A 72,089-nucleotide genomic window follows, 5' to 3' on the forward strand; every position below is an offset into this window, starting at 1 on the left:
TCCGTATATATAGGGGGGAAGAGGGGAAGCCTTGCCTTGTGGTCCAAGGAACCCTAAGGACTTCGGCCGAGCCAAGGGGGGGGGGGAGTTCTCCCCTTCCAAACCGAGTCCAACTAGGTTTGGAAGGAGGAGTCCTTCCCCCTTTTCCCACCTCCTCCCTTTTTTTTCTTTTCTCTTTGATTTTTCTTCCTATGATGCATAGGGCTCTTTTGGGCTGTCCCACCAGCCCACTAAGGGCTGGTGCGCCACCCCCAATGCCTATGGGCTTCCCCGGGGTGGGTTGCCCCCCCGGTGAACTCCCGGAACCGATTCGTCATTCCCGGTACATTCCCGGTAACTCCGAAAACCTTCCGGTAATCAAATGAGGTCATCCTATATATCAATCTTCGTTTCTGGACCATTCCGGAAACCCTCGTGACGTCCGTGATCTCATCCGGGACTCCGAACAACATTTGGTAACCAACCATATAACTCAAATACGCATAAAACAACGTCGAACCTTAAGTGTGCACACCCTGCGGGTTCGAGAACTATGTAGACATGACCCGAGAGACTCCTCGGTCAATATCCAATAGCGGGACCTGGATGCCCATATTGGATCCTACATATTCTACGAAGATCTTATCGTTTGAACCTCAGTGCCAAGGATTCATATAATCCCGTATGTCATTCCCTTTGTCCTTCGGTATGTTACTTGCCCGAGATTCGATCGTCAGTATCCGCATACCTATTTCAATCTCGTTTACCGGCAAGTCTCTTTACTCGTTCCGTAATAAAAGATCCCGCAACCTACACTAAGTCACATTGCTTGCAAGGCTTGTGTGTGATGTTGTATTACCAAGTGGGTCCCGAGATACCTCTCGGTCACACGGAGTGACAAATCCCAGTCTCGATCCATACTAACTCAACGAACACCTTCGGAGATACCTGTAGAGCATCTTTATAGTCACCCAGTTACGTTGCGACGTTTGATACACACAAAGCATTCCTCCGGTGTCCGTGAGTTATATGATCTCATGGTCATAGGAACAAATACTTGACACGCAGAAAACAATAGCAACAAAATGACACGATCAACATGCTACGTCTATTAGTTTGGGTCTAGTCCATCACATGATTCTCCTAATGATGTGATCCCGTTATCAAGTGACAACACTTGCCTATGGCCAGGAAACCTTGACCATCTTTGATCAACGAGCTAGTCAACTAGAGGCTTACTAGGGACAGTGTTTTGTCTATGTATCCACACAAGTATTGTGTTTCCAATCAATACAATTATAACATGGATAATAAACGATTATCATGAACTAAGAAATATAATAATAATTAATTTATTATTGCCTCTAGGGCATATTTCCAACAGTCTCCCACTTGCACTAGAGTCAATAATCTAGTTCACATCACCATGTGATTCCAACGAATCCAACACCCATATAGTTATGGGGTCTGATCACGTCTTGCTCGTGAGAGAGGTTTTAGTCAACGGTTCTGAAACTTTCAGATCCGTGCGTTCTTTACAAATCTTTATGTCATCTTATAGATGCTGCTACTACGTGCTATTCGGAAATGCTCCAAATATCTACTCTACTATACGAATCCGTTTCACTACTCATAGTTATTCGGATTAGTGTCAAAGCTTGCATCGACGTAACCCTTTACGACAAACTCTTTAACCACCTCCATAATCGAGAAAAATTCCTTAGTCCATTAGTTACTAAGGATAAATTTTGACCGCTGCTAGTGATTCAATCATGGATCACTCTCTGTACCTCTCAACAGACTTTGAGTCAAGGCACACATCAGGTGCGGTACATAGCATGGCATACTTTAGATTCTACGGACAAGGCATAGAAGACGACCTTCGTCTATTCTCTTTATTCTGCTGTGGTCGGGTTTTGAGTCTTACTCAAATTTACACCTTACAACGCAACCAAGAACTCCTTCTTTGCTGATCTATTTTGAACTCCTTCAAAAACTTGTCAAGGCATGCATCTTATTGAAACTTTCATTAAGCGCTTTTGATCTATCTCCATAGATCTTTGATGCTCAACGTTCAAGTAGCGCAATCCAGGTATTCCTTTGAAAACTCCTTTCAAACAACCTTATATGCTTTACAGAAATTCTACAATACTTCTGATCAACAATATGTCTATCACATACACTTATCAGAAATTCTATAGTGCTCCCACTCACTTCTTTGGAAATACAAGTTTCTCATAAACCTTGTACAAACCCAAAATCTTTGATCACCTCATCAAATTGTATATTCCAACTCCGAGATGCTTGCGCCAGTCCATTGAAGGATCACTGGAGCTTGCATACTTGCTAGTATCTTTAGGATCGACAAAACCTCCTGGTTGTATCACATACAATGTTTGCTCAAGGAAACCGTCGAGGAAAGAATGTTTTGACATCCTACGTGCAATATTTAATAAATAATGCAGCAACTACTAACATAATTCTAACAGACTTTTAGCATCGCTACGAGTGAGAAAGTCTCATCATAGTCAACTGTTTGATCTTGTCGGAAACATCTTTGCGACAAGTCGAGCTTTTTCTTAATAGCGACTTATCACCATCATCGTCTGTCTTCCTTTCAAAGATCCATCTTTACTCAATAGTCCTATGACCATCAAGTAATTCTTCCAAAGTCTACACTTTGTTTTCTTACATGGATCCTCTCTCGGATTTCATGGCTTCCAGCCATTTGTCGGAATCTGGGCCCACCATTGCTTTCTCCATAACTCGTAGGTTCAGTGTTGCTCAACAACATGACATCCAAGACAGGGTTACCGTACCACTCTGTAGTAGTACGCGACCTTGTCAACTTACGAGGTTTGTAGTAACTTGATCCGATGCTCGACGATCACCATCATCAGCTTTCACTTCAATTGGTGTAGGCGCCACAGGAACAACTTCCTGCGCCCTGCTACACACTGGTTGAAGTGATGGTTCAATAACCTCATCAAGTTCTACCACCCTCCCACTCAATTCTTTCGAGAGAAACCTTTCCTCGAGAAAGGATCCGTTTCTAGAAACAAACACTTTGCTTTCGGATCTGAGATAGGAGATGTACCAAACTGTTTTGGATTTCCTATGAAGATGCATTTATCCGCTTTGGGTTCGAGCTTATCAAACTGAAACTTTTTCACATAAGTGTCGAAGCCCCAAAATTTCAAGAAACGACAGTTTAGATTTCTCTAAACCTCAGTCTATACTGTGTCATCTCAACGGAAATACGTGGTGCCCTATTTAAAGTGAATGCGGTTGTCTCTAATGCTTAACCCATAAACGATAGTGGTATTTCGATAAGAGACATCATAGCATGCACCATACCGAATAGTGTGTGGCTATGACGTTCAGACACATCATCACACTATGATGTTCCAGGTGGCATGAACTGCGAAACAATTTCCACATTGTGTTAACTGCGTACAAAAACTCGTAACTCAGATATTCATTTCTATGATCATATCGTAGACAGTTTATCCTATTGTTACGACGAACTTCACTCTGAAACGGAATTGAACTTTTCAATATTTCAGACTTGTGATTCATTAAGTAAATATTCCTGTATCTACTCAAATCGTCAGTGAAGTAAGAACATAATGATATCCACTGCGTGCCTCAGCACCCATTGGACTGCATACATCAAAATGTATCACTTCCAACAAGTTACTATCTTGTTTCATCTCAACAAGGCCTTGCTCATGTGGTATGATTTGCATTTCACTAGTGATTCAAAAACAAGTGACTATAAAGATCCATCAGCATGGAGCCTCTTCATGCAATTTATGCCAACATGACTCAAGCGGCAGTGCCACAAGTAAGTGGTACTATCATCATTACCTCGTGTCTTTTGGCACCAATATCATGAACATGTGTAACACTATGATCGAGATTCAATAAACCATTGAAGGTGATTATTCAAGAAAATAGAGTAACCATTATTCTCTTTAAATGAATAATCGTATTGCAACAAACACAATCCAATCATGTTCATGCTTAACGCAAGCACCAAATAACAATTATTTAGGTTTAACACCAATCCCGATGGTAAAGGGCGTGTGCGACGTTTGATCATATCAACCTTGGAAACACTTCCAACACGTATCGTTACCTCGCCTTTAGCTAGTCTCCATTTATGTCGTAGCTTTCATTTCGTGTTACGAATCACTTAGCAACCGAACCGGTATCCAATACCCTCATGCTACTAGGAGTACTAGTAAAGTACACATCAACATCATGTATATCAAATATGCTTCTTTCGACTTTTGCCAGCCTTCTTATCTACCAAGTATCTAGAGTTGCTCCGCCTCAGTGACTGTTCCCCTCATTACAGAAGCACTTGGTCTCGGGTTTGGGTTTAATCTTGGGTCTCTTCATTAGTGCAACAACTTTTTTGTCGTTTCACGAAGTATCCCTTCTAGCCCTTGCCTTTCTTGAAACTTAGTGGTTTTACAAACCATCAACTATTGATGCTCCTTCTTGATTTCTACTTTCGCAGTGTCAAACATCGCGAATCGCTCAAGGATCATTGTATCTATCCTTGATATGTTATAGTTCATCACGAAGCTCTCACAGCTTGGTGGCAGTGACTTTGGAGAACCATCACTATCTCATATGGAAGATTAACTCCCACTTGATTCAAGTGATTGTCGTACTCAGACAATCTGAGCACACGCTCAACGATTGAGCTTTTCTCCTTTACTTTGTGGACAAAGAATCTTGTTCGAGGTCTCGTACGTCTTAACAAGGGCACAAGCATGAAATCTCAATTTCATCTCTTTAGAACATCACTTATGTTCCGTGACGTTTTAAAACGTTTTCGGCGCCTTGCTTCTAAGCCATTAAGTATTTTGCACTGGACTATCGTGTAGTCATCAGAAACGTGTATGTCGGATGTTCACAACATCCACAGACGACGCTCGAGGTGCAGCACACTGAGTGGTGCATTAAGGACATAAGCCTTCTGCGTAGCAACGAGGACAATCCTCGGTTGTACATACTTAGTCTGCAAAATTTACTACTATCAACTTTCAACTAAATTTTCTCTAGGAACATATAAAAAACAGTAGAGCTATAGCGCAAGCTACATCGTAATTCGCAAAGACCATTAGACTATGTTCATGACAATTAGTTCAATTAATCATATTACTTAAGAACTCCCACTCAAAAAGTACATCTCTCTAGTCATTTGAGTGGTACATGATCCAAATCCACTATCTCAAGTCCGATCATCACGTGAGTCGAGAATAGTTTCAGTGGTAAGCATCTCTATGCTAATCATATCAACTATACGATTCATGCTCGATCTTTCGGTCTCATGTGTTCCGAGGCCATGTCTGCACATGCTAGGCTCGTCAAGCTTAACCCGAGTGTTCCGCTTGCGCAACTATTTTGCACCCGTTGTACGTGAACGTTGAGTCTATCACACCCGATCATCACGTGGTGTCTCGACACGACGAACTGTACGGTGCACAGTCGGGGAGAACACAATTTCGTCTTGAAATTTTAGTGAGAGATCACCTCATAATGCTACCGTCGTTCTAAGCAAAATAAGGTGTATAAAAGGATTAACATCACATGCAATTCATAAGTGACATGATATGGCCATCATCATGTGCTCCTTGATCTCCATCACCAAAGCACCGACACGATCTTCTTGTCACCGGCGCCACACCATGATCTCCATCAACGTGTCGCCATCGGGGTTGTTGTGCTACTCATGCTATTACTACTAAAGCTACATCCTAGCAAAATAGTAAACGCATCTGCAAGCACAAACGTTAGTTATAAAGACAACCCTATGGCTCCTGCCAGTTGCCGTACCATCGACGTGCAAGTCGATATTATCTATTACAACATGATCATCTCATACATCCAATATATCACATCACATCGTTGGCCATATCACATCACAAGCATACCCTGCAAAAACAAGTTAGACGTCCTCTAATTTTGTTGTTGCATGTTTTACGTGGTGACCATGGGTATCTAGTAGGATCGCATCTTACTTACGCAAACACCACAATGGAGATATATGAGTTTCTATTTAACCTCATCCAAGGACCTCCTCGGTCAAATCCGATTCAACTAAAGTTGGAGAAACTGACACCCGCTAGTCATCTTTGAGCAACGGAGTTACTCGTAGCGACGAAACCAGTCTCTCGTAAGCGTACGAGTAATGTCGGTCTGAGCCGCTTCGATCCAACAATACCGCGGAATCAAGAAAAGACTAAGGAGGGCAGCAAAACGCACATCACCGCCCACAAAAGCTTTTGTGTTCTACTCGAGAATACATCTACGCATGAACCTAGCTCATGATGCCACTGTTGGGGAACGTCGCATGGGAAACAAAAAATTTCCTACGCGCACGAAGACCTATCATGGTGATGTCCATCTACGAGAGGGGATGTGTGATCTACATACCCTTGTAGACCATACAGCAGAAGCGTTAGTGAATGCGGTTGATGTAGTGGAACGTCCTCACGTCTGTCGATCCGCCCTGCGAACCGTCCCGCGATCAGTCCCACGATCTAGTGTCGAACGGACGGCACCTCCGCGTTCATCACACGTACAGCTCGACGATGATCTCGGCCTTCTCGATCCAGCAAGAGAGACGGAGAGGTAGAAGAGTTCTCCGGCAGCGTGACGGTGCTCCGGAGGTTGGTGATTATCTTGTCTCGGCGGGGCTCCGCCCGAGCTCCGCAGAAACGCGATCTAGAGGTAAAACCGTGGAGATATGTGGTCGGGCTGCCGTGGCAAAGTTGTGTCAAATCAGCCCTAAAACCTCCGTATATATAGGGGGAAGAGGGGAAGCCTTGCCTTGGGGTCCAAGGACCCCTAAGGACTTCGGCCGAGCCAAGGGGGGGAGTTCTCCCCTTCCAAACCGAGTCCAAATAGGTTTGGAAGGAGGAGTCCTTCCCCCTTTTCCCACCTCCTCCTTTTTTTTCTTTTCTCTTTGATTTTTTTTCCTATGGCGCATAGGGCTCTTTTGGGCTGTCCCACCAGCCCACTAAGGGCTGGTGCGCCACCCCCAATGCCTATGGGCTTCCCCGGGGTGGGTTGCCCCCGGTGAACTCCCGGAACCCATTCTTCATTCCCGGTAACTCTGAAAACCTTCCGGTAATCAAATGAGGTGATCCTATATATCAATCTTTGTTTCCGGACCATTCCGGAAACCCTCGTGACGTCCGTGATCTCATCCGGGACTCCGAACAACATTCGGTAACCAACCATATAACTCAAATACGCATAAAACAACGTCGAACCTTAAGTGTGTAGACCCTGCGGGTTCGAGAACTATGTAGACATGACCCGAGAGACTCCTCGGTCAATATCCAATAGCGGGACCTGGATGCCCATATTGGATCCTACATATTCTACGAAGATCTTATCGTTTGAACCTCAGTGCCAAGGATTCATATAATCCCGTATGTCATTCCCTTTGTCCTTCGGTATGTTACTTGCCTGAGATTCGATCATCAATATACGTACCTATTTCAATCTCGTTTACCGGCAAGTCTCTTTACTCGTTCCGTAATACAAGATCCCGGAACTTACACTAAGTCACATTGCTTGCCAGGCTTGTGTGTGATGTTGTATTACCGAGTGGGCCCCGAGATACCTCTCCGTCACACGGAGTGACAAATCCCAGTCTCGATCCATACTAACTCAACGAACACCTTCGGAGATACCTGTAGAGCATCTTATAGTCACCCAGTTACGTTGCGATGTTTGATACACACAAAGCATTCCTCCGGTGTCCGTGAGTTATATGATCTCATGGTCATAGGAACAAATACTTGACACGCAGAAAACAATAGCAACAAAATGACACGATCAACATGCTACCTCTATTAGTTTGGGTCTAGTCCATCACATGATTCTCCTAATGATGTGATCCCGTTATCAAGTGACAACACTTGCCTATGGCCAGGAAACCTTGACCATCTTTGATCAACGAGCTAGTCAACTAGAGGCTTACTAGGGACAGTGTTTTGTCTATGTATCCACACAAGTATTGTGTTTCCAATCAATACAATTATAGCATGGATAATAAACGATTATCATGAACTAAGAAATATAATAACAATTAATTTATTATTGCCTCTAGGGCATATTTCCAACAAAAGGCTCTAGAGTTATTTGCCATCAAAACAAATGTTCCTAACTTGTTGGATTTGAACCGGGTTGCCTCTCCGATTGTTGAAGCTATTCCTGCACCCATCAACGAAGAGGCCAACATTGAACCTCTTTCTTGTGTCGATGAGGCCAACAAAGAGGTCAACATTTAACATGAACCATTGCTAGAGGCTAATGATGAGCACGATGATGATGAGAATGATGGTAATGTTCTTCATGACAACAATCTTGGTGATTTGGACAAATATAATTTGCAAGAGACAATGGACCATTCTATTCCGTACTCACGTGGCTATGCATATGAGTCTGACGATGAGGGTCCCGATGAAGAAGTTAATGAGGAAGGGTTCACAGCAAACGAGGCTGATGCTTTCAGGAATGTATTAAAGCGTGATCACCGGACAACATTGTTCGAGGATCTTAGCCTTGCGGATGAAGTTGTGGTTGACGGAGGCGAAGGCATATTGTTTGGAGTTAGGCCACCTTCTCATCGGGATAGACATGGGAAGAATATTATTTTGCCGGGGTCAAAGTTCGAAACATTCTTTGAACTGAAGATGTGGTTGGATGAATATTCTGTTACGCATTATAGGCCACACAGAGTTGTTCATTCAAATATGAATCTGCGTTACACGGTTGCATGTGAGGATAGAGGGTGTCCTTGGATTGTCCGTGCAAGACCATGGAAAGGAGGGCCAGGATGGAACATTGTGAGTTGTATGCCTCACATGTGTCGAGGCAAGAGGGTTGATGGTGCCCTTTCGTCGCAAAGCCATAGACAACTCACCTCCGAGTTCATCGCTTATAGGCTTTCGAACTCCATCTCCTCTCTTCCTACAATGAGCATAAAAAGCGTACAAGACCTTGTGAAAGCCCTCTTTCACTACGAGGTGAAATATGGTAAGGCATGGAAAGCAAAGCAAGCCGCATTCAAGATGTTGTATGGTGATTGGGAGCAAGCATACAACCGCATACCTAGGTTGTTGGGAGCTATTGCCCACACTAACCCAGGCATGGTTCATGTGGTCGAGCCGTATGGGGAGAAAACAAGGATTCTCAATGGAAATAGGGTCCGCGTATTTGGCCGTGCATTTTGGGCATTTGAGCAATGTGTGAGGGCTTTTCAGCACTGTCGTCCTATCATCTCCATCGATGGCACGTTTTTGACCGGACAATTCAAGGGCACTTTGTTGGATGCAATAGCAAGTGATGCCAATAACCAGTTAATGCCTTTGGCTTTTGCTTTGGTTGAGGCAGAGAACAATGTTAACTGGGAATGGTTCTTGCATATTTCGAGAACCAAAGTATTACCGTTTGAGAGGGAAATATGTGTCATATCGGATCGCCATCAAGGCATACTTAACGCGTTTGACATTGTCATTCCCGGCCATGCTCCTTTGCATCATCGATGGTGCATGAGGGAGTCGATGATGGTGGGCAGGCTGGAGTATTCGGAGGATGACACGGCCAGCGGCTTCCCGGCGACGGTCATCCCGGAGAGCTTGATGAAGTAGAGAGAGTCGCCGAGCGTGCTGAACACCATGGGCGTGTAGGAGTACTGGCCCGGGTTGTAGGAGCCGATGGAGAGGTAGCCGGAGGAGGAGGAGGAGGGGAGGCAGTAGGAGAAGGAGTAGCCGAGGGTGGGCGCGAGCTGGTAGAGCAGCGAGAGCTTGTTGCGTGCCAGGCCCATGAGGCCGGCGGAGCGGCCGAAGAGGCCCTCGTTGTCCTGCCCGCACCCGTAGTAGAAGTTGGGCACGCTGTTGGAGCCGAAGGAGACGGTGTCCTTGCTGAGGTAGCCGACGGAGAAGGAGCTGTCGCCGTAGCTGGCCTGGTAGATGCAGACGTCGGAGGAGAAGCAGGCGGCCGGGTTGAGCGTGGCGGTGGAGAGGTCGTTGCACTGCGGCGTGGAGCAGGAGACGACGGCGTAGGAGCTTGACGTCTTGGGGTCGAACACCGGGCCGGACTGCTGGTGGCACGACACCCGGCAGGGGGAGCACTGGAGCCAGGTGAGGGAGGAGCCCGTGTCCACCACCATGATGTAGGGCTTGGCCGGGGTGCCGAGGCCCATGCGGGTCACGTAGTTGTCCACGCCGTACGACGTGCCCGGCGTCAGCGGCACCGACGCGAGGGAGCCGTCGACGGCGGTGTCGTCGTTCGCCTGGTAGAGCGAGGCCACCATCACCGTGGCGCGCGCCGAGGACGACGCCGGCGCCGCCTTGGCGAGGCGCGTGGCCAGGAACGCGATGCGGGCGTCGTCGTGGGTGAGCACCGCCGAGAAGGGGAGGTCCGACGGGACTGACACCGACGAGCAGGGGCCCCGCGAGTGGTGCAGCGGGAGGTGCATGGCGGTGCTGTTCAGGTGCTCGAAATCTTCAGCTGTCGAGACGACAGCAACACAGTCAATACACCTCAAAGAAGTTACGACAACTTATTAACCCTGACAGAATTCATTCACTGTTGGTACAGTACGTAGGAATTAAGTTTGCTGCTAGCAAGCAAAAGCATCGGGCAGCTCGACATGGCCCATGATCATGCGTGATCTGAGGGTGATCGATGTACGATGATGCATCACCCGACATGGCAGCCATGTAGTGCCACGTACTACCGGCAAAATTGACAAAAATGATCCTGGGAAAGAACTCACAGAGTGATCCCTCGGAGAAAATATTTCACCCGATTGACCTTTTTGTGTGGCGCCCGACACCTAGGCGCCACACTACACCGTGTGACGCCTAGCCGTTCAACGCCACACCCCCGACCACCTGGCAGAGAGGGCCCACCCCCAGGCCGTGTGACGCCTAAGCCTGAGGCGTCACACATTGTAATATGTGGCGCCCAACGCTTAGGCGCCACACATTGACTTAACAGGCACGGGCCAGCCCCCTCCCCACCCCCTCCCCATTCCCCTCCCCATTCCCCTCCCCCAGCCCCCTCTCCCAGCCACGGGCCCCTCTTCAAATCCTTCTCCAAATCACCAAATCTGAAGGTTTGGACCGGGCATTTGGTGTCCAATCACTCCCTAAGGTAATCCCCACCTCTCCCCTCATTCTCATCCAAATAAAAATCTCTCGTGGTCTTTTTTTGCAAATTTGAGGAAACCCTACTTTTTCATGAAATGTGGGATGTATATGATATTGTTGTATTTGTTTGTATGTTAGGATAAGGGGTATGATGGGGTTAGGATTAGGATTGTTTGGATGTTTGCATTATGGTTGTATTAGGGTTAGGCTATGGTTAGGCTAGGGTTAGGGATGTTTGGTTGTGTTAGGGTTATGATGGGGTTAGGGTTATGGATGTTTGGAAGTTAGTAAGTACATATTGTAGTTGTATGATTGCTTATAAAAATTTATATGTTTTGTTGTTTAGGGATGGGAAGAACATGTGTTTATGTTCATCACGTGGACAAGGATGCCTTTTTAAAAGGCAATATTGATCCGGACCCGGATGAGCTTGACATGGTGTTCGATTTGTGTCCTAGCTATGGTGAATTGTTGGAACAAGTCCGAAAGGATTTGAATTGGATGGACCCTAGTGATGTAGTTGAGTTTGATGGTAGGCATAATGTGGGATTCGGAATGCACATTCATTGGAAGACCATGCGTGTCAACTCCCAGCTACGTTGGCTTGCATACAAGGATACGGTGGCCGAATCACTAGACAAGGCTCTAGAGTTATTTGCCATCAAAACAAATGTTCCTAACTTGTTGGATTTGAACCGGGTTGCCTTTCCGATTGTTGAAGCTATTCCTGCACCCATCAACGAAGAGGCCAACATTGAACCTCTTTCTTGTGTCGATGAGGCCAACGAAGGGGTCAACATTGAACATGAACCATTGCTAGAGGCTAATGATGAGCACGATGATGATGAGAATGATGGTAATGTTCTTCATGACAACAATCTTGGTGATTTGGAAAAATATAATTTGCAAGAGACAATGGACCATTCTATTCCATACTCACGTGGCTATGCATCTGAGTCTGACGATGAGGGTCCCGATGAAGAAGTTGATGAGGAAGGGTTCACGGCAAAGGAGGCTGAAGCTTTCAAGAATGTATTAAAGTGTGATCACCGGACAACATTGTTCGAGGATCTTAGCCTTGCGGATGAAGCCGTGGTTGACGGAGGCGAAGGCATATTGTTTGGAGTTAGGCCACCTTCTCATCGGGATAGACATGGGAAGAATATTATTTTGCCGGGGTCAAAGTTCGAAACATTCTTTGAACTGAAGATGTGGTTGGATGAATATTCTGTGACGCATTATAGGCCACACAGAGTTGTTCATTCAAACATGAATCTGCGTTACACGGTTGCATGTGAGGATAGAGGGTGTCCTTGGATTGTCCGTGCAAGACCATGGAAAGGAGGGCCAGGATGGAACATTGTGAGTTGTATGCCTCACATGTGTCGAGGCAAGAGGGTTGATGGTGCCCTTTCATCGCAAAGCCATAGACAACTCACCTCCGAGTTCATCGCTTATAGGCTTTCGAACTCCATCTCCTCTCTTCCTACAATGAGCATAAAAAGCGTACAAGACCTTGTGAAAGCCCTCTTTCACTACGAGGTGAAATATGGTAAGGCATGGAAAGCAAAGCAAGCCGCATTCAAGATGTTGTATGGTGATTGGGAGCAAGCATACAACCGCATACCTAGGTTGTTGGGAGCTATTGCCCACACTAACCCAGGCATGGTTCATGTGGTCGAGCCGTATGGGGAGAAAACAAGGATTCTCAATGGAAATAGGGTCCGCGTATTTGGCCGTGCATTTTGGGCATTTGAGCAATGTGTGAGGGCTTTTCAGCACTGTCGTCCTGTCATCTCCATCGATGGCACGTTTTTGACCGGACAATTCAAGGGCACTTTGTTGGTTGCAATAGCAAGTGATGCCAATAACCAGTTAATGCCTTTGGCTTTTGCTTTGGTTGAGGCAGACAACAATGTTAACCGGGAATGGTTGAGGCAGATTGTTGTCAAGTGCTTATTAAATACATGATTTTTTATCATGTGATCTACTTACCATTTTCTTCTCCGACATGAAATAGGCCCGGTGTTCAACGTCATAAACATCATTCAGAAGCCACACCATCCTACAAATCACAAAAAAAATACTCATATTCAAAAAATTACTCATCTACTAATCCACTCATCTACATATTATTCAAATCCTAAGAACTCATATGAATCTACTAATATCCTAACTACTCATATAAATCTACTCATATCCTAACTACTCAAATCCTAAGAACTCATATCCTAACTACTCATATGAATCTACTCATATAGGGTGTGTTTGGTTGCTGTCATCGGCTGGAATGTCACGGGTCGGACCCGTTCCTAGTCCTCGTTCCTGCGTTTGGTTTACCAACTAGAAGAGAACCCACTCATTCCACTTTAGGAAATATTCCACTCAGATCCGGAACGTGCTAGTACCACGAAATTGATGGAATCACACGGAACGGCTCGTCTGCTCGCGCTGCTCGTCGCCGCTCGTCCGCGCTGCGCGTGCCGGGGCCGCCGCGCACCCGCGCCCTCGCCGGGGCCGCCGCGCACCCGCGCCATCGCCGGGGCCGCCACGCCCTCGGCCCCCGTGGCGCTCGGCCCCCTCCCTCCCTCTCTCCTGCCGCGCCGCGCCGTCGGCCCCCTCCCTCTCTGCTGCCGCGCCCTGCCGCCGGCCCTCTCCCTTCCTCTCTGCTGCGTCGCCGCCAGCCCTCTCCCTTCCATTTTTCATTCCATGCCTCCCAACCAAACACTCGAACGGAACCATCCCGTTCCACTTTTTTGCTCGAACCAAACACAGGAACGGAACCGACCCGTTCCTCTGGAATGGAACCATTCCATTCCATGACAGTTGGTTCTCCAACCAAACACACCCATACTAACTACTAATACTAACTACTCATATGAATCTACTCATATCCTAACTACTCAAATCCTAAGAACTCATATCCTAACTACTCATATCAATCTAGTCATATCAATCTACTCATATCAATCTACTCAACAAAAACCTATTCCACTTGGATAGAAGGATGGGAAACGGAAGAGATTACCTAGTAGCCAACCATTGGGCGATCAATCCAAGGAAGAAATCACCAGATTTGAAGGAGATGAGGGAGGGGATTAGGGATTGGATGAGAGCCAGCTGCCGCCGTGCCTGTTTCTGTTTGAATGAGGGAGGGGAATGGGGAGGGGTGGGGAGGGGGGCTGGCCCGCGCCTGTTAAGTCAATCTGTGGCGCCTAAGCGTTCCGCGCCACACATTACAATGTGTGATGCCTGAGGCTTAGGCGTCACACGACCTGGGGGGTGGGCCCTCTCTGCCATGTGGTCGGGGGTGTGGCGCCGAACGGCTAGGCGTCACACAGTGTAGTGTGGCGCCTAGGTGTCGGGCGCCACACAAAAGGGTCAGTCGGGTGAAATATTTTCCCCGAGGGGTCACTCTGTGAGTTCTTTCCCCTCAAGGGTCATTTTTGTCAATTTTGCCCGTACTACCACCAGGCTTAGGGTTTTTCATGGCGAGCGTGGAGCGCCAGGAATTTTTCTGGCATGGTACCCAAGAAGAATATACAGGCCCTGTTTGGATACTCTAACCCGGTTAAAGGTTAGGGTTAGATTCTAATCCTGAATTAATTTGGAGCTAATTCTAACTAAAAGGGTGTTTGAATGAGAGGGTTAGATTGACAATAAATGCTCTTTCTTAATCATTTGACTACTTGGGACCCTATTTCCTGTCGAATTTGGTGTGGCCGGTCCTTGTGTGGCCTCCTCCCGTTCACAATTGGCATAAACGAACATTGTTTACAAATCAAGCATACAAAACATGATAAAAATTAATTTATCCATACAAATGAGATGTCCCACTTAAACATACAAGTGAGGAGGTTGGTCGGGCGGCGGAGTACTCCGGGGAATGTGAGGCTGGCCGGGCGGATGGGGAGGCTGACCGGGCGGCGGAGGTGGCTGTGGCGGCGCGACGGTGGGGGATGGATGTGGCGATGGGAGCAGATAGTTGGGGAGCGACGTGAGCAGGATGGGTGTTGTGGCGAGGGGATCTGGTGCGGCTGGGGCTGTTTTCTTTTCTTTTCCTTGACTCCACCTAACTTTAACCCAAAAAAGCATCTCTTAAATGGGTTAGATGCATCTAACCAACTCTAACCCACCTGTTTGGATTTTTGAGGGTTATATGGGTTCAATCTAACCAACTCCAACTCTAACCCAAGGATCCAAATAAGTCCATAGTCGTGTCTCCGAAGTAACCACTCAGGAGGGAGGCTGCATCATTAGCCGTACCAGTATGAACGTCGTTGGCGGCTAGGGCTGTGCATGCGACCTGCACGATGCCAAGATGAGATAGAAAGAAGGAAGGTCTTGTGTGGATTGCTCCCTTTTCATGTGATGGACTCGGTCGAGGGTTGCTGCGTAGACCGTGATATAAACGAATTCAATCGCTGGGTGAGGGAAGGGGACTTCCTAATCGGCGCTGTAAGCGCCGGCTAACGATCCTGGCGCTCGCAGGCGGTGCATAGAGGACTGGCGCAATCGACTTGCGGGAAAAATCAAACGCGAAGTAAAAACTCTGGCGATGGGAGCAGATGGTTGGGGAGTGACGGGAGCAGGATGGGTGTGGTGGCGAGGGGATCTGGTGCGGCTGGGGCTGTTTTTTTTCTTTTCCTTGACTCCACCTAACTTTAACCCAAAAAAGCACCTCTTAAATGGGCTAGATGCATCTAACCAACTGTAACCCACCTGTTTGGATTTTTGAGGGTTATATGGGTTCAATCTAACCAACTCTAACTCAAGGATCCAAATAAGTCCATAGTCGTGTCTCCGAAGTAACCACTCGGGAGGGAGGCTGCGTCATTTGCCGTACCAGTACGAACGTCGTTGGCGTCTAGGGCTGTCCATGCGGCCTGCACGATGCCAAAATGAAATAGAAAGAAGGAAGGTCTTCTGTGGATTGCTCCCTTTTCACGTGATGGACTCAGTCGAGGGTTGCTGCGTAGATCGTGATATACACGAATTCAATCGCAGGGTGAGGGAAGGGGACTTCCTAATCGGCGCGGTAAGCGCCGGCTAACGATCCTGGCGCTCGCAGGCGGTGCATAGAGGACCAACGCAATCGACTTGCGGGAAAAATCAAACGCGAAGTAAAAACTCTTTGATAATTTGGGCAAAGTTGGAATCGATCTCTCCTCTCCTAAGTTGAATCCTTTCAGCTTTCCCACTAGACCAGGCTTAGTTTGTTGCCTACAATTAGAAAATAATACTATTTGATCCTTTTAGGACAGATGTAAAGATATAGTAATTTTTGTTCACGTTGATGAATATAAAATACGAATAAATCATGAAAATGAAAACATTTAAGAAGTCAAAAATGTTGAAGGATTTTGAACAGAACTTCACAAAGTTGTTACAAAAGTTTACCAAAGTTGAAAAAACACTAATCAAATTTGAAAAAAAGTTAACTAAATTTGAAAATTTAATCGAATCTGAAAAAAGTTCAACAAATTTAAAAAAATACATTGAATCTGAAAATAGTTCATTGAATTTGAATTTTTTTTCATCAAATTTAAATAAGTTCATCTAATCTAGAAAAAGTTCACCAAATTTGAAAAAGTTCATCGAATCTGGAAATAGACCATTTAATCTGAGAAAAAGTTGAGCAAATTTGAAAAATTTTAATCGAATATGAAAAAAGTTCATAAAATTTGAAAAAAGTTCATCTAATCTGAAAATAGTTCATTGAATCTGAAAAAAAGTTCATCAAATCTGGAAAAAGTTCACCAAATTTGAAAAAGTTCGTCGAATGTGGAAATAGTTCATTGGATCTGAAAAAAAGTTCATCAAATTTAAAAAAGAATCATCGAAACTGAAAAAAGTTCATCAAACCTGAAAATAGTTCATTGAATCTGAAAAAAGTTCATGAAATTTAAAAAAGATCATCGAATCTGAAAAAACCATCGATTTTGAGTAAAGTTCATCAGACTTGAAAAAAGTTCATCAAATTGGGAAAAAAATCAGAAGCTGAAAGAAATTTCATCGATTTGAAAAAGGAGTTCATCAATTTTGAAAAATGTAGTCATTTTTAACAAAAGTTCATGGAGTTTGAGAATAGTATATCGTTTTTCTAAAAAATCGAATTTGATTTCAAAAAAAGAAAACAGAAAGCTCGAATAAAACCGGCGCTGAAAATGACGGATGAATGAGTGAAAACTTGAATAAAAGCTGGTATGAAATATAAAAGGGAAAAACGCTAAGAGTTACCAAGTCATTCGTTGGCCTAGTGGCTACGCTTCTTTTGAGCTCTTCACGGGTTCGAAGTCCGACCGCGTCATCTTTTTTCAAACGTTTTGAACGAAAAAAAGAAGAAGAAAAACACAAATGGGCCGAGCCCAACGTATCTTAAAAGACTTATATTTAGGAACGGAGGGAGTAGGAGAAAGGCTAGTTTGGCATTGTGGTACCTTCTCATCATAAGGCCCTCTGCCTATGAAATGTGCGCTCAGTGGGTGTGGTACTCCTCCAAATCTAGCAATGTTCGGATCCAGAGGACTCCAGGACCAAGTCCTTGCATTGCAGTCATTGGGGTGAGGTCTTGGGATACTATTTAAAGGAATAATGCAGACATCATTCATTGCCTGTTGTATGTTTGTAATTGCCGGTATATTTGGCAGACTCAGTTTGATCAAGTCTCCTGGATATTTCATTTTCAATAGATTTAAGTGAACAGAAGATCTTCCCATGCTCATCCAGTTCTTAATTTGAGGTGACAATGTCGGGTTGTATGAGCTCATAGTCCTTGAAATGGGACTTACTATGGATTGCCCATTCGTTTCCAACGCATCATGAAGTTTAAGACCCTCACAAGTAAAATTTGTCATTATACCACACGATTGTGGTAATCTACTTTGCACAACATCATCCGTCAAATCCTTGTTACCTTCAGCAATATCCTGAATGGTACAGGATGACATGTCTATGCATGCTTCCTTGAGACGTGGTAACCAAAGTTCCATATTGCTATGAGCTTGAGCTCCAAGGCTACTATAGTCAGGCCCGAAACATAGCATTGCCCAATTAGGATGCTCTATATATCGACTCTCATTGTGCTTATACTCGAAGTGGCCATTCTTATTAAGAAACCCGTAACTCCAGCTTCTCTTCCATCAATGATACTTGTTACCCAACTGTTCCCAGTGATGACGTTGAAGTAGAAAGTACGAGTATATGCGGTAGTGTGTTGGTAAGTTCCAGGGCCCCAAAGTGTACTAGTGTCCAGACTCATTCCATTGAGGATGTTCCAGAGCCGGTAATGACCAATGCATGCTCTATAGCTATTTGACACCACCTCCGGAGGACCATCTAAAGACCAACTCACTGTATTCTGAACACATACAAAGTAAACGAAATTAGCTGAGAAGTTTCTTTTATGTATAGAATAACCAAAAAAGTCAATTACACAGAAAGCAGTATGATATTCTTACATGCACGGAGAGGTTTTTGGTTGAAATTGTTGAGTAAGGTAGCCTTGTATGAGCTTTGTTACTAAACAAATTATATGGGCTTTGAAGTCCTGATTTTCTAGAGAATTTTGCCTCTGGCAGGCAGAATGGCAGACAATTTGACCGTATGAAATTGGGAACTAGTCGATGCCCGGAACAATATAAAGTCCTCATCTTCCTGGCCTGATCGACATGCAAATAACAGTTAACGACAAAAAAAGGTACATGTTTGTGCGTAATCCATAACACCATAATGGCATAATCAATAATAACATATGAAAAGGAGTCAAGTAAAGTCAAGTTAGACTATTATAGGAAAAAGTTATACTGATATGAATTAACTAAGCGTACTAAATTCCATATATAACTAGTTTATGTTCAGAGACACATAAAATCTTAAAACAAAAGGTATAAGCAAAGAAACATGACAAGATTTATTATCATCAAGTTGGAGTAATTTTCTCTTGTTGTTTCATTCTGCACATGTAAAGCTTTGACTAGTAAATCTTAGTACAAGCTATACTACACTGAAATTAATTCTGTTTCGTTCCACAAACATAAGAACCTTGCTTCAGTCTTAGAACAATACCAACTTGGCCTCCAGCACCAGTCAAGGAACAGTAAATAATTAGCAACACACAAGGTCAAGAACATCAACCAATACCGAATAGCTCATTGCTCTTTTGCTCATTTCTGGATTACCTTAACATGAGAATTAAATGATAAAACTATTTATTCCGGTTGAGAGAACTACTGCATACAGCATACCTTTGCTGTTTGAGGTGAACCGGCATCAAGTTTATGGAAAAGTGTGGTATACAGGTATTCACCGGAAGACTTCCCACGCGTACAGCTGAGCTGAGCATCAAATTTGATCCCAAAAAGACAATGTGTTGGGCATATGCAATCTTCGCACGTGATTGGGTTCACTACATGTCTCTCGGTCTCCTTGTTTTCCCCAAAACGCGAACAAGTTTCTGATATATGCAATTCATTGAGAGTTGTGGCCAGAATCTCAGAAGCATAAGTTTTCCCAACCTGCAACTGGAATGGATTCACCAGGAATTCTGGATTACTGTTGTGAAGACACATAATTGCATGCAGAATCATATAGGACAGACGCAGAATGCAGTTGTTTTTCGGTCAATACTTTACACACAACATAAAAGAAACACAACAGTGATGCAAAACACAACGGAGCTTACAAAATAACATACCTAAATTCGCCCATTCTAGTGCATATACTTGGTATCAATATTCAGCATGCATAAATTATAAATAACAAGAATTTTTTTTCTGGAATGAACTAGGACTGTTTTCCTACGTGGAGTGTAAAATACCACATCTATGTTTTGTTCAAAACAGTTGCAGACCTCCAAAATGACCACAAAGTCAGAAATGAAGACATGCAAATAAAATAAACTGAAGGTAGCATCAGCATCGAACTGGATTACAAACTTCTTTCACGTGGTAATCTACCTTCAATTAATTTTTGTTTAAACGGTCTTGCAAATATATGCAATAGTGATTAAGGTCTAATTTTTTCATAAAAAGTTATGCAACCTACAACTCCGCAGAGAAGAGTCTTCATGTAAGTCAGTACAACATGGGTTAAGTGGTGGTCGTTTTTCTCCCAAGAGAATATATCATAAAATTGCTGAGCAATGTAGGGATTTTCAACTGACGGGATCCATACAAGTGGCTCCATCAGAAGTTTATCTCTGAAATACCTCAGATTGCACAATGACTGCACACATACAAAGGAAATTATAGGCTGGTTTTTCATATTGCACAAGGACGGAACACATACATAGGAAATTATAGGCTGGTTGTTGAAAGATCACATGACCAGATGGGTGTCTCTTACCTGTACGCTTACACTCAAGATAGATAATTCTTTATCAGCATTGTGCTTGTTGGAAACACTAGTAAAATATGCCCGTGCGTTGCACCGGAAGAAAAAACACGTCGGACCCACACATTTTGTATTTAAAAACTGCATGTTCGTGTTCAAGGCTCATCCAAATCGGCATCTTGTGATTCTGTCTAGTTCATCTAATAAACATATAACACTAATTTTATAGAGCCCAAGTGTTGCATAACCTCACAAAATACCATAAACCATCCAGAAGTCAGCTGGTCAAACATAACATGTGTGTGTAGCAAAGCAGCATATTCTTATTTTTACCATTAATTACCATCAATGAAAAGGAAATTATAATAGTCAAACAATGTCATAAGGTGGGTAAGAAATATGCAAGTATGGAAAGTGTTGGCAATTAAAATGGAAGTACACAAAAATTTGCTTGGCAACCAAAACTCAGGTTCTGCATATTACACGATTGTAGTAATGTAATGGGGATTATCAATCTTCTGAAATATAATAAGAAGGGCTAGCTTATAAACTATAAACATCGTTTTATAGCTAAATAAGTATTACTCCCTCCGTTCCTAAATATAAGACCTTCTAGAGATTACACTATGAATATGAACTAACAGATATAGCTTGAGGAAGTAGAGGGAGCCTTTTATTTCAAATTAATAATGTGTTTCCTCCCAACACTGCCATCTGGAATATGTACATGAAGGTATACTCGAATACATTGTCATGGTTTATAGTTATATAATTGTTTTTTCTCAGATGATTATCAAAGACTTACATGGCTCAAATAGAAATACATTTCACATTATGACATGCTTGCATCGATTAGAATATCAGGTCGGTTACAGTGGGCAAAGGGTTCGCAAATTTGTATGACCTGAGTTTCTTTCAAAGTGAATTTCTCCAACAGCGTCTTCTTCTGCTCCTTTGTGAGGAGCACGTGCTGAGGAACCAGATCGTGATTCTTAATGTTTATAAGAAGCTCCCCTTCCTGCAGGACAGGGCTACATTAAACATCAGACATGGCGAGAAGCACTGGATATTAGTCATACGAGCACGAGGCATGAATGTAGAGCTCGACCTGGAAGACCTCGAGCTGCAATTTCTCCTGCGATAACCCGAGCAGCAAGTTGCGGGAAAAGGCGGTCAGCGCCTGCTGCACAACGAGTACGCCATTGTACACGTTCTCCTGCTTCATCTTTTCGGTGTAGCTCTTGACCGTCTTCACGCCGGGCTTGGGCTCGTTCGGGAAGAAGATGTAGATCTGGAGGGGGCATTGCCAACACCGTCAATCAGTCGACGCCCTAGATATAAGTAGAAAATAACAAAGATACATAAGATATATAGCTTGAGAGGTTCTTTTGAGCATGCTAACCAGACCAAAATAGAAACCAACCCATAACATAGGTAAAACTTACTTGTAGCGATATGCAAGCTCTCTGAATAACTTGTGAACGACGTCATCACCCCGAACAAATGCCGAGGCACGTCTTGCTGCATCTAGTGTACCCTATAAAACAATAGAATGCCCATCAATATAGCAACAATTGCAGGAACGGAAGTTTCATGAGAAAGAGCTACAGAAATCATGCACTATAATACACTTAACGTAGGATTAGATGCGGGACGAAACCAAGAATATCACCGTGCTTTATTAGTATCCAAAATTCAGATTTTCAAGGGGGTGGGGGGGGACGCTCATACATGTTCATGAGATAATTCGTAAGTTATCTGCTAGCACCTAGGAAAGTGTGCAAGCCCATGCATACTATGTAAGAATCATATATATGGAGATTGGTGGAGCAAATTTACCTATAAAGTGTCACCTATGACTGTAGCAGATTTCTCACCTAAGCCAATGGCACCTAAAAGGGCCTGAAACCAGTTCAGGTGGCATTCCATTTAAACCGGGAAACGATGAGACATAAACACAAAGCAAAGATGAACAGACACGGCACTGCCAAGCTTACTTGAGTAGACAACATTGCACGGATGTATGTCGAGAGCCCCTATAACAAAGAGCCATGGATAAGGCATATAGAAGAACTGAAGACCAAGTAGTTTGGGGGGTCCAACAAGCTTGCAAACAGTTACTGTAGAAAAGTGATTTACCTGTAAGGTATCCCACATCTGGAATGGGACGTAAAGCTTACCTGTAAGACCTTCTAGTTCGAGCTTCTCTTCAAGAGATTTCATCATAGCATCTACGATTGCGCGGTAAAGGATTTTCTTTGGCTATAAGCATGTGGAGAGTTTGCAATGGATTGCATCAAAGAAATGCATTCAAACAAGGAGCAATTATCATAATTGAATTCCTTGAAATCCAAAGTGGGAGTTTCATTACTACCCAAAATTTTGACTTCTTCTACTCCACTCTCCACACCTTTATCATCAAGATAGGTGGACTCTGAATCATTGGGGCATTTTTCAACCAAAGTGGATTCATATCCAGCCCCTCCATAAGTAGGTTTGACACACGAAAACAAAGATTCAAGAGGAGACACACCAAGAACTTTCAGATCTTCGTGATTTGCATCACTAATTTCAGGTTTAGCTGCCATCTTATTGACTAAGGTAGCATGCTTGTCAGAAATTTGGCCCACCAATTTTTCGAGGTGAGCAAACTGAGAACTAAGTGCAAGGAAATCATTGGCCATATCATCAACCTCTTTATTCAAACAGAGCAACAAGGAATTTTCTCTTTTAATTCCCTACGGAAGTAACTATTTTAGTCAAACTGGGAAGACATGAAACTTTTGACATTAGTTTCAATCTCTTCCAATTTTCTGAAATAGTTTAGTTTGGCCATGGGGAAAGGTCTCTCACGAACAAACCTAAGAGCGGACGAGCAAAAGGGAACGACAAAGGCAAAAGAAAACGGCGAAAGGGAAAGGCGAATAAAAACGGCAAATGTGAAGTGGGGGAGAAGAAAACGAGAGGCATCTGGCAACAAAAGTAAATGCAAGAGAAGAGTTTGTGAGACCTACTTGGATAGATCTTGATTTCTCCTCCCCGGCAACGGCGCCAGAAATACTTCTGCTACCTCAAAAAGTCCCCGGCAACGGTGCCAGAAATACTTCTGATGTTTGCTATGTATCCCTTGCAACGGCGCGAGGAAATAGTTGTGTCGACGGCACCAGGAATCCTTCAGCTACGGCTATGCCTTAAGGGACTTCCTAGGCAAGTATGCAAAGGATTTCCCCCGTGGCCTTGGAGCCTTGCGTTGGTGTTCCCTCGAAGCGGAAAGGGTGATGTAGCACAACGACGGTAAGTATTTCCCTCATTTTGAGAACCAAGGTATCAATCCGGCGGAAGAGTATCTCAAGATCCTGCATAAACACAAAAGCTTGCACCCAACGCTATGAAGGGGTTGTCAATCCCTTATAGATTGTTTGCCAAGTGAGAACTGAAAGCAACAAAGTAACAAAGCAAAGTAAAAGCGGAGGTGTAAACGATGGATGTGAATAGACCCGGGGGCCGTAATGTTTACTAGTGGCTTCTCTCATGAAAGCAAGTAGACGGAGGGTGAACAAATTACTGTCGAGCAATTGATAGAACTGTGCAGAGTCGTGACGATATCTATGCAATGATTATTTCTATAGGCATCACGTCCGAAACAAGTAGACCGATACTTTCTGCATCTACTACTATTACTCCACACGTCGACCGCTATCTAGCATGCATCTAGTGTATTAAGTCCATAAGAACATAGTAACGCCTTAAGCAAGATGACATGATGTAGAGGGATAATCTCAAACCAATGATAAAAACACCATCTTCTTACCCTTGATGGCAACTGCTTGATGTGTGCCTTGTTGCCCCTACTGTCACTGGGAAAGGTCACCACATGGCAGAACCCAAAACCAAGCACTTCTCCCATTGCAAGAATCATAGATCTAGTTGGCCAAACAAAACCCAAGACTCGGAGAGACTTACAAGGATATCAAATCATGCATATAAGAAATCAGGAAACACTCAAATATATACCATAGATAATCTGATCACAAATTCACAATTCATCGGATCTCGACAAACACATCGCCAAAGAAGATTACATTGGATATATCTCCATGAAGATCATGGAGAATTTTGTATTGAAGATCCAAGAGAGAGAAGAAACCATCTAGCTACTAACTACGAACCCGTAGGTCTGAAGTGAACTACTCACGAGTCATTGGAAGGGCGATGATGATGATGAAGAAGCCCTCCAATTCCAAAGTCCCCTCTGGCAGGGCGCCGGGAAGGGTCTCCAGATGAGATCTTGCGGAAACGGATGCATGCGGCGGCGGAAGAGTATTTTCGAGGCTCCCCTGATTTTTTGCGGAATATTTGGGAATTTATATGCCAAAGACCTAGGTCAGGGGGCGGCCAGGGAGGCCACAAGCCTGCCCACCGCCGGCTCCCCCCTGGTGGCAGAGTGGGGGCCTGTGGGCTCCCTGGAGCCCACCTGGCTTGGTCCAAAAGCCCCCTCGTCTTCTCCCGTTCGGTAAAAAATAATTTTGGGGTTTTCTTCCGTTTGGACTCCGTTCCAAAATCAGATCTGAAAAGAGTCAAAAACACGGAAAAAACAGGAACTGGCACTTGGCACTGAATTAATAAGTTAGTCCCAAAAAAGATATAAAAGGTACATAAAACAACCAAAGAAGACAAGATAACAACGTGAACCCATCAAAAATTATAGATACGTTTGAGACGTATCAGCGTGTCAAGTATTTATTCCTATGACCATGAGATCATATAACTCACTGACATCGGAGGAATACTTTGCGTGTATCAAACGTCACAACGTAACTGAGTGGCTATAAAGATGCTCTACAGGTATCTCCGAAGGTGTCCGTTGAGTTAGTATGGATCAAGACTGGGATTTGTCACTCGTGTGACGGATAGGTATCTCGGGGCCCACTCGGTAATACAACATCACACACAAGCCTTGCAAGCAATGTGACTTAGTGTAAGTTGTGGGATCTTGTATTACGGAACGAGTAAAGAGACTTGCCGGTAAACAAGATTGAAATAGGTATGCGGATACTGACGATCAAATCTCGGGCAAGTAACATACCGAAGGACAAAGGGAATGACATACGGGATTATATGAATCCTTGGCACTGAGGTTCAAACGATAAGATCTTCGTAGAATATGTAGGATCTAATATGGGCATCCAGGTCCCGCTATTGGATATTGACCGAGGAGTCCCTCGGGTCATGTCTACATAGTTCTCGAACCCACAGGGTCTGCACACTTAAGGTTCGACGTTGTTTTATGCGTATTTGAGTTATATGGTTGGTTACCGAATGTTGTTCGGAGTCCCGGATGATATCACGGACGTCACGAGGGTTTCCGAAATGGTCCGGAGACGAAGATTGATATATAGGATGACCTCATTTGATTACCGTAAGGTTTTCGGAATTACCGGGAATGTACCGGGAATGACGAATGGGTTCCGGATGTTCACCGGGGGGGGGGGGGCAGCCCACCCCGGGGAAGCCCATAGGCCTTAGGGGTGCCGCACCAGCCCTTAATGGGCTGGTGGGCAAGCCCAAGAAGGCCCCTGTGCAAGGAGATAAGAAAATCAAATAGAAAAGAAAAAAAGGGAAAGTGGGAAGGAAGGGAAGGACTCCACCTTCCAATCCTAGTTGGACTAGGATTGGAGGAGGAATCCTCCTCCCCCCCTTCGGTCAACCCCCTTGGGGCTCCTTGAGCCTCAAGGCAAGCCACCTGCCCTCCCACCTACATATACGGAGGTTTTAGGGCTGATTTGAGACAACTTTTCCACGGCAACCCGACCACATACATCCACGGTTTTTCCTCTAGATCGCGTTTCTACGGAGCTCGGGCGGAGCCCTGCTGAGATTAGATCACCAGCAACCTTCGGAGCACCGTCACGCTTCCGGAGAACTCATCTACCTCTCCGTCTCTCTTGCTAGATCAAGAAGGCCGAGATCATCGTCGAGCTGTACGTGTGCTGAACGCGGAGGTGTCGTCCGTTCGGTGCTAGATCGGAGCGGATCGTGGGACGGTTCGTGGGACGGTTCACGGGGCGGATCGAGGGACGTGAGGACGTTCCACTACATCAACCGCGTTTATTAACGCTTCTGTTGTGCGATCTACAAGGGTACGTAGATCTGAAATCCCCCTCGTAGATGGACATCACCATGATAGGTCTTCGTGCGCGTAGGAAATTTTTTGTTTCCCATGCGACGTTCCCCAACACATACTCGTCGTAGCTAACTCTGTTGCAACAGTCGCCACCTCGCGCAACATCTGTGCACGAGCCGTGTCGTACCCTGGCCACCCGCGTCGCCGACACAATCCGTCCGCACTGTCCCGCCGCCGCCCTTGTACAGCACCGAGCGCATCATCTTGATGCTCTCACATTTCGATCTATCCGACAGTCTCCATGTCTGGTCGCCGGTCTAATCGCGAGCCGAATCCGTCGCTTCCGCAACGTCTTCAACAGCCACTACGCCTGTCTGATCGCCACCTCTAGCCGTTCCTTACCGACCGCAGCCCATCGAACGGTCCAGGCCTCCTGCCCGAAGTGTCCGACACCACCGCCCGCATCCGCGATCGCCACCATGCTCCACCTTGCGCCAATCGGACGTTCCCTGGCACCCGTCGAGCATGATCCTCGTATCTCCGGATGATCTTCCGCATAGCCTTCTCGTAACCTTGCTCATGATACCACTTGTTAGAATAAAACGCTAATGCAAGATCATAGACGACACATCGAGGCACGATATTTGTTAACGAGGTTCACCGATATGGCTACATCCCCGGGACATGACTACGTGCGCTCCTCCCCAAGATACCGCAACACCGGCCTCCCGGGCACCGGCACAACTCGCCGGCTCCCCCGCGTACCTATAGCTATCCGATCGTCATGGGTTACAACGTGTGGTTCCCCTCGATATATAAGAGGCTTAGGATACAACGTGTCCGTATCCTACACGACTCGTACCTATCCACACCAATTACAACTCCAAGTCCACGTAACCCCTTGGGTACACAATATTCGACACAAATATAACATAGTGCATGACACATGTAACCATCTTTGTCCACATGATCTTAGTGTGAGAAAATCCAACAAAATTGTGACCAAACGGTGTGGTCTGACGTTGCACACTGCGCCGTATGCGTGAATGCACGCTCCACATACTACAAACACCCATGACTCAATACCCTGAATAGCACATATTGACTTCATGTAAGAATGTTATAAATCAATTTTGATTCTGCAAAGATCACATGAATACAACATACGGTTTCCAATTTTACAAATCACATGTTCACCTCAAACAGGAGCAATTTTTGAAGTTCTAAGGACCATATTTGAAACATAGGCACATCCTTTAACTTAGCTATTAGTAGAAGTACATTATTTTAACCAGTACTTGCCAAAGAATTTACATGACAAGGTATTTCACATATCCTGTCTACGTGACATTTAAGTCGTGCTTTTCCACTTTCACTATCTGGTCTGAACAATATAAATAGCTTGAATCCTATAAATTGTACTCGATCTTTCCTTTTATGCAACACAACAAACCTGTGATATAATTAAACATGCATGTACACCACTAATTAATCAACCAACACATCCTTTTTTATCTACCTGCTGGCGTGTAATCGTCAACATGCTTGAGCTTGTGTGGTCGATCGAACCGGCGAGTTGAGAAAGTGAACGTGCATGTAGTAACAAATTAAATTAAAACCCATTCCGAGCATGCATGCATCCATGCGCGCGTGCACCTTCTTCCATAGGAGGGAGGAATCATTTGCAGCCGCCGGCGGCGAAGCCGATCCTGTTGCTCTTGACGTCGTAGACGACGCTGAACGTCTGCTGCTGCGTGTTCCCGATGATGGCGGCGCTCCTCGCGGGCGCGAACACGAGGCACGTCGTGGAGCTGTCCACGTCGACGAGTAGGTTCTGCGCCGACAGCTTGAGCGCCGCGCCGCCGGAGAAGGCCATGCTGACCGCCGGGACGCGCAGGCTGGACGCCTGGCCCACGAAGCACGTTTCGAGGATGGAGTAGCCGAGGGTGGGCGCGAGCTGGTAGAGCAGCGAGAGCTTGCTGCGTGCCAGGCCCATGAGGCCGGCGGAGCGGCCGAAGAGGCCCTCGTTGTCCTGCCCGCACCCGTAGTAGAAGTTGGGCACGCTGTTGGAGCCGAAGGAGACGGTGTCCTTGTTGAGGTAGCCGACGGAGAAGGAGCTGTCACCGTAACTGGCCTGGTAGATGCAGACGTCGGAGGAGGAGCAGGCGGCCGGGTTGAGCGTGGCGGTGGAGAGGTCGTTGCACTGTGGCGTGGAGCAGGAAACGGCGGCGTAGGAGCTTGACATCTTGGGGTCGAACACCGGGCCGGACTGCCGGTGGCACGACACCCGGCAGGGGGAGCACTGGAGCCAGGTGAGGGAGGAGCCCGTGTCCACCACCATGATGTAGGGCTTTGCCGGGGTGCCGAGGCCCATGCGGGTCACGTAGTTGTCCACGCCGTACGACGTGCCCGGCGTCAGCGGCACCGACGCGAGGGAGCCGTCGACGGCGTCGTCGTCGTTCGCCCGGTAGAGCGAGGCCACCGTGACGGCGGCCCGGTAGGCGTCGTTGTTCGCCTGTGAGGAAGCAAGGGATGGGCACTGTGTGAATGGTGTTTGGACAAGTAGAGCATACAATAACATGAAGAAAAAAAATTATCAGCGTGCGGGCCTCCTGCATAGTACCAAGCAATTCAAAAATTGCATTGCTAGACTCGAGAGCTACTATACTCCTTGGGTGTGGTTGGGGCAGCAAACTGGTTGTGGTCGAACTGAAGATGGAGCTATAACCGCCTCAAATGAGTGGTGGAAAATAATAATTAAGGTACATACATTATTTTTCAAATTACATCTGAATTGCTCACACTTGTTTACATTATTCAGCCTTGTACTAATTATCTAACTAATGATGCAGGAGAGACCAGATGTCAGAAAATTCAAGGGTGACAATCCTGAGTATTGGGATACGCTAATAGAGCTATTTCAAGGTGTGGCAGTTGATGGATCATCAGCTTATATGCCCTTAGATGAAGATGATGAAAAAGAATATGATGTTGTCGATGATGGAAATGAGGAGAGTCCAATGAGCACCACCAGCAAGAAGAGGGGGAGCAGCGGCGGTGAACAGTCAGCTTCAAGCCCAGGAAAGAAACACAAGAGCCCAATGGTGAAACTAATGACAGGGCTCAACAATACTATTAACAGTGATAACACTTCTGACATGATCACTGAATATGCAAACAAAAGGCAGGAAGCAAAGGACAAGGCAAGAGAGAAGAAATTAAACAACACTAAGAAATTCATTACTCATTATCAATTGTTGGTAGTTAAATGTGGTGCAGAAGAAACAAGTGTTGAGTACTTCATGGCGACTCAACTTTTTGCAGATGAGGCAAATAGAGTCATATTTGAGAACATTTCAACTAATGAGGCTAGGCTGACTTGGTTGAAGAGGTGGTGCATGATGAAGAAGTTGTACTAGTGTACTAGTTATCTTGGTTGTCCTTTTTAATAGAACTATGTAATGGACATGTGTTGTGTGACCTTGTTAAATGACCATTGCATGTTCAAGTGTTTAATTTGCACTTACTAATGTTTTCAAGTTCAAGAGGTGGTGCATGATGAATAAGTTGTATTAATGTTTGCATGTTTCAGGATGATGACAGCAGTGTTGATGAAATAAGCAGTGATGATGGGAGCAGCAGTGATGACGAAGCACTGATGTTGTTCATGCACCAAAAAAGAAAGAGAAGAATGATGCAGATGGCCTGCATGATTGGTATGTACCACTTCGACTCTTACTGTAACAAAGGACCTAGAAGAGTACCAATAGAGTCTGGGCATGATTGGGTTATGACAACACTACGTAACGAAACGGCCTGTTACAACATGTTTAGAATGCACAGACCAGTGTTTGAGAAATTACATAGTGTGCTTGTTGATTCCTATGGTTTGAAGTCCACTAAAATAATGTCATCAGTTGAGTCTCTAGGCCTGTTTCTACGGATAGTAGGTTCCCCTCAATCTGTAAGACAAGCAGAAAACATATTTGTTAGGTCATTGGAGACAATTGTAAGGAAGTTTGATAAAGTTTTGGCATGTCTGATCAAGCTTGCAAAATACATCATCAGGCCAATAGATCGTCAATTCAGGACTGTGCATTTAAAATTAAGATCTAGAAAGTATGCACCGTTTATGGATAACTGCATTGGTGCAATAGATGGTACACACATACAAGTTGTGGTACCAGTTGCCACTGCTGCCCAGCATAGGAATAGACATAAGGAGAAGAGTCAAAATGTGATGTGTGTGTGTGACTTTGATATGAGATTCACATTTGTCCTAGCTGGTTGACCAGGATCAGTGCATGACATGAGGGTCTTCAATGATGCCCGATCCAGATTTGATGACAAGTTTCCAAAACCTCCACCTAATAAGTTCTATCTTGTGGACTCAGGGTACCCAAATAGACCGGGTTATCTTTCACCATACAAGGGTTTAACCTATCATTTTCAGGAGTACCGTGATGGCACAATGCCTAGAGGAAAAAAAGGAACACTTCAATTTCACCCATTCTTCACTTAGAAATGTCATCGAGAGGTGTTTTGGAGTCCTGAAGAAGAAGTGGAGGATTTTGTTTCACTTGCCTAGTTATCCACAGCAGAAACAAAGCAAAATAATCGTGGCTTGCATTGCACTGCACAATTTTATTAGACAAAGCCAACTCGCCGATATAGATTTTGACTTGTGTGATCAAGATGAAAATTATGTACCATTGTCTATGCCAACGACTACAACAAATGATTCAACAAATGAGTTGGACAGTGCTGCTATGAATCAATTCAGAGCTTGGGTCGCTGATGGGTTGTGGTCCTTGAAACAACAATGATATGAAGAAGTGTTCTTCGCTTATGTAATTTCTGTTATCTCGGTTGTTATGTACTCTGTCTTATTTTGGTTCTTATGAACAAGTGTTAATTCATTTGTATGAACAAGTGTTATGAACAATTATTATTTCGGTTGTCACTATTCTACAATTCATTTGTATGAACAAGGGTTATGTGAACAAGTGTATTTTATTAGGTGCAGCATGCACTTATAAGTCCCTGTAAACAAACAGGTAGGGACTCGGGACTTATAAGTCCTTGTAAATAAACAGGTAGGGACTTATGACTTATAAGTTGGGACTTAAAAAAGTCATAGGATTTATGAAAGTAATAGGGCCTTAATCAACCAGCACGTCCTTTTTTATCTACCTGTTGGCGTGTAATCGTCAACATGCTTGAGCTTGTGTGGTCGATCGAACCGGCGAGTTGAGAAAGTGAACGTGCATGTAGTAACAAATTAAATTAAAACCCATTCCGAGCATGCATGCATGCATGCGCGCGTGCCCCTTCTTCCATAGGAGGGAGGAATCATTTGCAGCCGCCGCCGGCGATGCCGATACTGTTGCTCTTGACGTCGTAGACGACGCTGAACGTCTGCTGCTGCGTGTTCCCGATCATGGCGGCGCTCCTCGCGGGCGCGAACGCGAGGCACGTCGTGGAGCTGTCCACGTCGACGAGCAGGTTCTGCGCCGACAGCTTGAGCGCCGCGCCGCCGGAGAAGGCCATGCTGACCGCCGGGACGCGCAGGCTGGACGCCTGGCCCACGAAGCACGTGTCGAGGATGGAGTAGGCGTCGGTGCGCTTGGTCCCCTTCATGGCCCCCGCCACCGCCTTGCTGAGGGCGTCGTAGACGGTGGTGGGCAGGCGCGTGATGACCGTGCCGGAGTCGATGATGGTGGGCAGGCTGGAGTATTCGGAGGACGACACGGCCAGCGGCTTCCCGGCGACGGTCATCCCGGAGAGCTTGATGAAGTAGAGCGAGTCGTCGAGCGTGCAGGACACCATGGGCGTGTAGGAGTACAGGCCCGGGTTGTAGGAGCCGATGGAGAGGTAGCCGGAGGAGGAGGAGGAGGGGAGGCAGTAGGAGAAGGAGTAGCCGAGGGTGGGCGCGAGCTGGTAGAGCAGCGAGAGCTTGTTGCGTGCTAGGCCCATGAGGCCGGCGGAGCGGCCGAAGAGGCCCTCGTTGTCCTGCCCGCACCCGTAGTAGAAGTTGGGCACGCTGTTGGAGCCGAAGGAGACGGTGTCCTTGCTGAGGTAGCCGACGGAGAAGGAGCTGTCGCCGTAGCTGGCCTGGTAGATGCAGACGTCGGAGGAGGAGCAGGCAGCCGGGTTGAGCGTGGCGGTGGAGAGGTCGTTGCACTGCGGCGTGGAGCAGGAGACGGCGGCGTAGGAGCTTGACGTCTTGGGGTCGAACACCGGGCCGGACTGCCGGTGGCACGACACCCGGCAGGGGGAGCACTGGAGCCAGGTGAGGGAGGAGCCCGTGTCCACCACCATGATGTAGGGCTTGGCCGGGGTGCCGAGGCCCATGCGGGTCACGTAGTTGTCCATGCCGTACGACGTGCCCGGCGTCAGCGGCACCGACGCGAGGGAGCCGTCGACGGCGGCGTCGTCGTTCGCCCGGTAGAGCGAGGCCACCGTGACCGTGGGGCGTGCCGAGGACGACGCCGGCGCCGCCTTGGCGAGGGGCGCGGCCAGGGACGCGATGCGGGCGTCGTCGTGGGTGAGCACCGCCGAGAAGGGGAGGTCCGACAGGACCGACACCGGCGAGCAGGGGCCCCGCGAGTGGTGCAGCCGGAGGTGCATGGCGGTGCTGTTCAGGTGCTCGAAATCTGCAGCTGTCGAGACGACATCAACACAGTCAGTACACCTCAAAGAAGTTACCACAACTTATTAACCCTGACAGAATTCATTCACTGTTGGTACAGTACGTAGGAATTAAGTTTGCTGCTGGCAAGCAAAAACACCGGGCAGCTCGATATGGCCCATGATCATGAGTGATCTGAGGGTGATCGATGTACGATGATGCATCACCCGACATGGCAGCCATGCAGTGCCACGTACTACCGGCAAAATTGACAAAAATGATCCTGGGGAAAGAACTCAGAGAGTGATCCATGGGAGAAAATATTTCACCCGACTGGCCTTTTTGTGTGGCGTCCCACACCTAGGCGCCACACTACACTGTGTGACGTCTAGCCGTTCGACGCCACACCCCCCGACCACCTGGCAGAGAGGGCCCACCCCCAGGCCGTGTGACGCCTAAGCCTCAGGCGTCACACATTGTAATATGTGGTGCCGAACGCTTAGGCGCCACACATTGACTTAACACGCACGGACCAGCCCCCCTCCCACCCCCTCCCCATTCCCCTCCCTATTCCCCTCCCCCAGCCCCCTCTCCCAGCCACGGGCCCCTCTTGAAATCCTTCTCCAAATCACCAAATCTGAAGGTTTGGACCGGGCATTTGGTGTCCAATCACTCCCTAAGGTAATCCCCACCTCTCCCCTCATTCTCATCCAGATAAAAATCTCTTGTGGTCTTTTTTTTGCAAATTTGAGGAAACCCTAGTTTTTCATGAAATGTGGGATGTATATGATATTGTTGTATTTGTTTGTATGTTAGGATAAGGGGTATGATGGGGTTAGGATTAGGATTGTTTGGATGTTTGCATTATGGTTGTATTAGGGTTAGGCTAGGGTTAGGCTATGGTTAGGCTAGGGTTAGGGATGTTTGATTGTGTTAGGGTTATGATGGGGTTAGGGTTATGGATGTTTGGAAGTTAGTAAGTACATATTGTAGTTGTATGATTGCTTATAAAAAAAGTTATCTGTTTTGTTGTTTAGGGATGGGAAGAACATGTGTTTATGTTCATCACGTGGACAAGGATGTCTTTTTAAAAGGCAATATTGATCCGGACCCGGATGAGCTTGACATGGTGTTCGATTTGTGTCCTAGCTATGGTGAATTGTTGGAACAAGTCCGAAAGGATTTGAATTGGATGGACCCTAGTGATGTAGTTGAGTTTGATGGTAGGCATAATGTGGGATTCGGAATGCACATTCATTGGAAGACCATGCGTGTCAACTCCGAGCAACGTTGGCTTGCATACAAGGATACGGTGGCCGAATCACTAGACAAGGCTCTAGAGTTATTTGCCATCAAAACAAATGTTCCTAACTTGTTGGATTTGAACCGGGTTGCCTCTCCGATTGTTGAAGCTATTCCTGCACCCATCAACGAAGAGGCCAACATTGAACCTATTTCTTGTGCCGATGAGGCCAACGAAGAGGACAACATTGAACATGAACCATTGCTAGAGGCTAATGATGAGCACGATGATGATGAGAATGATGGTAATGTTCTTCATGACAACAATCTTGGTGATTTGGACAAATATAATTTGCAAGAGACAATGGACCATTCTATTCCATACTCACGTGGCTATGCATCTGAGTCTGACGATGAGGGTCCCGATGAAGAAGTTCATGAGGAAGGGTTCACGGCAAAGGAGGCTGAAGCTTTCAGGAATGTATTAAAGCGTGATCACCGGACAACATTGTTCGAGGATCTTAGCCTTGCGGATGAAGCCGTGGTTGACGGAGGCGAAGGCATATTGTTTGGAGTTAGGCCACCTTCTCATCGGGATAGACATGAGAAGAATATTATTTTGCCGGGGTCAAAGTTCGAAACATTCTTTGAACTGAAGATGTGGTTGGATGAATATTCTGTTACGCATTATAGGCCACACAGAGTTGTTCATTCAAACATGAATCTGCGTTACACGGTTGCATGTGAGGATAGAGGGTGTCCTTGGATTGTCCGTGCAAGACCATGGAAAGGAGGGCCAGGATGGAACATTCTCAGTTGTATGCCTCACATGTGTCGAGGCAAGAGGGTTGATGGTGCCCTTTCGTCGCAAAGCCATAGACAACTCACCTTCGAGTTCATCGCTTATAGGCTTTCGAAGTCCATCTCCTCTTTTCCTACAATGAGCATAAAAAGCGTACAAGACCTTGTGAAAGCCCTCTTTCACTACGAGGTGAAATATGGTAAGGCATGGAAAGCAAAGAAAGCCGCATTCAAGATGTTTTATGGTGATTGGGAGCAAGCATACAACCGCATACCTAGGTTGTTGGGAGCTATTGCCCACACTAACCCAGGCATGGTTCATGTGGTCGAGCCGTATGGGGAGAAAACAAGGATTCTCAATGGAAATAGGGTCCGCGTATTTGGCCGTGCATTTTGGGCATTTGAGCAATGTGTGAGGGCTTTTCAGCACTGTCGTCCTGTCATCTCCATCGATGGCACGTTTTTGACCGGACAATTCAAGGGCACTTTGTTGGTTGCCATAGCAAGTGATGCGAATAACTGGTTGATGCCTTTGGCTTTTGCTTTGGTTGAGGCAGAGAACAATGTTAACTGGGAATGGTTCTTGCATATTTTGAGAACCAAAGTATTACCGTTTGAGAGGGAAATATGTATCATATGGGATCGCCATCAAGGCATACTTAACGCGGTTGACATTGTCATTCCCGGCCATGCTCCTTTGCATCATCGATGGTGCATGAGGCATTTCTGTGCAAACTTCTACCAGGCATGTGGTAGCAAGGAGTTGGCGGATGATCTTCAAGATTGTTGTCAAGTGCTTATTAAATACATGATTTTTTATCATATGATCTACTTACCATTTTCTTCTCCGACATGAAATAGGCCCGGTGTTCAACGTCATAAACATCATTCAGAAGCCACACCATCCTACAAATCACAAAAAAATACTCATATTCAAAAAATTACTCATCTACTAATCCACTCATCTACATATTATTCAAATCCTAAGAACTCATATGAATCTACTCATATCCTAACTACTAATATCCTAACTACTCATATGAATCTACTCATATCCTAACTACTCAAATCCTAAGAACTCATATCCTAACTACTCATATGAATCTACTCATATACTAACTACTAATACTAACTACTCATATGAATCTACTCATATCCTAACTACTCAAATCCTAAGAACTCATATCCTAACTACTCATATCAATCTACTCAACAAAAACCTATTCCACTTGGATAGAAGGATGGGAAACGGAAGAGATTACCTAGTAGCCAACCTTGGGGGATCAATTCAAGGAAGAAATCACCAGATCTGAAGGAGATGGGGGAGGGGATTAGGGATTGGATGAGAGCCAGCCGCCGCCATGCCTGTTTCTGTTTGAACGAGGGAGGGGAATGGGGAGGGGGTGGGGAGGGGGGCTGGCCCGTGCCTGTTAAGTCAATGTGTGGCGCCTAAGCGTTCGGCGCCACACATTAGAATGTGTGACGCCTGAGGCTTCGGCGTCACACGACCTGGGGGGTGGGCCCTCTCTGCCAGGTGGTCGGGGGTGTGGCGCCGAACGGCTAGGCGTCACACAGTGTAGTGTGGCGCCTAGGTGTCGGGCGCCACACAAAAGGGTCAGTCGGGTGAAATATTTTTGTCAATTTTGCCCGTACTACCACCAGGCTTAGGGTTTTTCATGGCGAGCGTGGAGCGCCAGAAATTTTTCTGGCATGGTACCCAAGAAGAATATACAGGCCCTGTTTGGATACTCTAACCCGGTTAAAGGTTAGAGTTAGATTCTAATCCTGAATTAATTCGGAACTAATTCTAACTAAAAGGGTGTTTGAATGAGAGGGTTAGATTGACAATAAATGCTCTTTCTTAATCATTTGACTACTTGGGACCCTATTTCCTGTCGAATTTGGTGTGGCCGGTCCTTGTGTGGCCTCCTCGGCGATCACAATTGGCATAAACGAACATTCTTTACAAATCAAGCATACAAAACATGATAAAAATTAATTTATCCATACAAATGAGATGTCCCACCGAAACATACAAGTGGGGAGGTTGGTCGGGCGGCAGAGTACTCTAGGGAATGTGAGGCTGGCCGGGCGGATGGAGAGGCTGGCCGAGCGGCGGAGGTGGCTGTGGCGGCGCGGCGGTGGGGGATGGATGTGGCGATGGGAGCAGATAGTTGGGGAGCGACGGGAGCAGGATGGGTGTTGTGGCGAGGGGATCTGGTGCGGCTGGGGCTGTTTTCTTTTCTTTTCCTTGACTCCACCTAACTTTAACCCAAAAAGCATCTCTTAAACGGGTTAGATGCATCTAAACAACTCTAACCCACCTGTTTGGATTTTTGAGGGTTATATGGGTTCAGTCTAACCAACTCCAACTCTAACGCAAGGATCCAAATAAGTCCATAGTCGTGTCTCCGAAGTAACCACTCGGGAGGGAGGCTGCATCATTAGCCGTACCAGTACGAACGTCGTTGGCGGCTAGGGTTGTGCATGCGACCTGCATGATGCCAAGATGAAATAGAAAGAAGGAAGGTCTTGTGTGGATTGCTCCCTTTTCACGTGATGGACTCGGTCGAGGGTTGCTGCGTAGACCGTGATATAAACGAATTCAATCGCTGGGTGAGGGAAGGGGACTTCCTAATCGGCGCTGTAAGCGTCGGCTAACGATCCTGGCTCTCGCACGAGGTGCATAGAGGACTGGCGCAATCGACTTGCGGGAAAAATGAAACGCGAAGTAAAAACTCTGGCGATGGGAGCAGATGGTTGGGGAGCGACGGGAGCAGGATGGGTGTGGTGGCGAGGGCATCTGGTGCGGCTGGGGCTGTTTTTTTTCTTCTTTTCCTTGACTCCACCTAACTTTAACCCAAAAAAGCACCTCTTCAATGGGTTAGATGCATCTAACCAACTGTAACCCACCTGTTTGGATTTTTGAGGGTTATATGGGTTCAATCTAACCAACTCTAACTCAAGGATCCAAATAAGTCCATAGTCGTGTCTCCGAAGTAACCACTCGGGAGGGAGGCTGCATCATTTGCCGTACCAGTACGAACGTCTTTGGCGGCTAGGGCTGTGCATGCGGCCTGCACGATGCCAAAATGAAATAGAAAGAATTCAATCGCTGGGTGAGGGAAGGGGACTTCCTAATCGGCGTGGTAAGCGCCGGCTAACGATCCTGGCGCTCGCAGGCGGTGCATAGAGGACCGGCGCAATCGACTTGCGGGAAAAATCAAACGCGAAGTAAAAACTCTTTGATAATTTGGGCAAAGTTGGAATCAATCTCTGCTCTCCTAAGTTGAATCCTTTCAGCTTTCCCACTAGACCAGGCTTAGTTTGTTGCCTACAATTAGAAAATAATACTATTTGATCCTTTTAGTACAGATGTAAAGATATAGTAAGTTTTGTTCACGTTGATGAATATAAAATACGAATAAATCATGAAAATGAAAACATTTAAGAATTCAAAAATGTTGAAGGATTTTGAACAAAACTTCACAAAGTTGTTACAAAAGTTTACCAAAGTTGAAAAAACATTAATCAAATTTGAAAAAAAAATCACTAAATTTGAAAATTTAATCGAATCTGAAAAAAGTTCAACAAATTTGAAAAAAAATACATTGAATCTGAAAATAGTTCATTGAATCTCAATTATTTTTCATCAAATTTAAATAAGTTCATCTAATCTGGAAAAAGTTCACCAAATTTGAAAAAGTTCATCGAATCTGGAAATAGACCATTTAATCTGAGAAAGATTCAGCAAATTTGAAAAAAATTAATCGAATATGAAAAAAGTTCATCGAATCTGAAAATAGTTCATTGAATCTGAAAAAAAGTTCATCAAATCTGAAAAAAGTTCACCAAATTTGAAAAAGTTCATCAAATCTGAAAAAAGTTCACCGAATTTGAAAAAGTTCGTCGAATCTGGAAATAGTTCATTGGATCTGAAAAAAAGTTCATCAAATTTAAAAACGAATCATCGAAACTTAAAAAAGTTCATCAAACCCGAAAATAGTTCATTGAATCTGAAAAAAGTTCATTAAATTTAAAAAAGATCATCGAATCTGAAAAATCATCGATTTTGAGTAATGTTCATCAGACTTGAAAAAAGTTCATCAAATTGGGAAAAAAAATCAGAAGCTGAAAGAAATTTCATCGATTTGAAAAAGGAGTTCATCAATTTTGAAAAATGTAGTCATTTTTTAACAAAAGTTCATGGAGTTTGAGAATAGTACATCGTTTTTCAAAAAAATCGAATTTGATTTCAAAAAAAGAAAACAAAAAGCTCGAATAAAACCGGCGCTGAAAATGACGGGTGAATCAGTGAAAACTTGAATAAAAGCTGGTATGAAATATAAAAGGGAAAAACGCTAAGAGTTACCAAGTCATTCGTTGGCCTAGTGGCTACGCTTCTTTTGAGCTCTTCACGGGTTCGAAGTCCGACCGCGTCATCTTTTTTCAAACGTTTTGAATGAAAAAAAAAAAAGAAAAACACAAATGGGCCAAGCCCAGCAGACACAGTTTGATTTTTTTTCTCTGACGGAGGCCTGATGGCCACCTCAGGGCGTCCTCGCCCTACCCAACGTCGTATCTTCCCCTGACCTGGTGTGGCGGCACAAATCGTCCGCGACGCGCAAGCACTGGTCATTGACCGAGCGAGCAGAGTCCAGCATGGCGCCCAGTGTGAGCAGCGTCGAGGCTGTGCAGATTTTTGACCAGACAGCGGTGGCGGGGCAAGCCAAAGCGCGCGGCAGCCGGCGTTGCCAGCCTGCCAGCCTCGTGCTGCATGCATGCGCGTTCCCTCGGGCCATGGCATTGGCTTGTTATGGTTGGCCGAGCATGTGTGTGTTCGTGCTTGTGTTCGTTTAGCTGGCTTGCTATGGTTGGACTAGCAGGGCTTCCGGCTTGCTTGTGTTCGTTTAGCTGGCTAGATGTGTTGCCGGCGTGCTTGCTTGTGTTCGTTTAGCTGGCTAGATGTGTTGCCGGCGTGCTTGCTGTGTTCGTGCTTACGGCCTCCATGTGCATGGCTGGGGCATCGGCGACTGCAAGAACGGCAATGGCGGCTAAGGAATTCGGACTGCGGCCCCGTGAGTTTCTTGCCGAGCTGGAGGTGATCGGCAGGACAACAGCCTCAGCCAACACAACCTCGCCTACCTGCTACCTCGAGCTCGGCCCCCTTGTGCGTTACCTCGAGCTCGGCCACGGGCCACCTTGCATGCCACCTTGAGCTCGAACTATACGGCGGTGGAGGCGGCATGGACTGACACACGTGGAAGGGCATGTGCTAGTCGACGAGCGGCGCCGAGGCCGGATGCCGGTGAGGCGCTTGGAACGACCCGAAGGCTCGGCTGTACCACGACAGCTTGACATCTCCGGTTACGGTGGCGCTGGCATCCCTGGCCACCATACGCCTCACGGGGCAGACATGCATGCTGAACAGGGTCGCAGCGCTCACGTACAGCCGGCGTGGTGCGGCTGGTTGCGAATGAGCTGGCGCGCGCCGGCGTGTGAGCACCTTCTCGTCCGTTGGCTACAGTGGCGTGGCACCGTGCCACGTGGCCACTGTTAATCAAAACCAGGTGCACATCATACTCAAACCGCCCGAAGCGTTATCAGGGGTGAAAAAATATCCAGTTTGACTAGTCGAAGAACTGAGTTTTGCTAGTTTCGAAATTGAGGGACGATTTCTAAACTTTCGTGAGAAATCAAGGACGAAAAATCATCTACGACTAACCGGACAGAAATAAACAATAGAGTAAAGAACAAAAATGTGATAAATGCACAAGGAGCAAAGGCACTACTCCAGCCGCTGTTATTTAACGCCTAACAGCGCTATCTCTAACTCCAAGAGGACGACATGTACAAAAATACAGACTATCAGAACATGTGATCTTTAGAGTTTCCTAGGCGTGGCAGGCCCAAACTATGCTACTGTCGATATTCTTCATAAAATTCACAATTCATACACGAAACAGTGTAATTGCGAGCAAGAACATCCCGATTACACAAGATAAGACCCACCAACTACATAAGAAGAGGCTTTATATAGCCAAACAAAGTAACAAGTAAAGAGAAGCGCAGAGGCGATTGCTGAGCTCGCCGTGGCCCGCATCGCAGGATGGATATCAGATGTCATGGAGAGAGGTAAGCTACGAACTGACTTAGAGCAACCTGGAGTACTTTGCATATGCAAAAGTGTTTCTTCCTATTTCCGTTTCGCCTGCAAAATTGACCGTGATTTAGATACCATAGTAATCACAACTTATGGATCATTCACTTCTTTAATCTCAAAACATGAACTGTCTATTATGCAGATGGTTCAGCATTTCCCCATCCTAGTGAAAAAACATAATGGAAATGCTCCGTAGGTTGCTAAACACACCTGAGATATCTACAAACTAGCGCCAAAGGGTTGATAATAACTCAGGGTTCTAGTTCAGTAGTTTCAAACGCTTGGACAAAATTAAAGATAAGAAGATATCAGAAAACTATGTGGACTCAGAGGTTGAATGTGAGTAATGTGCAGCCTCTGTTTATAATTATGAAAAGAGAAGCAATAATGAAAATAGTGAATCGGAGGGGTAAGAAAGATAATGAATCGAGAACTGAAGCAACATTGATGATTAACAAGCCTAATAAGGGGGTAAGACTTCTTCACTCACCAGTCTTAAGATATAACTTAAAAAAGCTGGCTGAGTTCTTTCCAAGTTCTGCTTCATACGACGAACATATCTATTTATCTCAGAGATCTGTGCTCGGTTCATTTGACTGAATACTGGTGGGTTTGGAGGACTTCTGCGCATCCAGAACACCCGGTGTGTCAGTGGAGCTGCTTCATCTATATTGATAATTTTATTTGCTGATTTACTTGCTATGATCTGCATTTAAATGTGAGTACAGTAAGTAACATAAACAGATATTTTTCTTTGATACTGTAAATAAACATATGAAACTACTCCCTCCGTTTCTAAATATAAGTCTTTAAAGAGGTTTCATTAGTGTACTACATACGGATGTATATAGACATACTTTAGAGTGTAGATGCACTCATTTTGCTCCGTATGTAGACTTCTAATGAAATACTCCCTCCGTCTGGAAATACTTGTCCTAGAAATGTATAGAATGGATGTATCTATAACTAAAATAAGTCTAGATACATCTATTTCTAGAACAAGTATTTCCGGACGGAGGGAGTATCTTAAAAGACTTATATTTATGAACGGATGGAGTAGGAGAAAGGCTAGTAGGAGAAAGACTTATATTTCCGGACGGAGGGAGTATCTTAAAAGACTTATATTTAGAAACGGATGGAGTAGGAGTAAGGCCCTCTGCCTATGAAATGTGCGCTCAGTGGGTGTGGTACTCCTCCAAATCTAGCAATGTTCGGATCCAGAGGACTCCAGGACCAAGTCCTTGCATTGCAGTCATTGGGGTGAGGTCTTGGGATACTGTTGAAAGGAATAATGCAGACAACATTCATTGCTTGTTGTATGTTTGTAATTCCCGGTATATTTGGCAGACTGGGTTTGATCAAGTCTCCTGGATATTTCATTTTCAATAGATTAAAGTGAACAGAAGATCTTCCCATGCTCATCCAGTTCTTAATTTGAGGTGACAATGTCGGGTTGTATGAGCCCATAGTCCTTGAAATGGGACTTACTATGGATTGCCCATTCGTTTCCAACGCATCATGAACTTTAAGACCCTCACGAGTAAAATTTTGAAAAATGTTGTCATTGTTTAACAAAAGTTCATGGAGTTTGAGAATAGTACATCGTTTTTCTAAAAAATCGAATTTGATTTCAAAAAAGAAAACAGAAAGCTCGAATAAAACCGGCGCTGAAAATGACGGGTGAATCAGTGAAAACTTGAATAAAAGCTGGTATGAAATATAAAAGGGAAAAACGCTAAGAGTTACCAAGTCATTCGTTGGCCTAGTGGCTACGCATCTTTTGAGCTCTTCATGGGTTCGAAGTCCGACCGCGTCATCTTTTTTCAAACGTTTTGAACGAAAAAAAGAAGAAGAAAAACACAAATGGGCCAAGCCCAGCAGACGCAGTTTGAATTTTTTTTCTGTGACGGAGGCCTGATAGCCACGTCAGGGCGTCCTCGCCCTACCCAACGTCCTATCTTCCCCTGACCTAGTGTGGCGGCACAAATCGTCCGCGATGGCGCAAGCACAGATCATTGACCGAGCGAGCACAGTCCAGCATGGCGCCCAGTGTGAGCAGCGTCGAGGCTGTGCAGATTTTTGACCAGACAACGGTGGCGGGGCAAGCCAAAGCGCGCGGCGGCCGGCGTTGCCAGCCTGCCAGCCTCGTGCTGCATGCATGCGCGTTCCCTCGGGCCATGGCATTGGCTTGCTATGGTTGGCCGAGCATGTCTGTGTTCGTGCTTGTGTTCGTTTAGCTGGCTTGCTATGGTTGGACTAGGAGGGCTTCCGGCTTGCTTGTGTTCGATTAGCTGGCTAGATGTGTTGCCGGCGTGCTTGCTTGTGTTCGTTTAGCTGGCTAGATGTGTTGCCGGCGTGCTTGCTTGTGTTCGTTTAGCTGGCTAGATGTGTTGCCGGCGTGCTTGTTGTGTTCGTGCTTACAGCCTCCATGTGCATGGCTGGGGCGTCGGCGACTTCAAGAACGGCAATGGCGGCTAAGGAATTCGGACGACGGCCCCGTGAGTTTCTTGCCGAGCTGGAGGTGATCGGCAGGACATCAGCCTCAGCCAACGCAACCTCGCCTACCTGCTACCTCGAGCTCGGCCCCCGTGTGCATTACCTCGAGCTCGGCCACGGGCCACCTTGCATGCCAGCTTGAGCTCGAACTATACGGCGGTGGAGGCGGCATGGACTGACACACGTGGAAGGGCATGTGCTAGTCGACGAGCGGCGCCGAGGCCGGATGCCGGTGAGGCGCCTGGAACAACGCGAAGGCTCGGCTGCACCACGATAGCTTGACATCTCCGGTTACGGTGGCGCCGGCATCCCTGGCCACCATACGCCTCACGGGGCAAACAGGCATGTTGAACGGGGTCGCGGCGCTCACGTACAGCCGGCGTGGTGCGGCTGGTTGCGGACGAGCTGGCGCGCGCCGGCGTGTGAGCACCTTCTCGTCCGTTTGCTATAGTGACGTGGCACCGGGCCATGTGGCCACTGTTAATCAAAACCTGGTGCACATCATACTCAAACCGCCCGAAGCGTTATCAGGGGTGAAAAAATATCCAGTTTGACTAGTCGAAGAACTGAGTTTTGCTGGTTTCGAAGTTGAGGGACGATTTCTAAACTTTCGTGAGAAATCAAGGACGAAAAATCATCTACGACTAACCGGACAGAAATAAACAATAGAGTAAAGAACAAAAATGTAATAAGTGCACAAGGAGCAAAGGCACTACTCCAGCCGCTGTTATTTAACGCTTAACAGCGCTATGTCTAACTCCAAGAGCACGACATATACAAAAATACAGACTATCAGACAATCATCCAGATGTGATCTTTAGAGTTTCCTGGGGCGTGGCAGGCCCAAACTATGCTACTGCCGATATTCTTCATAAAATTCATAATTCATACACAAAACAGTGTAATTGCGAGCTAGAACATCCCGATTACACAAGATAAGACCCCACCAACTACATAAGAAGAGGCTTTATATAGCCAAACAAAGTAACAAGTAAGGAGAAGCGCAGAGGCGATTGCTGAGCTCGCCGTGGCCTGCACCGCAGGATGGAAATCAGATGTCAAGGAGAGAGGTAAGCTACGAACTGACTTAGAGCAACCTGGAGTACTTTGCAGATGCAAAAGTGTTTCTTCCTATTTCCGTTTCGTTTGCAAAATTGACCGTGATTTAGATACCATAGTAATCACAACTTATGGATCATTCACTTCTTTAATCTCAAAACATGAACTGTCTATTATGCATTTTAGACACCATAGTGACAATCCCAAAAATTGACCGTGATTTAGATACCATAGTGACAATGTCGGGTTGTATGAGCCCATAGTCCTTGAAATGGGACTTACTATGGATTGCCCATTCGTTTCCAACGCATCATGAAGTTTAAGACCCTCACAAGTAAAATTTGTCATTATACCACACGATTGTGGTAATCTACTTTGCATAGCATCATCCGTCAAATCCTTGTTACCTTCAGCAATATCCTGAATGGTACAGGATGACATGTCTATGCATGCTTCCTTGAGACGTGGTAACCAAAGTTCCATATTGCTACGAGCTTGAGCTCCAAGGCTACTATAGTCAGGCCCAAAACTTAGCATTGCCCAATTAGGATGCTCTATATATCGACTCTCATTGTGCTTATACTCGAAGTGGCCATTCTTATTAAGAAACCCGTAACTCCAGCTTTCCCTTCCATCAATAATACTTGTTACCCAACTGTTCCCAGCGATGACGTTGAAGTAGAAAGTACCAGTATCTGCGGTAGTGTGTTGGTAAGTTCCAGGGCCCCAAAGTGTACTAGTGTCCAGACTCATTCCATTGAGGATGTTCCAGAGCCGGTAATGACCAATGCATGCTCTATAGCTATTTGACACCACCTCCGGAGGACCATCTAAAGACCAACTCACTGTATTCTGAACACATACAAAGTAAACGAAATTAGCTGAGAAGTTTCTTTTATGTATAGAATAACCAAAAAAAGTCAATTACACAGAAAGCACTATGATATTCTTACATGCACGGAGGGGTTTCTGGTTGAAATTGTTGAGTAAGGTAGCCTTGTATGAGCTTTGTTACTAAACAAATTATATGGGCTTTGAAGTCCTGATTTTCTAGAGAATTTTGCCTCTGGCAGGCAGAATGGCAGACAATTTGACCGTATGAAATTGGGAACTAGTCGATGCCCGGAACAATATAAAGTCCTCATCTTCCTGGCCTGATCGACATGCAAATAACAGTTAACAACAAAAAAAGATACATGTTTGTGCGTAATGCATAACACCATAATGGCATAATCAATAATAACATATGAAAAGGAATCAAGTAAAATCAAGTTACACTATTATAGGAAAAAGTTATACTGATATGAATCAACTAAGCGTACAAAATTCCATATATAACTAGTTTATGTTCAGAGACACAGAAAATCTTAAACCAAAAGGTATAAGCAAAGAAACATGACAAGATTTATTATCATCAAGTTGGAGTAATTTTCTCTTGTTGTTTCATTCTGCACAAGTAAAGCTTTGACTAGTAAATCTTAGTACAAGCTATACTACACTGAAACTAATTCTGTTTCGTTCCACAAACATAAGAACCTTGCTTCAGTCTTAGAACAATACCAACTTGGCCTCCAGCACCAGTCAAGGAACAGTAAATAATTAGCAACACACAAGGTCAAGAACATCAACCAATACCGAATAGCTCATTGCTCTTTTGCTCATTTCTGGATTACCTTAACATGAGAATTAAATGATAAAACTATTTATTCCGGTTGAGAGAACTACTGCATACAGCATACCTTTGCTGTTTGAGGTGAACCGGCATCAAGTTTATGGAAAAGTGTGGTATACAGGTATTCACCGGAAGACTTCCCACGCGTACAGCTGAGCTGAGCATCAAACTTGATCCCAAAAAGACAACTTGTTGGGCATATGCAATCTCCGCACGTGATTGGGTTCACTACATGTCTCTCGGTCTCCTTGTTTTCCCTAAAACGCGAACAAGTTTCTGATATATGCAATTCATTGAGAGTTGTGGCCAGAATCTCAGAAGCATAAGTTTTCCCAACCTGCAACTGGAATTGATTCACCAGGAATTCTGGATTACTGTTGTGAAGACACATAATTGCATGCATAATCATATAGGACAAACGTAGAATGCAGTTGTTTTTCGGTCAATACTTTACACACAACATAAAAGAAACACAACAGTGATGCAAAACACAACGGAGCTTATAAAATAACATACCTAAATTCGCCCATTCTAGTGCATATACTTGGTATCAATATTCAGCATGCATAAATTATAAATAACAAGAATTTTTTTTCTGGTATGAACTAGGACTGTTTTCCTACGTGGAGTGTAAAATACCACATCTATGTTTTGTTCAAAACAGTTGCAGACCTCCAAAATGACCACAAAGTAAGAAATGAAGACATGCAAATAAAATAAACTGAAGGTAGCATCAGCATCGAACTGGATTACAGACTTCTTTCACGTGGTAATCTACCTTCAATTAATTTTTGTTTAAACGGTCTTGCAAATATATGCAATAGTGATTAAGGTCTAATTTTTTCATAAAAAGTTATGCAACCTACAACTCCGCAGAGAAGAGTCTTCATGTAAGTCAGTACAACATGGGTTAAGTGGTGGTCGTTTTTCTCCCAAGAGAATATATCATAAAATTGCTGAGCAATGCAGGGATTTTCAACTGACGGGATCCATACAAGTGGCTCCATCAGAAGTTTATCTCTGAAATACCTCAGATTGCACAATGACTGCACACATACAAAGGAAATTATAGGCTGGTTTTTCATATTGCACAAGGACGAAACACATACATAGGAAATTATAGGCTGGTTGTTGAAAGATCACATGACCAGATGGGTGTCTCTTACCTGTACGCTTACACTCAAGATAGATAATTCTTTATTAGCATTGTGCTTGTTGGAAACATTAAGGCTTTGTTGAATACTGGAGGTGCTTGCTATTTCCTTCACAGATTGGTCAGAAGTTCCTGTATTATGAAATTGTAAGAAGTATTAGTGACATAGCAGAGCATATTTTATAATGTACTCCCTCCGTTTCTAAATATAAGACTTTCTAGAGATTTTAATACGGACTACATATGGATGTATATAGGCATGTTTTAGAGAGTAGATTCACTCATTTTGCTTCATATGTAAAGCATGTAATAACATAATTGTTTTTCTAAACAAATGTTTTCCAAGAGGTTAGACTGAATGGAAGTTTTCCTTTGGAACTTAGTGCAAAGTGGCCTATAGGAAAAGAGGACATCCTCCTCTAATAGAATATTACACTGTAAAAAACCTATAATATAGTACTCAAAATTCCTAAGGATGAAAATCCTAATAAACTACTTAGAAATTCCTCTTAATCAAGGAGGCATAAAGCAAGCAGACTAGGGCAATGCCAGGTTTTGATGGTTGATACATAACTTAAGTAGACACAGAATAAGAAAAAAGCTCCTGGAAAAGTCAATGTACACAAATTTATTAGGCAGCAGGAATTTTACCGCATATAATATCAATATTGGCATGAGCAAATCCAATACGCCTAGTACCAGGATGATTGAGATAAGAAGGAATTCGTTTCCTCATAGAATAACACTCCTGAAAGTGCAAACAAGCAAGCCAATCATTAGCCTGATAAACATCACTATCGGCAGAACAATGAACTAAGGAAGAATACTAAATTGAAACAATGCCATATGTAGAAGTGCTAGACCTCAGTGCTAAGTGTATCTTCAGGCAACATCCTCAGCTTCTCCCTGATGATCAGAAGGATCTCAGATCCTTCTCTGCATTTCCTTTGTCCCATTTCAGCGAAGGGCTCTGCCTGTATTTCAACAGATGGTGAAAGCAGCAGGGATTCACAATATTCTGGATCTATAACTGACTGTAGCTTCCCCAAGAGTTCATCTGGGTGCTTGCTGCACATATTTTGCCAGAGAAAATCCAGAAACTTATTCCCATCACAACTGGAATTGAGGCCAAGTATGGTATGCTCGAGGAAGACACGGAGCTGCTTCTTGACATAAGATACTCTGGCATCAGAATCTCCACCAACAGCAGCCATGGGAGGTATGTCATCCCAACTGGGGTCATTGGGCGTATTGATGCAAAGTTCCTGGCGGCACTCTCCCTCCGCAGCATCAAACTCATTCAGGACGAACAAGAGCTTGGCATCGAACAACGCAACCATGAGCGAACTGTCGAAGTTTTCTGCCGCTTGAGACATGTTGGTGAGTGAATGGCGCAGAACCTGCTTCTTGTTCATTTCTGGAACGAGGGCACGGACTAGTGCCGGGCGAGTGCATGCGCAAAGTAGCTGGGCGCGCGGCCAGTAGTGGTAGGTCTCGGCGAGAAGCTTTGCACAGTCTCGCGCTTCATCGGCGGCAGGCCCACCGAGAATGATGGTGACCCTTTCCGCGAAATCCTGTGGTTGACCCTTTCCGCGAAGCGCTCCATGGCGAGCCCGGCGCTCTTCACGGCGTCGCGCCTTCTGCCCTCTGACTCCCCGCTCTTGTCGCACACCACGCTGTACAGCGACGAGTCGGCATGGTTGTTGTTCTCGGCCGTGTTGAGCATGCGGAGAAACTCCTCCTGCCCTTCCTCGTAGCGACGGCAGTCGGCAAGAACCTCGGGGTGGTCGGCGTTGGTGACGACGCAGTCGGGGGCGAGCCGCGCAACGGAGGAGAAGGCTTCGAGGGCGGCGTGGGGGTGGTACTTCTCCAGCGCGGACGCGTTCTTGTTGTCGTCGTCCCTGTGGGCGCCCCTGTCGTTCCGCGCCACGAGGGCGGCGTGGCGGTGGATCATTCCGGCGAAGTTAAGAGCGAGCGCGGAGCCCGGGTGCAGGGTGGTGAGCACTACGGCGCGGGCCAGAGCAGCCTGCTGTTGGCCGTCGGAGAGGAGGTTTAGTGTCTCACAAGCCTTGTCGCGGATGGATGCGGCCTCGTGGTTCGCCATCGCCAGGCCGCTCGGAGAAGCTGGCCGTGCCCGACTATTCGTGGAAATGTCAAGAGATGCGCGCGAGGTGTTCGCGGAATTGCCGCAGAGAGGGAGCGGGAGCGGGAGCGGGAGCGTGGCGGATGCCTAGGGTTTGGGTGGAGGAGGCGACTTGCGACTTGCGACTTGCGAGCGGAAACGGGAGGGGGGTTGGAATGTGGGAGCGACGAGGCGGTGGTTTTTGGTTGGTGAGGCGTGGATGGCAGGACCGGACTGGGGAAAGAAGGATGGTGGACTTGACCACTTGGAAAACCAGATCAGGAAGACTGCGGTACTCGTCGGGGAACCTCAGCCTTCATTTACACATGGATGGATCTCATCCTGCGACTTCCCCTGTGACGTGATTTGGAAACGGTAGCATGTTTTGGACCGACTTCAAAGTTCAAACTTATCGGGATTTGGGTTGTTTGCTTTCATTCTCAAGCGAGATTGTACTTGTTAGGCCATCTCCAATGGTTGTAAGATAGTTGTTGGTAATTTTGACACATAGGATTTTTGATGATGTGTGATGCAATAAATGAAGAAAGAGAGCAAGGTTGTATGTAAATTAACCAACACCCTTGCACAAGCTCCAATGTAGAATGAGAGAGCACCTTATTTATTACCTCACATCTTATTAGACAAACTAGATACAATCCATTGGAGTAGTTGTATGTTAAGGTATTGGCTGATGACATGTCATATTTTACCAACAAGCTAACCTACAAACTGTTGGAGATGCCCTTAATCCACATGTGTGGCATTGTCACCTCCTTACCGCCTGCGTGTCGATGTTCACGAGTTTTGGACAAATTTGCGGAAATTCAAATTTAGATTGGGGAGGTTGAAAGGGAGAAGGTAGAGGACGACACAAGAAAGGAAAACAGATAAAGAAGGTTAGACTAATTGATAATTCTCACTTACTCGACATGTAGCTTACAAATATTCAGTCTGTGGCACTGCCTAGGATATCTCCAGACAAGGCGATGGTCGACGCGACCGCTCGCTCCCTTGACCACGTCGGTCACCGACGAGTGGGCGGTCGGTTCTGGGCCCTAGCAGATGGCTCCGACGATGAAGATGACGAGGATGATGACCTTTCTCCCGCGATGCACCCGGACATGGCATTGCTGACACCCTCTGATGTGATTTGTGAGGCATTTCAGGTGGGCTATTCGGAGGAGATCGTCGTCGGGCTGGTGGATGCGGTGATTCCACAGGAAGATCCGGCAAGGCTGGGATTGAAGGAGGTAGATAGGGTCGAGGTAGCGAGGCGAGTTATTCATCGCAGAACGGCGACGATGGCGGCCTCGCCATGGCGGGGTCCTCTACCAAAGGTCAGTCTACCCAAACCTATGCTGCTTGATTTCTTCAATTCCAATTCATGGAGGGTGGTCCAAAAACGTAAGAACAAGAAGCGGCCAGCACCGGCGCCGGTGCCAACGAGCGACCTGGTCGCTGTGATCCGCGAAGAGCGGACTCAACACTTGAAGGCAATCTTGGGCCGAGATGGGCCACATGTGACCGACACAGCGCTGGGTTTTACGGGCACTGGGTATACGGCGCAGTGCGGGGTCCAGGTTGGCGATCTGGAGCCTAGGGACCAGTTGGTCTCTGTGGTAGCCATCGATTGATCGTTGTTGATCATAGAGTCTACTACGAACGAAATAAGCAGCACGCGAGTCGAGCATCAGATCACAAAGAAAGAACCTAGGGTTCGGCAACGAACGTTTCCCGGGTTCCCTGCGTGTTGTGGGAAGGCACCTCGAATTCCCTCGAAGAAGCTGATCCCGCCGGGGGCGATAGTCGGCCGGGGAGGTGGAGATCAGCAGCCACCACGTCCCTTACAAAACAAGGCGAACCAGCAATTTAGACAACCTGTGGCTCGTAACACCGCTAATGTCGGTGACGACACGGTGCGCGGACCGGTTGCCGACCGCGGCGTGGCAGCCTTGGGCCGCGGTGGCTTTGGCGGCAGCCATGGTGCCGCTGTTACGGGTCGCGCTATCTTCGGCAGCGGGGCGGGTCAATGATGTCGTGGGTCGCGGTGGCTATGGTGGCTATCAGGGCCAGCCGAACGGATTTAATCAGTGGCACAATAGGGGTGGAAATGTTATGGCGGTAATTAATGGCTCCGGGACTACAAACTTCCGCAGAGCAAGTTTGTCAAGGTGCATCCGGACCTCACTATCGACAACGAGGGGGTCTCAATGGGGGTGGTCGTACTTTTGGTCGGTATCATCCTCTACTCCGCCCATCTATTCCTAAGCAGCTGACGGTCATTTACACATGGATCTCATCCTGCGACTTCCCCTGTGACGTGATTTGGGAAAGGTAGCATGTTTTGGACCGACTTCAAAGTTCAAACTTATCGGGATTTGGGTTGTTTGCTTTCATTCTCCGGATGATCTTCCGCATAGCCTTCTCGTAACCTTGCTCATGATACCACTTGTTAGAATAAAACGCTAATGCAAGATCATGATCGACACATCGAGGCACGATATTTGTTAACGAGGTTCACCGATATGGCTACATCCCCGGGACATGACTACGTCCGCTCCTCCCCAAGATACCGCAACACCGGCCGCCCGGGCGCCGGCACAACTCGCCGGCTCCTCCGTGTACCTATTGCTATCCGATCGTCATGGGTTACAACGTGTGGTTCCCCTCGATATATAAGAGGCCTAGGATACAACGTGTCCGACTCCTACACGACTCGTACCTATCCACACCAATTACAACTCCAAGTCCACGTAACCCCTTGCGTACACAATATTCGACACAAATATAACATAGTGCATGACACATGTAACCATCTTTGTCCACATGATCTTAGTGTGAGAAAATCCAACAAAATTGTGACCAAACGGTGTGGTCTGACGTTGCACACTGCGCCGTATGCGTGAATGCACGCTCCACATACTAGAAACACGCATGACTCAATACCCTGAATAGCACATATTGACTTCATGTAAGAATGTTATAAATCAATTTTGATTCTGCAAAGATCACATGAATACAACATACGGTTTCTTATTTTACAAATCACATGTTCACCTCAAACAGGAGCAATTTTTGAAGTTCTAAGGACCATATTCGAAACATAGGCACATCCTTTAACTTAGCTATTAGTAGAAGTACATTATTTTGACCAGTACTTGCCAAAGAATTTACATGACAAGGTATTTTACATATCCTGTCTACGTGACATTTAAGTCGCGCTTTTCCACTTTCACTATCTGGTCTGAACAATATAAATAGCTTGAATCCTATAAATTGTACTCGATCTTTCCTTTTATGCAACACAACAAACCTGTGATATAATTAAACATGCATGTACACCACTAATTAATCAACCAACACATCCTTTTTTATCTACCAGCTGGCGTGTAATCGTCAACATGCTTGTGTGGTCGATCGAACCGGCGAGTTGAGAAAGTGAACGTGCATGTAGTAACAAATTAAATTAAAACCCATTCCGAGCATGAATGCATGCATGCGCGCGTGCACCTTCTTCGATAGGAGGGAGGAATCATCTGCAGCCGCCGGCGGCGAAGCCGATCCTGTTGCTCTTGACGTCGTAGACGACGCTGAACGTCTGCTGCTGCGTGTTCCCGACGATGGCGGCGCTCCTCGCGGGCGCGAACGCGAGGCGCGTCGTGGAGCTGTCCACGTCGACGAGCAGGTTCTGCGCCGACAGCTTGAGCGCCGCGCCGCCGGAGAAGGCCATGCTGACCGCCGGGACGCGCAGGCTGGACGCCTGGCCCACGAAGCACGTTTCGAGGATGGAGCAGGCGTCGGCGCGCTTGGTCCCCTTCATGGCCCCCGCCACCCGCCTTGCTGAGGGCGTCGTAGACGGTGGTGGGCAGGCGCGTGATGACCGTGCCGGAGTCAATGATGGTGGGCAGGCTGGAGTATTCGGAGGACGACACGGCCAGCGGCTTCCCGGCGACGGTCATCCCGGAGAGCTTGATGAAGTAGAGCGAGTCGTCGAGCATGCTGGACACCATGGGCGTGTAGGAGTACTGGCCCGGGTTGTAGGAGCCGATGGAGAGGTAGCCGGAGGAGGAGGAGGAGGGGAGGCAGTAGGAGAAGGAGTAGTTGAGGGTGGGCGCGAGCTGGTAGAGTAGCGATAGCTTGTTGCGTGCCAGGCCCATGAGGCTGGCGGAGCGGCCGAAGAGGCCCTCGTTGTCCTGCCCGCACCCGTAGTAGAAGTTGGGCACGCTGTTGGAGCCGAAGGAGACGGTGTCCTTGCTGAGGTAGCCGACGGAGAAGGAGCTGTCGCCGTAGCTGGCCTGGTAGATGCAGACGTCGGAGGAGGAGCAGGCGGCCGGGTTGAGCGTGGCGGTGGAGAGGTCGTTGCACTGCGGCGTGGAGCAGGAGACGGCGGCGTAGGAGCTTGACGTCTTGGGGTCGAACACCGGGCCGGACTGCCGGTGGCACGACACCCGGCAGGGGGAGCACTGGAGCCAGGTGAGGGAGGAGCCCGTGTCCACCACCATGATGTAGGGCTTGGCCGGGATGCCGAGGCCCATGCGAGTCACGTAGTTGTCTACGCCGTACGACGTGCCCGGCGTCAGCGGCACCGACGCGAGGGAGCCGTCGACGGCGGCGTCGTCGTTCGCCCGTAGAGCGAGGCCACCGTGACGGCGGCCCGGTAGGCGTCGTTGTTCGCCTGTGAGGAAGCTAGGGATGGGCACTGTGTGAATGGTGTTTGGACAAGTAGAGCATACAATAACATGAAGAAAAAAAATTATCAGCGTGCGGGCCTCCTGCATAGTACCAAGCAATTCAAAAATTGCATTGCTAGACTCGAGAGCTACTATACTCCTTGGGTGTGGTTGGGGCAGCAAACTGGTTGTGGCCGAACTGAAGATGGAGCTATAACCGCATCAAATGAGTGGTGGAAAAAATAATTAAGGTACATACATTATTTTTCAAATTACATCTGAATTGCTCACACTTGTTTACATTATTCAGCCTTGTACTAATTATCTAACTAATGATGCAGGAGAGACCAGATGTCAGAAAATTCAAGGGTGACAATCCTGAGTATTGGGATACGCTAATAGAGCTATTTCAAGGTGTGGCAGTTGATGGATCATCAGCTTATATGCCCTTAGATGAAGATGATGAAAAAGAATATGATGTTGTCGATGATGGAAATGAGGAGAGTCCAATGAGCACCACCAGCAAGAAGAGGGGGAGCAGCGGCGGTGAACAGTCAGCTTCAAGCCCAGGAAAGAAACACAAGAGCCCAATGGTGAAACTAATGACAGGGCTCAACAATACTATTAACAGTGATAACACTTCTGACATGATCACTGAATATGCAAACAAAAGGCAGGAAGCAAAGGACAAGGCAAGAGAGAAGAAATTAAACAACACTAAGAAATTCATTACTCATTATCAATTGTTGGTAGTTAAATGTGGTGCAGAAGAAACAAGTGTTGAGTACTTCATGGCGACTCAACTTTTTGCAGATGAGGCAAATAGAGTCATATTTGAGAACATTTCAACTAATGAGGCTAGGCTGACTTGGTTGAAGAGGTGGTGCATGATGAAGAAGTTGTACTAGTGTACTAGTTATCTTGGTTGTCCTTTTTAATAGAACTATGTAATGGACATGTGTTGTGTGACCTTGTTAAATGACCATTGCATGTTCAAGTGTTTAATTTGCACTTACTAATGTTTTCAAGTTCAAGAGGTGGTGCATGATGAATAAGTTGTATTAATGTTTGCATGTTTCAGGATGATGACAGCAGTGTTGATGAAATAAGCAGTGATGATGGGAGCAGCAGTGATGACGAAGCACTGATGTTGTTCATGCACCAAAAAAGAAAGAGAAGAATGATGCAGATGGCCTGCATGATTGGTATGTACCACTTCGACTCTTACTGTAACAAAGGACCTAGAAGAGTACCAATAGAGTCTGGGCATGATTGGGTTATGACAACACTACGTAACGAAACGGCCTGTTACAACATGTTTAGAATGCACAGACCAGTGTTTGAGAAATTACATAGTGTGCTTGTTGATTCCTATGGTTTGAAGTCCACTAAAATAATGTCATCAGTTGAGTCTCTAGGCCTGTTTCTACGGATAGTAGGTTCCCCTCAATCTGTAAGACAAGCAGAAAACATATTTGTTAGGTCATTGGAGACAATTGTAAGGAAGTTTGATAAAGTTTTGGCATGTCTGATCAAGCTTGCAAAATACATCATCAGGCCAATAGATCGTCAATTCAGGACTGTGCATTTAAAATTAAGATCTAGAAAGTATGCACCGTTTATGGATAATTGCATTGGTGCAATAGATGGTACACACATACAAGTTGTGGTACCAGTTGCCACTGCTGCCCAGCATAGGAATAGACATAAGGAGAAGAGTCAAAATGTGATGTGTGTGTGTGACTTTGATATGAGATTCACATTTGTCCTAGCTGGTTGGCCAGGATCAGTGCATGACATGAGGGTCTTCAATGATGCCCGATCCAGATTTGGTGACAAGTTTCCTAAACCTCCACCTAATAAGTCCTATCTTGTGGACTCAGGGTACCCAAATAGACCGGGTTATCTTTCACCATACAAGGGTTTAACCTATCATTTCTAGGAGTACCGTGATGGCACAATGCCTAGAGGAAAAAAAGGAACACTTCAATTTCACCCATTCCTCACTTAGAAATGTCATCGAGAGGTGTTTTGGAGTCCTGAAGAACAAGTGGAGGATTTTGTTTCACTAGCCTAGTTATCCACAGCAGAAACAAAGCAAAATAATTGTGGCTTGCATTGCACTGCACAATTTTATTAGACAAAGCCAACTCGCCGATATAGATTTCGACTTGTGTGATCAAGATGAAAATTATGTACCATTGTCTATGCCAACGACTACAACAAATGATTCAACAAATGAGATGGACAGTGCTGCTATGAATCAATTCAGAGCTTGGGTCGCTGATGGGTTGTGGTCCTTGAAACAACAATGATATGAAGAAGTGTTCTTCGCTTATGTAATTTCTGTTATCTCGGTTGTTATGTACTCTGTCTTATTTTGGTTCTTATGAACACGTGTTAATTCGTTTGTATGAACAAGTGTTATGAACAATTATTATTTCGGTTGTCACTATTCCGCAATTCATTTGTATAAACAAGGGTTATGTGAACAAATGTATTTTATTAGGTGCAGCATGCACTTATAAGTCCCTGTAAACAAACAGGTAGGGACTCGGGACTTATAAGTCCCTGTAAACAAATAGGTAGGGACTTATGACTTATAAGTTGAGACTTAAAAAAGTCATAGGATTTATGAAACAAATAGGGCCTTAATCAACCAGCACGTCCTTTTTTATCTACCTGCTGGCGTGTAATCGTCAACATGCTTGAGCTTGTGTGGTCCAGGCGAGTTGAGAAAGTGAACGTGCATGTAGTAACAAATTAAATTAAAACCCATTCCGAGCATGCATGCATGCATGCGCGCGTGCACCTTCTTCCATAGGAGGGAGGAATCATCTGCAGCCGCCGGCGGCGAAGCTGATCCTGTTGCTCTTGACGTCGTAGACGATGCTGAACGTCTGCTGCTGCGTGTTCCCGATGATGGCGGCGCTCCTCGCGGGCGCGAATGCGAGGCACGTCGTGGAGCTGTCCACGTCGACGAGCAGGTTCTGCGCCGACAGCTTGAGCGCCGCGCCGCCGGAGAAGGCCACGCTGACCGCCGGGACGCGCAGGCTGGACGCCTGGCCCACGAAGCACGTGTCGAGGATGGAGCAGGCGTCGGCGTGGTTGGTCCCCTTCATGGCCCCCGCCACCGCCTTGCTGAGGGCGTCGTAGACGGTGGTGGGCAGGCGCGTGATGACCGTGCCGGAGTCAATGATGGTGGGCAGGCTGGAGTATTCAGAGGACGACACGGCTAGCGGCTTCCCGGTGACGGTCATCCCGGAGAGCTTGATGAAGTAGAGCGAGTCGTCGAGCGTGCTGGACACCATGGGCGTGTAGGAGTACTAGCCCGGGTTGTAGGAGCCGATGGAGAGGTAGCCGGAGGAGGAGGAGGAGGGGAGGCAGTAGGAGAAGGAGTAGCCGAGGGTGGGCGCGAGCTGGTAGAGCAGCGAGAGCTTGTTGCGTGCCAGGCCCATGAAGCTGGCGGAGCGGCCGAAGAGGCCCTCGTTGTCCTGCCCGCACCCATAGTAGAAGTTGGGCACGCTGTTGGAGCCGAAGGAGACGGTGTCCTTGCTGAGGTAGCCGACGGAGAAGGAGCTGTCGCCGTAGCTGGCCTGGTAGATGCAGACGTCGGAGGAGGAGCAGGCGGCCGGGTTGAGCGTGGCGGTGGAGAGGTCGTTGCACTGCGGCGTGGAGCAGGAGACGGCGGCGTAGGAGCTTGACGTCTTGGGGTCGAACACCGGGCCGGACTGCCGGTGGCACGACACCCGGCAGGGGGAGCACTGGAGCCAGGTGAGGGAGGAGCCCGTGTCCACCACCATGATGTAGGGCTTGGCCGGGGTGCCGAGGCCCATGCGGGTCACGTAGTTGTCCACGCCTTACGACGTGCCCGCCGTCAGCGGCACCGACGTGAGGGAGCCGTCGACGGCTTCGTTGTTCGCACCGGTAGAGCGAGGCCACCGTGACCGTGGGGCGCGCCGAGGACGACGCCGGCGCCGCCTTGGCGAGGCGCGCGGCCAGGGACGCGATGCGGGCGTCGTCGTGGGTGAGCACCGCCGAGAAGGGGAGGTCCGACCGGACCGACACCGGCGAGCAGGGGCCCCGCGAGTGGTGCAGCGGGAGGTGCATGGCGGTGCTGTTCAGGTGCTCGAAATCTGCAGCTGTCGAGACGACAGCAACACAGTCAGTACACCTCAAAGAAGTTACCACAACTTATTAACCCTGACAGAATTCATTCACTGTTGGTATAGTACGTAGGAATTAAGTTTGCTGCTGGCAAGCAAAAGCACCGGGCAGCTCGACATGGCCCATGATCATGAGTGATCTGAGGGTGATCGATGTACGATGATGTATCACCCGACATGGCAGCCATGCAGTGCCACGTACTACCGGCAAAATTGACAAAAATGATCCCGGGAAAAGAACTCAAAGAGTGATCCCTCAGAGAAAATATTTCATCCGACTGACCTTTTTGTGTGGCGCCCGACACCTAGACGCCACACTGCACTGTGTGACGCCTAGCCGTTCGGCGCCACTCCCCCCGACCACGTGGCAGAGAGGGCCCACCCCCAGGCCGTGGGACGCCTAAGCCTCAGGCGTCACACATTGTAATATGTGGCGCCAAACGCTTAGGCGCCACACATTGACTTAACAGGCACGGACCAGCCCCCTCCCTACCCCCTCCCCATTCCCCTCCCCCAGCCCCCTCTCCCAGCCACGGGCCCCTCTTCAAATCCTTCTCCAAATCACAAAATCTGAAGGTTTGGACCGGGCATTTGGTGTCCAATCACTCCCTAAGGTAATCCCCACCTCTCCCCTCATTCTCATCCAAATAAAAATCTCTTGTGGTCTTTTTTTTTGCAAATTTGAGGAAACCCTAGTTTTTCATGAAATGTGGGATGTATATGATATTGTTTATTTGTTTGTATGTTAGGATAAGGGGTATGATGGGGTTAGGATTAGGATTGTTTGGATGTTTGCATTATGGTTGTATTAGGGTTAGGCTAGGGTTAGGCTATGGTTAGACTAGGGTTAGGGATGTTTGATTGTGTTAGGGTTATGACGGGGTTAGGGTTATGGATGTTTGGGAGTTAGTAAGTACATATTGTAGTTGTATGATTGCTTATAAAAAAAGTTATATGTTTTGTTGTTTAGGGATGGGAAGAACATGTGTTTATGTTCATCACGTGGACAAGGATGCCTTTTTAAAAGGCAATATTGATCCGGACCCGGATGAGCTTGACATGGTGTTCGATTTGTGTCCTAGCTATGGTGAATTGTTGGAACAAGTCCGAAAGGATTTGAATTGGATGGACCCTAATGATGTAGTTGAGTTTGATGGTAGGCATAATGTGGGATTCGGAATGCACATTCATTGGAAGACCATGCATGTCAACTCCGAGCAACGTTGGCTTGCATACAAGGATACGGTGGCCGAATCACTAGACAAGGCTCTAGAGTTATTTGCCATCAAAACAAATGTTCCTAACTTGTTGGATTTGAACTGGGTTGCCTCTCCGATTGTTGAAGCTATTCCTGCACCCATCAACGAAGAGGCCAACATTGAACCTCTTTCTTGTGTCGATGACGCCAATGAAGAGGTCAACATTGAACATGAACCATTGCTAGAGGCTAATGATGAGCACGATGATGATGAGAATGATGGTAATATTCTTCATGACAACAATCTTGGTGATTTGGACAAATATAATTTGCAAGAGACAATGGACCATTCTATTCCATACTCACGTGGCTATGCATCTGAGTCTGACGATGAGGGTCCCGATGAAGAAGTTGATGAGGAAGGGTTCACGGCAAAGGAGGCTGAAGCTTTCAGGAATGTATTAAAGCGTGATCACCGGACAACATTGTTCGAGGATCTTAGCCTTGCGGATGAAGCCGTGGTTGACGGAGGCGAAGGCATATTGTTTGGAGTTAGGCCACCTTCTCATCGGGATAGACATGGGAAGAATATTATTTTGCCGGGGTCAAAGTCCGAAACATTCTTTGAACTGAAGATGTGGTTGGATGAATATTCTGTTACACATTATAGGCCACACAGAGTTGTTCATTCAAACATGAATCTGCGTTACACGGTTGCATGTGAGGATAGAGGGTGTCCTTGGATTGTCCGTGCAAGACCATGGAAAGGAGGGCCAGGATGGAACATTGTCAGTTGTATGCCTCACATGTGTCGAGGCAAGAGGGTTGATGGTGCCCTTTCGTCGCAAAGCCATAGACAACTCACCTCCGAGTTCATCGCTTATAGGCTTTCGAAATCCATCTCCTCTCTTCCTACAATGAGCATAAAAAGCGTACAAGACCTTGTGAAACCCCTCTTCACTACGAGGTGAAATATGGTAAGGCATGGAAAGCAAAGCAAGCCGCATTCAAGATGTTGTATGGTGATTGGGAGCAAGCATAGAACCGCATACCTAGGTTGTTGGGAGCTATTGCCCACACTAACCCAGGCATGGTTCATGTGGTCGAGCCGTATGGGGAGAGAACAAGGATTCTCAATGGATAGGGTCCGGGTATTTGGCCGTGCATTTTGGGCATTTGAGCAATGCGTGAGGGCTTTTCAGCACTGTCGTCCTGTCATCTCCATCGATGGCACGTTTTTGACCGGACAATTCAAGGGCACTTTGTTGGTTGCAATAGCAAGTGATGCCAATAACCGGTTGATGCCTTTGGCCTTTGCTTTGGTTGAGGCAGAGAACAATGTTAACTGGGAATGGTTCTTGCATATTTTGAGAACCAAAGTATTACCGTTTGAGAGGGAAATATGTATCATATCGGATCGCCATCAAGGCATACTTAACGCGGTTGACATTGTCATTCCCGGCCATGCTCCTTTGCATCATCAATGGTGCATGAGGCATTTCTGTACAAACTTTTATCGGGCATGTGGTAGCAAGGAGTTGGCGGATGATCTTCAAGATTGTTGTCAAGTGCTTATTAAATACATGATTTTTTATCATATGATCTATTACCATTTTCTTCTCCGACATGAAATAGGCCCGGTGTTCAACGTCATAAACATCATTCAGAAGCCACACCATCCTACAAATCACAAAAAAATACTCATATTCAAAAAATTACTCATCTACTAATCCACTCATCTACATATTATTCAAATCCTAAGAACTCATATGAATCTACTCATATCCTAACTACTAATATCCTAACTACTCATATGAATCTACTCATATCCTAACTACTCAAATCCTAAGAACTCATATCCTAACTACTCATATGAATCTACTCATATACTAACTACTCATATGAATCTACTCATATCCTAACTACTCAAATCCTAAGAACTCATATCCTAACTACTCATATCAATCTAGTCATATCAATCTACTCATATCAATCTACTCAACAAAAACCTATTCCACTTGGATAGAAGGATGGGAAACGGAAGAGATTACCTAGCAGCCAACCTTGGGGATCAATTTAAGGAAGAAATCACCAGAACTGAAGGAGATGGGGGAGGGGATTAGGGATTGGATGAGAGCCAGCCACCGCCATGCCTGTTTCTGTTTGAATGAGGGAGGGGAATGGGGAGGGGGTGGGGAGGGGGGCTGGCCCGTGCCTGTTAAGTCAATGTGTGGCGCCTAAGCGTTCGGCGCCACACATTAGAATGTGTGACGCCTGACGCTTAGGCGTCACACGGCCTGGGGGGTGGGCCCTCTCTGCCAGGTGGTCGGGGGTGTGGCGCCGAACGGCTATGCGTCACACAGTGTAGTGTGGTGCCTAGGTGTCGCGCGCCACACAAAAGGGTCAGTCGGGTGAAATATTTTCCCCGAGGGGTCACTCTGTGAGTTCTTTCCCCTCAGGGGTCATTTTTGTCATTTTTGCCCGTACTACCACCAGGCTTAGGGTTTTTCATGGCGAGCGTGGAGCGCCAGGAATTTTTCTGGCATGGTACCCAAGAAGAATATACAGGCCCTGTTTGGATACTCTAACCCGGTTAAAGGTTAGAGTTAGATTCTAATCCTGAATTAATTCGGAACTAATTCTAACTAAAAGGGTGTTTGAATGAGAGGGTTAGATTGACAATAAATGCTCTTTCTTAATCATTTGACTACTTGGGACCCTATTTCCTGTCAATTTGGTATGGCCGGTCCTTGTGTGGCCTCCTCCCGTTCACAATTGGCATAAACGAACATTCTTTACAAATCAAGCGTACAAAACATGGTAAAAATTAATTTATCCATACAAATGAGATGTCCCACTTAAACATACAAGTGGGGAGGTTGGTCGGGCGGCGGAGTACTCAGGGGAATGTGAGGCTGGCCGGGCGGATGGGGAGGCTGGCCGGGCGGCGAAGGTGGCTGTAGCGGCGCGGCGGTGGGGGATGGATGTGGCGATGGGAGCAGATAGATGGGGAGCGACGGGAGCAGGATGGGTGTTGTGGCGAGGGGATCTGGTGCGGCTGGGGCTGTTTTCTTTTCTTTTCCTTGACTCCACCTAACTTTAACCCAAAAAAGCATCTCTTAAATGGGTTAGATGCATGTAACCAACTCTAAACCACGTGTTTGGATTTTTGAGGGTTATATGGGTTCAATCTAACCAACTCCAACTCTAACCCAAGGATCCAAATAAGTCCATAGTCGTGTCTCCGAAGTAACCACTCGGGAGGGAGGCTGCATCATTAGCCGTACCAGTACGAACGTCGTTGGCGGCTAGGGTTGTGCATGCGACCTGCACGATGCCAAGACGAAATAGAAAGAAGGAAGGTCTTGTGTGGATTGCTCCCTTTTCACGTGATGGACTCGGTCGAGGGTTGCTGCGTAGACCGTGATATAAACGAATTCAATCGCTGGGTGAGGGAAGGGGACTTCCTAATCGGCGCTGTAAGCACCGGCTAACGATCCTGGCGCTCGCAGGCGGTGCATAGAGGACTGGCGCAATCGACTTGCGGGAAAAATCAAACGCGAAGTAAAAACTCTGGCGATGGGAGCAGATGGTTGGGGAGCGACGGGAGCAGGATGGGTGTGGTGGCGAGGGGATCTGGTGCGACTGGGGCTGTTTTTTTTCTTTTCCTTGACTCCACCTAACTTTAACCCAAAAAAGCACCTCTTAAATGGGTTAGATGCATCTAACCAACTGTAACCCACCTGTTTGGATTTTTGAGGGTTATATGGGTTCAATCTAACCAACTCTAACTCAAGGATCCAAATAAGTCCATAGTCGTGTCTCCAAAGTAACCACTCGGGAGGGAGGCTGCATCATTTGCCGTACCAGTACGAACGTCGTTGGCGGCTAGGGCTGTGCATGCGGCCTGCACGATGCCAAAATGAAATAGAAAGAAGGAAGGTCTTCTGTGGATTGCTCCCTTTTCACGTGATGGACTCGGTCGAGGGTTGCTGCGTAGATCATGATATAGACGAATTCAATCGCTGGGTGAGGGAAGGGGACTTCCTAATCGGCGCGGTAAGCGCCGGCTAACGATCCTGGCGCTCGCAGGCGGTGCATAGAGGACCGGCGCAATCGACTTGCGGGAAAAATCAAACGCGAAGTAAAAACTCTTTGATAATTTGGGCAAAGTTGGAATCGATCTCTGCTCTCCTAAGTTGAATCCTTTCAGCTTTCCCACTAGACCAGGCTTAGTTTGTTGCCTACAATTAGAAAATAATACTATTTGATCCTTTTAGTACAGATGTAAAGATATAGTAAGTTTTGTTCACGTTGATGAATATAAAATACGAATAAATCATGAAAATGAAAACATTTAAGAATTCAAAAATGTTGAAGGATTTTGAACAAAACTTCACAAAGTTGTTACAAAAGTTTACCAAAGTTGAAAAAACATTAATCAAATTTGAAAAAAAGTTCACTAAATTTGAAAATTTAATCGAATCTGAAAAAAGTTCAACAAATTTGAAAAAAATACATTGAATCTGAAAATAGTTCATTTTATCTGAATTTTTTTTATCAAATTTAAATAAGTTCATCTAATCTGGAAAAAGTTCAACAAATTTGAAAAAGTTCATCGAATCTGGAAATAGACCATTTAATCTGAGAAAAAGTTCAGCAAATTTGAAAAAAATTAATCGAACATGAAAAAAGTTCATAAAATTTGAAAAAAGTTCATCGAATCTGAAAATAGTTCATTGAATCTGAAAAAAAGTTCATCAAATCTGAAAAAAGTTCACCAAATTTGAAAAAGTTCATCAAATCTGAAAAAAGTTCACCAAATTTGAAAAAGTTCGTCGGATGTGGAAATATTTCATTGGATCTGAAAAAAAGTTCATCAAATTTAAAAAAGAATCATCGAAACTGATAAAAGTTCATCAAACCTGAAAATAGTTTATTGAATCTGAAAAAAGTTCTTTAAATTTGAAAAAGATCATCGAATCTGAAAAATCATCGATTTTGAGTAAAGTTCATCAGACTTGAAAAAAGTTCATCAAATTGGGAAAAAAAATCAGAAGCTGAAAGAAATTTCATCGATTTGAAAAAGGAGTTCATCAATTTTGAAAAATGTAGTCATTTTTAACAAAAGTTCATGGAGTTTGAGAATAGTACATTGTTTTTCTAAAAAATCGAATTTGATTTCAAAAAAAGAAAACAGAAAGCTCGAATAAAACCGGCGCTGAAAATGACGGGTGAATCAGTGAAAACTTGAATAAAAGCTGGTATGAAATATAAAAGGGAAAAACGCTAAGAGTTACCAAGTCATTCGTTGGCCTAGTGGCTACGCTTCTTTTGAGCTCTTCACGGGTTCCAAGTCCGACCGCGTCATCTTTTTTCAAACGTTTTGAACGAAAAAAAGAAGAAGAAAAACTCAAATGGGCCGAGCCCAGCAGACGCAGTTTGATTTTTTTTCTCTGACGGAGGCCTGATAGCCACCTCAGGGCGTCCTCGCCCTACCCAACGTCGTATCTTCCCCTGACCTGGTGTGGCGGCACAAATCGTCCGCGACGGCGCAAGCACAGATCATTGACCGAGCGAGCAGAGTCCAGCATGGCGCCCAGTGTGAGCAGCGTCGAGGCTGTGCAGATTTTTGACCAGACAGCGGTGGCGGGGCAAGCCAAAGCGCGCGGCGGCCGGCGTTGCCAGCCTGCCAGCCTAGTGCTGCATGCATGCGCGTTCCATCGGGCCATGGCATTGGCTTGTTATGGTTGGCCGAGCATGTCTGTGTTCGTGCTTGTGTTCGTCTAGCTGGCTTGCTATGGTTGGACTAGCAGGGCTTTCGGCTTGCTTGTGTTTGTTTAGCTGGCTAGATGTGTTGCCGACGTGCTTGCTTGTGTTCGTTTAGTTGGCTAGATGTGTTGCCGGCGTGCTTGCTGTGTTCGTGCTTACGGCCTCCATGTGCATGGCTGGGGCGTCGGCGACTCCAAGAACGGCAATGGCGGCTAAGGAATTCGGACGGCGGCCCCGTGAGTTTCTTGCCGAGCTGGAGGTGATCGGCAGGACAACAGCCTCAGCCAACGCAACCTCGCCTACCTACTACCTCGAGCTCGGCCCCCGTGTGCGTTACCTCGAGCTCGGCCACGGGCCACCTTGCATGCCACCTTGAGCTCGAACTATACGGCGGTGAAGGCGGCATGGACTGACACACGTGGAAGGGCATGTGCTAGTCGACGAGGGGCGCCGAGGCCGGATGCCGGTGAGGCGCCTGGAACGACGCGAAGGCTCGACTGCACCACGACAGCTTGACATCGCCGGTTACGGTGGCGCCGGCATCCCTGGCCACCATACGCCTCACGGTGCAGACAGGCATGCTGAACGGGGTCGCGGCGCTCACGTACAGCCGGCGTGGTGCGGCTGGTTGCGGACGAGCTGGCGTGCGCCGGCGTGTGAGCACCTTCTCGTCCGTTTGCTACAGTGCGTGGCACCGGGCCACGTGGCCACTGTTAATGAAAACCAGGTGCACATCATACTCAAACCGCCCGAAGCGTTATCAGGGGTGAAAAAATATCCAGTTTGACTAGTCGAAGAACTGAGTTTTGCTGGTTTCGAAGTTGAGGACGATTTCTAAACTTTCTGCATGCATCACGTCTGAAACAAGTAGACCGATACTTTCTGCATCTTCTACTATTACTCCACACGTCGACCGCTATCCAACATGCATCTAGTGTGTTAAGTCCATAAGAACAGAGTAACGCCTTAAGCAAGATGACATGATGTAGAGGGATAATCTCAAACCAATGATAAAACCCCATCTTTTTACCCTTGATGACAACTACTTGATGTGTGCCTTGCTGCCCCTACTGTCACTGGGAAAGGTCACCACATGGTAGAACCCAAAACCAAGCACTTCTCCCATTCCAAGAATCATAAATCTAGTTGGCCAAACAAAACCCAAGACTCGGAGAGACTTACAAGGATATCAAATCATGTATATAAGAAATCAGCAAAGACTCAAATATATATCATAGATAATCTGATCACAAATCCACAATTCATCGCATCTCGACAAACACACCGCCAAAGAAGATTACATCGGATAGATCTCCATGAAGATCATGGAGAATTTCGTATTGAAGATCCAAGAGAGACAAGAAACCATCTAGCTACTAACTACGGACCCGTAGGTCTGAAGTGAACTACTCACGAGTCATTGGAGGGGCGATGATGATGATGAAGCAGCCCTCCAACTCCAAAGTCCCCTCTCGCAGGGCGCCGGGAAGGGTCTCCAGATGAGATCTTGCGGAAACGGAAGCTTGCGGCGGTGGAAAAGTATTTTCGAGGCTCCCATGATTTTTTGCGGAATATTTGGGAATTTATACGCCAAAGACCTAGGTCAGGGGGCGGCCAGGGAGGCGACAAGCCTGCCCACCGCCGCCTCCCCCCTGGTGGCAGAGTGGGGGCTTGTGGGCTCCCTGGAGCCCACGTGGCTTGGTCCAAAAGCCCCCTGGTCTTCTCCCATTCGGTAAAAAATCATTTTGGGGTTTTCTTCCGTTTGGACTCCGTTCCAAAATCAGATCTGAAAAGAGTCAAAAACACGGAAAAAACAGGAACTGGCACTTGGCACTGAATTAATAAGTTAGTCCCAAAAAAGATATAAAAGGTACATAAAACAACCAAAGAAGACAAGATAACAACGTGAAACCATCAAAAGTTATAGATACGTTTGAGACGTATCAGCGTGTCAAGTATTTATTCCTATGACCATGAGATCATATAACTCACTGACATCGGAGGAATACTTTGTGTGTATCAAACGTCACAACGTAACTGAGTGGCTATAAAGATGCTCTACAAGTATCTCCGAAGGTGTCCGTTGAGTTAGTATGGATCAAGACTGGGATTTGTCACTCCATGTGACGGATAGGTATCTCGGGGCCCACTCGGTAATACAACATCACACACAAGCCTTGCAAGCAATGTGACTTAGTGTAAGTTGCGGGATCTTGTATTACGGAACGAGTAAAGAGACTTGCCGGTAAACAAGATTGAAATAGGTATGCGGATACTGACGATCGAATCTCGGGCAAGTAACATACCGAAGGACAAAGGGAATGACAAACGGGATTATATGAATCCTTGGCACTGAGGTTCAAACGATAAGATCTTCGTAGAATATGTAGGATCCAATATGGGCATCCAGGTCCCGCTATTGGATATTGACCGAGGAGTCCCTCGGGTCATGTCTACATAGTTCTCGAACCCGCAGGGTCTGCACACTTAAGGTTCGACGTTGTTTTATGCGTATTTGAGTTATATGGTTGGTTACCGAATGTTGTTCGGAGTCCCGGATGATATCACGGACGTCATGAGGGTTTCCGAAATGGTCCGGAGACGAAGATTGATATATAGGATGACCTCATTTGATTACCGTAAGGTTTTCGGAATTACCGGGAATGTACCGGGAATGACGAATGGGTTCCGGATGTTCACCGGGGGGGGGGGGGCAGCCCACCCCGGGGAAGCCCATAGGCCTTAGGGGTGCCGCACCAGCCGTTAATGGGCTGGTGGGCAAGCCCAAGAAGGCCCCTGCGCAAGGAGATAAGAAAATCAAAGAGAAAAGAAAAAAAGGGAAAGTGGGAAGGAAGGGAAGGACTCCACCTTCCAATCATAGTTGGACTAGGATTGGAGGAGGAATCCTCCTCCCCCCCTTCGGTCGACCCCCTTGCGGCTCCTTGATCCTCAAGGCAAGGCCCCTCCCCTCCCACCTACATATACGGAGGTTTTAGGGCTGATTTGAGACAACTTTTCCACGACAGCCCGACCACATACCTCCACGGTTTTTCCTCTAGATCGCGTTTCTGCGGAGCTCGGGCGGAGCCCTGTTGAGATTAGATCACCACCAACCTTCGAAGCGCCGTCACGCTGCCGGAGAACTCATCTACCTCTCCGTCTCTCTTGCTGGATCAAGAAGGCCGAGATCATCGTCGAGCTGTACGTGTGCTGAACGCGGAGGTGCCGTCCGTTCGGCGCTAGATCGGAGCGGATCGTGGGACGGTTCACGGGGCGGATCGAGGGACGTGAGGACGTTCCACTACATCAACCGCGTTTATTAACGCTTCTGTTGTGCGATCTACAAGGGTACGTAGATCTGAAATCCCCCTCGTAGATGGACATCAACATGATAGGTCTTCGTGCGCGTAGGAAATTTTTTGTTTCCCATGCGACGTTCCCCAACACATACTCGTCGTAGCCAACTCTGCTGCAACAGTTGCCACCTCGCGCAACATCCGTGCACGAGCCGTGTCGTACCCTGGCCACCTGCGTCGCTGACACAATCCGTCCGCACTGTCCCGCCGCCGCCCTTGTACAACACCGAGCGCATCATCTTGATGCTCTCACACTACGATCTATCCGACCATCTCCACGTCTGGTCGCCGGTCTGATCGCCACGTCTAGCCGATCCTTACCGACCGCAGCCCATCGAACGGTCCAGGCCTCCTGCCCGAAGTGTCCGACACCATCGACCGCATCCGCGATCGCCACCATGCTCCACCTTGCGCCAAACGGACGTTCCCTGGCACCCGTCGAGCATGATCCTCGTATCTCCGGATGATCTTCCGCATAGCCTTCTCGTAACCTTGCTCATGATACCATTTGTTAGAATAAAACGCTAATGCAAGATCATAGACGACACATCGAGGCACGATATTTGTTAACGAGGTTCACCGATATGGCTACATCCCCGGGACATGACTACGTGCGCTTCTCCCCAAGATACCGCAACACCGGCCGCCCGGGCGCCGGCGCAACTCGCCGGCTCCCCCGCGTACCTATTGCTATCCGATCGTCATGGGTTACAACGTGTGGTTCCCCTCGATATATGAGATGCCTAGGATACAACGTGTCCGACTCCTACACGACTCGTACCTATCCACACCAATTACAACTCCAAGTCCACGTAACCCCTTGCGTACACAATATTCGACACAAATATAACATAGTGCATGACACATGTAACCATCTTTGTCCACATGATCTTAGTGTGCGAAAATCCAACAAAATTGTGACCAAACGGTGTGGTCTGACGTTGCACACTGGGCCGTATGCGTGAATGCATGCTTCACATACTACAAACACCCATGACTCAATATCCTGAATAGCACATATTGACTTCATGTAAGAATGTTATAAATCAATTTTGATTCTGCAAAGATCACATGAATACAACATACGGTTTCCAATTTTACAAATCACATGTTCACCTCAAACAGGAGCAATTTTTGAAGTTCTAAGGACCATATTCGAAACATAGGCACATCCTTTAACTTAGCTATTAGTAGAAGTACATTATTTTGACCAGTACTTGCCAAAGAATTTACATGACAAGGTATTTCACATATCCTGTCTACGTGACATTTAAGTCGTGCTTTTCCATTTTCACTATCTGGCCTGAACAATATAAATAGCTTGAATCCTATAAATTGTACTCGATCTTTCCTTTTATGCAACACAACAAACCTGTGATATAATTAAACATGCATGTACACCACTAATTAATCAACCAGCACATCCTTTTTTTATCTTCCTGCTGGCGTGTAATCGACAACATGCTTGAGCTTGTGTGGTCGATCGAACCAGCGAGTTGAGAAAGTGAACGTGCATGTAGTAACAAATTACTCCCTCTGTTCCTAAATATAAGTATTTTAAGCGATTTCACTAGATGTCTACATACGGAACAAAATGACACTCTAAAATATGTCTATATACATTCGTATGTAGTCCATTAGTGAAATCTCTACGAAGACTTATATTTAGGAAGGAGAGAGTAAATTAAAACCCATTCCGAGCATGCATGCATGCATGCGCGCGTGCACCTTCTTCCATCGGAGGGAGGAATCATCTGCAGCCGCCGGCGGCGAAGCTGATCCTGTTGCTCTTGACGTCGTAGACGACGCTGAACGTCTGCTGCTGCGTGTTCCCGATGATGGCGGCGCTCCTCGCGGGCGCGAACGCGAGGCACGTCGTGGAGCTGTCCACGTCGACGAGCAGGTTCTGCACCGACAGCTTGAGCGCCGCGCCGCCGGAGAAGGCCATGCTGACCGTCGGGACGCGCAGGCTGGACGCCTGGCCCACGAAGCACGTGTCGAGGATGGAGCAGGCGTCGGCGCGCTTGGTCCCCTTCATGGCCCCCGCCACCGCCTTGCTGAGGGCGTCGTAGACGGTGGTGGGCAGGCGCGTGATGACCGTGCCGGAGTCGATGATGGTGGGCAGGCTCGAGTATTCGGAGGACGACACGGCCAGCGGCTTCCCGGCGACGGTCATCCCGGAGAGCTTGATGAAGTAGAGCGAGTCGTCGAGCATGCTGGACACCATGGGCGTGTAGGAGTACTGGCCCGGGTTGTAGGAGCCGATGGAGAGGTAGCCGGAGGAGGAGGAGGAGGGGAGGCAGTAGGAGAAGGAGTAGCCGAGGGTGGGTGCGAGCTGGTAGAGCAGCGAGAGCTTGTTGCGTGCCAGGCCCATGAGGCCGGCGGAGCAGCCGAAGAGGCCCTCGTTGTCCTGCCCGCACCCGTAGTAGAAGTTGGGCACGCTGTTGGAGCCGAAGGAGACGGTGTCCTTGTTGAGGTAGCCGACGGAGAAGGAGCTGTCGCCGCAACTGGCCTGGTAGATGCAGACGTCGGAGGAGGAGCAGACGGCCGGGTTGAGCGTGGCGGTGGAGAGGTCGTTGCACTGCGGCGTGGAGCAGGAAATGACGGTGTAGGAGCTTGACGTCTTGGGGTCGAACACCAGGCCGGACTGCCGGTGGCACGACACCCGGTAGGGGGAGCACTTGAGCTAGGTGACGGAGGAGCCCGTGTCCACCACCATGATGTAGGGCTTGGCCGGGGTGCCGAGGCCCATGCGGGTCACGTAGTTGTCCACGCCGTACGACGTGCCCCGCGTCAGCGGCACCGACGCGAGGGAGCCGTCGACGGCGGCGTCGTCGTTCGCCCGGTAGAGCGAGGCCACCGTGACCGTGGGGCGCGCCGAGGACGACGCCGGCGCCGCCTTGGCGAGGCACACGGCCAGGGACGTGATGCGGGCGTCGTCATGGGTGAGCATCGCCGAGAAG

General features: G+C 46.8%; 4 protein-coding genes and 3 pseudogenes across 4 annotated transcripts; all 7 read right to left on the minus strand.

Moving 5' to 3' along the window:
- Positions 1–9,550: 9,550 nt before the first annotated feature.
- Positions 9,551–10,516, minus strand: LOC123405637 (aspartyl protease family protein At5g10770-like). Its single transcript, XM_045099253.1, has one exon. The coding sequence runs from the start codon at positions 10,490–10,492 to the stop codon at positions 9,551–9,553; it is 942 nt and encodes a 313-aa protein (XP_044955188.1). The 5' UTR covers positions 10,493–10,516.
- Positions 10,517–21,333: 10,817 nt separating this feature from the next.
- Positions 21,334–22,658, minus strand: LOC123405638 (DNA-directed RNA polymerases II and IV subunit 5A-like). Its single transcript, XM_045099254.1, has 4 exons — positions 22,641–22,658; positions 22,499–22,537; positions 21,610–21,792; positions 21,334–21,519 (listed from the first exon to the last, which is right to left on the minus strand). The coding sequence occupies exons 1-4, from the start codon at positions 22,656–22,658 to the stop codon at positions 21,334–21,336; spliced, it is 426 nt and encodes a 141-aa protein (XP_044955189.1).
- A 5,645-nt stretch (positions 22,659–28,303) lies between these two features.
- LOC123405639 (protein ASPARTIC PROTEASE IN GUARD CELL 1-like) lies at positions 28,304–29,206 on the minus strand. The gene has a single exon (XM_045099255.1). It carries the CDS (start codon positions 29,204–29,206, stop codon positions 28,304–28,306), a length of 903 nt encoding a protein of 300 aa, XP_044955190.1.
- Positions 29,207–31,977: 2,771 nt separating this feature from the next.
- LOC123403032 (aspartyl protease family protein At5g10770-like) lies at positions 31,978–33,282 on the minus strand. Its single transcript, XM_045097010.1, has one exon. The coding sequence runs from the start codon at positions 33,253–33,255 to the stop codon at positions 31,978–31,980; it is 1,278 nt and encodes a 425-aa protein (XP_044952945.1). The 5' UTR covers positions 33,256–33,282.
- A 20,214-nt stretch (positions 33,283–53,496) lies between these two features.
- LOC123405640 lies at positions 53,497–54,705 on the minus strand (annotated as a pseudogene).
- Positions 54,706–57,468: 2,763 nt separating this feature from the next.
- Positions 57,469–58,771, minus strand: LOC123402853 (annotated as a pseudogene).
- A 12,105-nt stretch (positions 58,772–70,876) lies between these two features.
- Positions 70,877–72,089, minus strand: part of LOC123403757 — a 1,293-nt pseudogene continuing 80 nt past the window's right edge.

This window comes from Hordeum vulgare, chromosome 6H, assembly GCF_904849725.1.
Source record: "Hordeum vulgare subsp. vulgare chromosome 6H, MorexV3_pseudomolecules_assembly, whole genome shotgun sequence".
In the NCBI taxonomy this organism is placed as follows: Eukaryota; Viridiplantae; Streptophyta; class Magnoliopsida; order Poales; family Poaceae; genus Hordeum; species Hordeum vulgare.

What these genes read in the sequence shown, in the direction of transcription:
- LOC123405637 (XM_045099253.1), bottom strand. Translation starts at nt 10,492, where the DNA reads ATGCACCTCCCGCTGCACCACTCGCGGGGCCCCTGCTCGTCGGTGTCA.
- LOC123405638 (XM_045099254.1), bottom strand. An exon ending in GTGCAATGTTGTCTACTCAA is followed by an intron (nt 21,793 to 22,498) that starts GTAAGCTTGGCA and finishes TGCCCCCTCCAG; the next exon opens with ATCTACATCTTCTTCCCGAA. An exon ending in TGCAGCTCGAGGTCTTCCAG is followed by an intron (nt 21,520 to 21,609) that starts GTCGAGCTCTAC and finishes CCTGTCCTGCAG; the next exon opens with GAAGGGGAGCTTCTTATAAA.
- LOC123405639 (XM_045099255.1), bottom strand. Translation starts at nt 29,206, where the DNA reads ATGTTATTGTATGCTCTACTTGTCCAAACACCATTCACACAGTGCCCA.
- LOC123403032 (XM_045097010.1), bottom strand. Translation starts at nt 33,255, where the DNA reads ATGCACCTCCGGCTGCACCACTCGCGGGGCCCCTGCTCGCCGGTGTCG.